Source organism: Physella acuta, unplaced genomic scaffold (genome assembly GCF_028476545.2).
Source record: "Physella acuta isolate Inbredline_101_S28 unplaced genomic scaffold, ASM2847654v3 ptg000248l, whole genome shotgun sequence".
In the NCBI taxonomy this organism is placed as follows: Eukaryota; Metazoa; Mollusca; class Gastropoda; family Physidae; genus Physella; species Physella acuta.
In genome coordinates, this window is record NW_026731767.1 from 234,506 (window position 1) to 297,500 (window position 62,995).

Sequence of the window (62,995 nt, forward strand, 5' to 3'; positions counted from 1 at the left end):
GCGGATTAAGCGGGGAAGGGGGGGAAAGGGGTAGGGGAATGCTGAAAAGGCTGCAGCTAGGGGCCCCCTATTTTTAGGGGCCCCCAAATTTAACGCCTAATTGTTGGTTTTCACTGTAAATAATAAACTTTTTTCTATTTCAAACCGCGTGTTAACATTCTAATAGAAATAATGTGCACAACACTAGTTTTCATTTCCCACTAAGACCTTTATTGATGCGAGAAATATATTTGTTCATAATAAAACAAACTGTACCACTTTTGTTGACTGAATAGATAAAATCTTTTAAAAAATTGCGCTTTTTTTTTTTACTTTCTCGTATACAGAGTATAGAGAAAGTATTGCAATCGTGCACACAAAAAAATATATTAAATTTTGGCAGTTTTTGCTATTTTATACATCCAAATTTTATCGAATACGGAATATAAAGTATAAAGAAATCTAAATCGAGATTTTGACAACTTTTTACCTTTTTTTTTAAACCTGAGAGGGGGGGGGGAGGTGCTATTTCAAACCGCGCGATAACATTCTAAAAGAAATAATGTGCACAATACTAGTTTTAATTTCCCATCTAGACTTTCATTGATGCGAGAAATATATTTGTTCATAATAAAAAACAACACTTTAGTTGACTGAATAGATAAAATCCGAAAAAAATTGCACTTTTTTTTTACTTTCTCGTATACAGAGAAAGTATTGTAGTCGTGCACAAATAAAATATATTAAATTTTGACAGTTTTTGCTATTTTACACCTCCAAATTTTATCGTATGCGGAATATAAATTATGTGTTGTAGTCATAAAAGAAATATAAATCCAGATTTTGACAACTTTTTACCTTTTTTTTAACCTTGGGGGGGGGGGGGGGGGTTGTTATACTAAGAGACTTGTAACCGAAAACGATGGCTTCTTTTGTAAAATGAATTAAATACATAATATGAGTCTTGGTAGTCTACGCTATGTAAATTCTTATGTATTACATATTAACCACTCAAGATAGTAATGATTAACGTATACATATTTTAAAATATTGAAGGACAGGACGGTATGTTCGTATAAACATAATTCCTCCAACTAATTGAAATACAATTTAGTCAATACTAAGGGAAATAACCAATTTGCAGCTATCTTAGGTAAAACTGGATTGATGGTACTGGATTGGTTTTGGTAGAAAAAAAATTAATCAACCAAGTGAAACTGATCTAAAATTACATACATTATCCTATAGATATAAAAGAAAAGAAAGTCAATGTGAATTTAAAGTGTGATTTATTCGTGCAGCTGACCAGGTTTAGCATGGCTTATCCCAGAATACAGGCAATGTGAATAAACTACAATTTTAGCCAAGCTAATTAACATAATTACATGAATTTTATCAAATAAAATAAAAACAACATACTCCACATTTCTAATACATTGACAGTTAACTTAACAAATAGAAGATGATGAAAACAAAGACGAAAGTAGAAAGTAAGACAAGACTGATGAAAACATTTCACAAAAATTAAAAGAAGAATAAAATAAAGTAAAAAAATCTTTGACAAGGGAAACCATACAACCAGATGATCCAAAAGTTATCTACCCATTAGGGCGTGAGCGTAACTCTTGCGAAGGATGGGAATATTCTTGCAAAAGAGGGCATTGGCATTATTGTTAGCATCGACTAGCTTTGGGTAATTCTTGTTAGCATCGACTGGCTTTGGGTAATTCTTGTTAGCATCGATGGGCTTTGGGTAATTCTTGTTAGCATCGATGGGCTTTGGGTAATTCTTGGCGCTGAAGCAGTCGAGGTACCACTTGAAGACCATCCTGTTGTCCAGGACGTACTTGCCGTCCACCAGTTTCTTGTAGTTGACCTCACGTTTCCCGCGTCTGGTCTCCAGGCACACCGGCACCGGCACGTCAACTTCCGATCCGGCATCCGGCTTTTGACAGTCCTGAGGCTTGAGATCCCACATGTGGGTGTAGGCCTTGGAGGCGGGGTTGAAAATGAGGCCATGGCCAAAGATTTTCACGGGCCACTGGATGTTGGACTGGGATGGTTCAGAGACCAAGATGCTGACTTGAAGCAGACCTTGAGTGTTGAAACAAAACTTGAGGCGGTATTTGAACTTTTTGGAGCAAGCGATGAAGTGTGTTGTGAAGAAGTTCTCCCTACGGCAGGCTAGCTGTGGGCAGTCTGGGACTGTGTATTCGATCTCACCCCGGCTGTTGATGTTGGGGACAGCGATTGGTTGTGGTGGCGCCGCTTTACCACTTGATGATGCCTTTCTTGATGACTCTGTTTTCTCTTTGTGACACGATGATTTCTTTGTTGATTTCCTCGTCTTGGCCATCTCTTTTGGGCGTGCTGATGTCTTCGTTGATTTCTTTGACTGTGTTGACTTTTTACGACGTGATGATGTATTTCCTGACTTGGTCTGTTTCCCTGCCTGTGATGCTGTAGGCTTCAGTGCAGCTGTCATGGTGATTTGACTTTCTGTTTTTATTAAAGCTGCTTTAACATTTCTTGGGGCGTTTCCTTTTACTGAAACTGATTGCTGTGCTGAACCAACGTCTTTGTGGGCAGATTTCTTGTGAGTTGGCTGAGAAGTGAACATCTTGACAACATCAGCGAATGAGATTTTTGGCTTTGGTTCAAAGAGGGGAGCCGCAGTGACATCTTTTGCTTCATCAGCTATGACAGCTGTTGCTTCATCAGCTATGACAGCTGTTGCTTCATCAGCTATGACAGCTGTTGCTTCATCAGCTATGACATCTTTTGCTTCATCAGCTATGACAGCTGTTGCTTCATCAGCTGTGACATCTTTTGCTTCATCAGCTATGACATCTTTTGCTTTATCAGCTATGACAACTTGTGCTTCATCAGCTATGACAGCTGTTGCTTCATCAGCTGTAGCTAAGTAAGAATAGTTCACCATAAAGTCGTTCAGTAAAACTTCAGTAGGAGTTAGTTGCCAGATGCTGGGCTTAAATAAGTTTCTTGCAGCCTCAGCAGGAGATGGCTGTGGAGTTGGTGGTTGCGAAAGGCTTGTCGTGAATTCATTTGTTTGCACCTCGACATACAAAGGTGTCGCCACATCTGAGCAAAGACTGTGTTCTGCGGGGCTAGCCTGAACTGTGTCGACCTCCCCTTGTAGAGCGAGAAACTTGCGGTGGACGATACAGGCCAGTTCGTTGATCTGGTTCTCAACGAAGTACTTGAACAGCTCAGTCTTGCTGAAGGTGGGCTCCACCTCCACCAGAAGATCAAACGAGCGGCTGTAGGTCTGCACCAGACTCAACAGGACGTGACGTGTCAGACACAGCTGCGTGAGGCTATCACGTGACAATTGTTGAATTTCTCTTTCAACTTGCCGCTTGTGTTTATAGAAGTACACGGCAATCTGGTCGATGGTACTAAGGTGCTTCTGCGCTTGGTTCTGGAATAAAGTCATATAAACATGAGGTAGGGGGTGGGTAGAGAGGGTTTTGGGGAGGTACTAAGATATCACTGATCAGTGTTTTTAAAAGGAGAGAATGTGATAATTTTTAAAACCTTGTTTTTTTTAATACAGTGTTTTCAATAACTTAGTTTAAACTTTTGGTAATTCTACACTAAATAAAATGATATCAAATATTAATAGCTCTATGACAGAGGAAAGACGTTAGAAACTAAATGCTCTAGTAAGGAAAATACTTTTTGTAGCTAAATGGAGTAGTCAGTAAACATGGTCCCCATATAAAGGTGGCGACAAAAAATAAATTATGTACTCACCTTCTTGACATAGCCAAGTACCCTGGACTCCGTGATGGGGACATATGGTACTAGTATCTCTGGTTCTGCTGGTGTGGGCGGTGGTTGTGGTTTTGGTCGTGCTATTGGTCCAACCGTTGGTCGTGCAATCGGTGGTAGTCGCTGGAACTCTTTTGGTCGTGATGGATCGTAGTCCGGCATCCAGAACCTTCTTGCTTTATCGATGGCTGTCAAGAAATCCATGATAGATTGACAGGCTGTGGATAAGTTAAACATCAAATGTAGAAACTGGATATAGAATGATTGAAAACTTTTTGTAGGAAATTTCATGTTAACAATTATTGAAGGTATCAACTAAACACATAATGACAAGCTGACAGCCTAATTAAACCATCACCAAATGTATAAACTGGATATACAATGATAGAAAACTTTTTGTAGAAAATTATTGAATGCATAAACTAAACCGACAGCCTAAAAAAATGTTAACCATTATCAAATGTATAAATTGGATAAATAATGATTGAAAGCGCTACTGTAGAAAATTTCCAATACTAACACTTATTGGAGCTATCAACTAAACACACCATGACAACTTAAATAATGAAGTTGACCAGCCCCAAATGTATAAACTGGATATACGATAAGGCTCAACTCGCTGTGAAAAGGTTGACCATTGAATGCATCAACTGATTATGCACAATGACAACTGGACAGGCTAAAACGTAATACTCATTGAAAATTTATTTTTACGATTGAACTGGGCAGACGCGAAGTTTTGAAACATTCAGAATACATTTAATGTTCCAATACGAGATCTTATTTAAATGTTAAAAACACTCTAAGTTGTAACACATTTCGGTTCCATGCATGTACGTTTATTTAATACAAGCAAGAATCAAAATCGAGCACACTACACTTGTCTTTATAGCTATTTATAATGTATCAAGTCACTAGCCTAGAAAAGCTATGTATATTGCACAGGCCTAACAATTTTATCATAGAAACCCGTAGTTACATTAAAACACTTTTAAAATCAACGTTACATATTTTAAAATACAAAATCGATTAAAATACATTTTTTAATAATATAAAATACTGAAAACTTTAAATACAAAATTGGTTAAACCTTGAAATATTTATGAAACATACTTGTATTTTTTTATTTGTTATGGATCCTTACTATATAGAACGTACACTACATCATATTACAACTGTACATACCTAGTCTCTTAGAGAGATGACGAAGATAATGAATTCAAACTTGTAGATCGGAGAGAGAATCTTTGAGTTACTGAAATTTAGCGCTGTCAACTTTATAGACGGTGAAATGTGGGGACATCCCTGGTCACGTGCCCAGAGACCGTCCATTGTTGGAGATCTTTGACGTCATCGACGTCTTCAAGACAATCTGACGCGCCGGAGGCGGCTCGCGGTGTATCAATGACGTCATGTCGCATTGTTGTTGTCGCGTGATGGGTGCCGTGAGATCACAAACAAAAAACACAAGGTGGATTCAAGAAGGTGACGCTAGGTGCATGGTGTCAGATGACGCTGTGTGTGTGGGGGGGGGGGGGTCAGGTGGGGCTGCCCAGGTGTAAAAACTGGGCTCATTAGATCAGACTTCATTCTTGGAGAATCTTTTCGTCACGGATCATTGATGCCACCAACACAACAAAAAACACAATCAGAAAAAAACGCCGCCTCTACCCAAATACCCCTGAGATATGTCTGTGGTGTGAGACTAGTCAATACAAACTAAGATGCTTTTTGTATAGATAGTTGATACTCGGATCTTTTATGTTTGTTGTGGGCCAGGTAACTTTTTTCTCCGGCAGGGGGCGTGGGGGTGGGGGGTGGGGTCGCAGCTATCACGGAGGGTAGGGAACACTGGTTTACGTCTATACTTTCTGTATAAATTATAAACTTTTTATATTTCATACCGCCGGGAGAGGAGTGGAGGGGGAGAACATGGACGTGCTACAACATTACCCCCCTCCCCCCTGCCACTGCCTACCATGCTGGATTTCATCTTGTAGATCGGAGAGAGAATCTTTGAGTGACTGGCATCTAGCGCTTCTCGTTTTACAGACGGTGAAATGTGGGGACTTCCCAAAAGTTACAATCTACACAATTTTTTAAAATGTTTAAAGAGCCACTAACATTTTTAAGTGCACTTCGCTAGTGGAAGGCATGGAACCATAGCCACGGGGCTGGCCACAACACAGTTGTAGGTGACGCCCAACGGCTGTCAGCTGTCTATATACGTTCTAGTCTACTCCACCTACTCTAGATGTTTTTTGTTTTTTTTTTTGTTTGTTTTTGTTTGTGTAAAGTTGTTTTTGTTTTTACAGTATAATTTTTTTTGTTTGAAAAAAAATTGTAATTATTATGGAACTGGAGAGCCGCAAATTGCATGTTGCCGACCCTGACCTAATACAAAGGTTAACGTGTATAAATTATTTTGCTAAATCACCATCAGTTGACTTTTTTTGTCCTATCTTGGAATACCAGCGTATTTCGTTTGCATTTGTTTACTTGCTTTTTTTTTGTTTCATTTCACACACACACACACACCCATATATATATATATATATATATATATATATATATATATATATATATATATATATATATATATATATATATATATATATATATATATATATATATATATATATATATATATATATATATATATATATATATATATATATATATATATATATATACATATACATATATGGGGGCCCCGCTCAGCCTTAATCCGCCCCTGGCTTAAGATACTTCTGCATATGAAGGGATAGTTTGGCCAGCACTATGCCCAGCCGTCTTTGTTTTCTTTAACGTGAGTTAAGTACTCATCAGAGCTGGGTGGACTCATGGACGTTCTACTGACTTGGACCCGGATTCAAACTCGACGATTATAATATTTTATATGGATATTCTAGACAAAAGAAAAATGGAACAGAAATAGACCGGGCTATCCTTGGTCGGATTGAAGACAATGCTCTCTTTGAATATCCTAGATAAATCATCGCTGCACTGGTTTCGCATGCCCATGTGTTTCTCTACAAGAGCTACATCCACGAGCAAATTCCTCTGATATTAATGCGCGTCTCTTTTCTTCCCTGGTCTCCGCGAGAAGAATTTTTGTACGAGCCATCTGACCCGTGGCTTGACCCGGGGGTGAAGGATGGATGGAATCAGGCCTGATAGATGCACGTCTGCCGCACCAGACGACACGGCTCGTGGAAATACCGAGGCTCGTGGCGAGTGCAGGCCCGGGGGTGAGGGGTAGCAGGGTCGGGGTGAAGGTGTACATGGGGCGCGGTGGTCAGAGAGAAGGAAATGAGAAATATATGAAGGGTTTTTATTTTCTTGGAGGCGATGGGGGGGGGGGGGGGGAGAGATGATGGAGGGTCATGACAGGTTCATTGTTCTAGTTAGAAACTTGACACCAGTAAGTAAGACAACAAAAACAATGGTGCACCCCCCCCCCCGTTTGTTTGCTTGGTGATCTTTAATAAACTAACCCAAATAGAATATCACTGGGATTTTTTAAACTATAGCAATGAGTTAAACAATGCTATGATATGATAGCATCCAAGTTTCATTCAGGCATCTTATTAGGTACTAGTTTACAGCCTCTCATCAGACGAAATTGAAAAAAAAATTATATATATATATATATATATATATATATATATATATATATATATATATATATATATAACATACAATAAATAATCGAGACACAAAACCTGTATACAAAAATTATTTATTTACAACAAACTAGAAATCATTCATATTCTTTTATGAAAAGAATTCAGGATAAAATAAATTTCTCATTGACACTATACTTAGAACCTAGAGATATACAATCCTGACAGCTGTCTCTGTCTCATAACATGTAGATTTATCAGGAAGCAAAGAAAGTTTGTGGTTGTAATTTACAGTTAAATAGTTAACCCTAAGTTATTCAGCCTAAAAACTAAACTGGGAAATTTTATTCTTGATTATTTCATTTAAAATGGGTTTTTTTTTAATAAATTAATAAAATATATTGAGATTTTACCTAAATGTTGAGGTAAAGAATATTTACCTTTGTAACTTGCAATTATAATTATAAGGATAGAAATCTTAAGTTTAAACCACTCTAGAATGATCGCTAGTAAATTTCTTAACTCCTGGCAAAATGAAAATTTAGCGTAAGGGGCAATGACTCAACAATGTGAAATCCATAACTTCCTTCATACAAATATTACCTTGCATCATATAATAAAGCTTGAAATCATCAAACATAATGTTAGCCTTATACGCTCAAGTTTCTGTTTACTGTATAGCTATTTTAAAACATTTTAAAGCCATAACTATTTTTTTTTTCACATTAAAAAAATCAGTATCAATTTGTATAAATATCTCTTACATAAATTAAATTTGCGTTATAAGCTTTACAAATGTAATTATAAATCTATATAATTCCCTTCAGTTCAGTTCACATTAACACAATCTTCCACCATTCCTTCTGCAGAATTGATTAAAATCTTCTCATGCTGGACAAGCTAAAATTGTTTTTATTTCATTACTATTTTAAACAGCAGAATCACTATCTGGTTCTTGCACTACTGATCCAGTTGTCTCCCTTAAAGAGACTGAACCACTATCTACATGAGGTGGAGTTTTACTGTTGAGATCTGATGAGCTCTCTGGGTCTGTTTCCAGCTGAGATGGGTCCTGCAGGTCAAAGCCAGTGCTAGAAATTTCTGGATCAGCTGTCGGAACAGCATTAGTTGGCGGGACAGCATCACTTTGTGAGTCAGCATCCATCGTTGGAACAGCATCACTTTGTGAGTCAGCATCCATCGTTGGAACAGCATCCATCGCTGGATTACCTGACGGAACAGCACCAGCTCTGGCGGAGGCTTCCAGAGCCTTTTCACTCTGTTTCTTCCCTTCCAAAAAGGCCTCCCACTCCTGAAGCCTCTTGGTCCTCTCCTCCTCTGTCTCCACAATGTCGTACTTGCTTTTGCCGTCCCACGTTGTGGCTACCACCCTGTTCTTGGCAAACCATCGACCGTTGAGGGCAGCTATACAGCTGTCTGCTTCTTCAGGCTCCTTGAATGTGACAGACATCACACCTTCAGGGTTGCGCTGCCAGATAAAAAAATTACACACATTCAAATCTACAATAATACAATAATTTTTAAGAATACATGCATTGTAATTTATTTAAAGGCAAAATAATATTATATTTTTAAGATGATTAATTTATAATTGCAATTAGTGTAGTAACCTAAAAGAAAAGTCCAACACTACTCACATCATAGAGGATGACTTTCTTGACATCACCAAATTTGAGACACTCTTCTCTGACATCTGCACGAAGTTCATTGATCAGGGCTGGGTTAGTCTGGAAAGGGTTAAAGTTTAAAATATCACATTAGTTAATTAATCAGGGCTAGGTTGGTCTAGAAAGGGTTAAAGTTTAAAGTATCACATAAGTAAATTAATCAGGGCTAGGTTGGTCTAGAAAGGGTTAAAATTTAAAGTATTACATAAGTTAATTAATCAGGGCTGGGTTGGTCTGGAAAGGGTTAAAATTTAAAGTATCACATAAGTAAATTAATCAGGGCTAGGTTGGTCTAGAAAGGGTTAAAATTTAAAGTATCACATAAGTTAATTAATCAGGGCTAGGTTGGTCTAGAAAGGGTTAAAATTTAAAGTATCACATAAGTTAATTAATCAGGGCTAGGTTGGTCTAGAAAGGGTTAAAATTTAAAGTATCACATAAGTTAATTAATCAGGGCTAGGTTGGTCTGGAAAGGGTTAAAGTTTAAAGTATCACATAAGTTAATTGATCAGGGCTGGGTTGGTCTAGAAAGGGTTAAAATTTAAAGTATTACATAAGTTAATTAATCAGGGCTGGGTTGGTCTGGAAAGGGTTAAAGTTTAAAGTATCACATAAGTAAATTAATCAGGGCTAGGTTGGTCTAGAAAGGGTTAAAATTTAAAGTATTACATAAGTTAATTAATCAGGGCTGGGTTGGTCTGGAAAGGGTTAAAGTTTAAAGTATCACATAAGTAAATTAATCAGGGCTAGGTTGGTCTAGAAAGGGTTAAAATTTAAAGTATCACATAAGTTAATTAATCAGGGCTAGGTTGGTCTGGAAAGGGTTAAAGTTTAAAGTATCACATAAGTTAATTGATCAGGGCTGGGTTGGTCTAGAAAGGGTTAAAATTTAAAGTATCACATAAGTTAATTAATCAGGTCTAGGTTGGTCTAGAAAGGGTTAAAATTTAAAGTATCACATAAGTTAATTGATCAGGGCTGGGTTGGTCTGGAAGGGTTAAAATTTAAAATATCACAGAATTATATGAACAATTTTACACTGTACTTGAAGTTACATCCCAAAATAACAAGGTTATTCATGTCTCAGCATGGTGCATGAAAAATATTTCAACATAAATTACGAGGTTCGAAATAAGTAAATTACCCTGGCAGTCAACAGGCCGGAGAAAGCTAATAGAGTTCTCCTGTTTCTGTGACCAGGCATATGAAGGGATAGTGTGGTCAGTTTTACCTCAGCTGCTTTTACTTCCACAACACGTCAGGTACCCATTAGAGCTGGGTGGACTCAAGTAAATCAGATAGACAAGCACAGATCCAATCTCAAGACGTTTGGGTTAGCAGTCATGGACTGTAGTACTAGACAACCCAGTACCATATTTTCTTTAAGAATGTGATTTATTATTACAGTAATTCTGTACTCACTTCAAATTCTTGAATGTTGAACATGTTTTTTAGAATGACAGTTTTTTCATGTTTGCCTCGCTGGAATGGTAGGGGATCAGGACGCCAATCAAAAAGTCTAGAAAGAAAGAGAAGCAAACAAAACAAGTGTTTATATTTATGAGTGTAAATCACAACAATGGTTCTAAAGAACACAGTGGAATACATGTTTTAGTCCTCACAAAGAAAAGTTAATGCTGTGATAGAAATGCTAGAAATATGGTATATGGTATAACTTGGGAGACTAGGACAAGTGAATATGATGATAGTTAATGGTTGTGAAAGTAACGAATTTCTTTCTCTACTAGGATTTAGTTAAATTAATATTTCCAGGTAGGTGAGGGTCCTGTGGTGACTAGCAGAAAAATGTTGTAACAATATATGAATAAGAAATTTATATAACCAATTAAAACAATGCTTAAAACTACGTTGCTGAAATATAAATGTAAGAGACTAAGGCAGATAACTCTAGAAATAAAACTAAAGAATTTTGTCTTACTTTTGTTGTCTCTCTTTCAATTTCTGCTTGGCTTTGTTACTGAGCTTCTTTTTCTTCTTCTTGGGGTCGTATTGGCCCTTGAGTTCAAACTTGGCTCTCTCTACAGTGATGGTGTGCCCCCTCAAGTCCATTCCATCCACAATCTGAAGGGCCAAGGTCACAGATTCTGGCTGTAACAACAACATTTAACACTGATCGTGAGTCATAGCAAACACAATTCATATTCAATGGAAAGTAAAAATATAGTACTTGCAGCTCCGTGGAGCAGGTGAGGTAGAGTTCACCTGTTTCTGAATGTGTACTTGATCTGAATTAAGCATGGTAAACATGACTGGAAACATCCCTAACCATGCAACACCAAGGCAGCAAGTAAATGGCCATGTGAAACAAACAGGTTAACTCTACCTCATCTGCTCTATTACTTATCAAATCTGAGGTAGATTCAATATAGGCCTTAGTCATTGGGGAATTTATATTTTTTTATATTGGATGGCATGACCTAGCGGTAGAGCCCTAACTTGAATGTCTTGAGGTTGAAACCAGTTGGTGAAACAGCCCTGAGTCCACCCAGCTCTGGTGGGTACCTAGAGTAAAGGTGGCTGGGCATTGTGTTGACCATACTATCCTTTCATATTCCGAGGTCACAGAAACTCTACTTCACTTGCCCCATGGACCATCCAGTTCAAAAATGTTTTCTTAAAGAAAAATTATTTTTAATGTAATTCACAACTGATATTTCATACAAGACAACAACAGATGGTTCACCTTAATATATGTGCATAGCCCATCTCCTTTCATATTCCCCTCGCTGTCTTTGTACAGTTTGATTTTGGGTTTCTGTGTCTGAGGGTCAAACATGATGAGGCCACACTTGGACATGAGCTCTTTGAACTCCATCTCTGTGATGTCCAGTGGCAGACCAGTGACATACAGCTGGGTGGAAGAATCTGGACTGGGTTCAAACCAGCCTGAAATAAAAAAATACAGGTAATTGAATACAACTATGTGATGTCCAGTGGCAGACCAGTGACATACAGCTGGGTGGAAGAATCTGGACTGGGTTCAAACCAGCCTGAAATAAAAAAATACAGGTAATTGAATACAACTATGTGATGTCCAGTGGTAGACCAGTGACATACAGCTGGGTGGAAGAATCTGGGCTCGGCTCAAACCAGCCTGGAACAAAAATACAGGTAATTGAATACAGCTGTGTGATGTCCAGTGGCAGACCAGTGACATACAGCTGGGTGGAAGAATCTGGACTGGGTTCAAACCAGCCTGAAATAAAAAATAAAGATAATTGAATACAGCTGTGTGCTTAGCTGGCCAAGATGACAGTACTTTAGTCAAGAGATAACATCCATTCAGTGTTAATTTTTGGGTGACCATGTGGCCTTGCGGTAGAGCACTAGAATGCTAACTTAAAAGTCTCAAGTTAGAATCCATGTTCAAGTCTGAAGAAAGTTTCTGAGTTTACCCAGCTCTGATGGGTACCTAACTCAAGTTTGGAAAAGAAAAGGCGGCTGGGCATAGTGCTGACCACACTATCCCTTCATATGCCAACATCACAGAAACAGGATGCTGATTTTGTTTTCTAAATTCTGGACCTTACTACTGTTTCGCTTGCCCCATGGACCATCAGGTTTGAAAAGGGAATTTTACTTTTAATACTTTAAATGCAACTGTAGTGTGAGGACTACAACAGATTATTATGGTTAAAGAAATTTAAGAAAATAAAGAGTTAAATAAATAATAAGGATATCAGCTATGATGGTTGCTAGAATGAATGTCTTGAATTCATTTTCTGGCTAAATTTTATAAGGCATCCAAGTCCACTAAGCTCTGATGGGCAATATTTTGGCTACACAATACCTATAGGCCAACAACTAGCTGACCATTTGAAAGAAACAGATGAACTCTACCTCATCTACTCTATTAGTATCAGAATTGTGCTACAACCTGCATAGTTAAAATATTCAGTTAATTCTTGTAATCAAACAAGTTATTATACCACTCTAGCACTCTGGTAAGATTAAACTTTAAATGCATGCTCCTTGTGCTCATAAGGCAAATAGATTATAACCCTTGAACAAGGAAGCTATTCATTTATTTTAATTTTGCTTGTATGTAAAAAGCTGTTACTTCCATGTTAGTTTAGCACTTAACGATATTAACATCAGGTGGATATTATTCGTAGACAAGAAATTTTTTTATTGTGTCGAGCTAGATTGTAACTGGTCCTGCCAATAATTATATACAGAAAATAATAATTTTTTTAAAGCTGTCAAAAATACCTTCTTCTCTTGGTGGTTCTGTTGGTTTGTTTCCCTTTTCTTCTTTCCTCTTCTTCCCTTTCTTTTCATCCTTCTTGTTATTCTCATTGGTACCAGCAGCTGCTGCAGCACTGGCCCTAAAGTCAGGCAAGGCTTCAGCATCAGGGTGCAGCTTGTAGTATTCTCTATAGGAATCTGCATACTCCTTCCCATAGTAGTATAGATTGTACTGATAGTGCTCCTCAGATGTGGGGTCTGGGTCCCCTTCATAAGCTGTGGCAGTAGTGTTTTCATCAGAGGGTTTCTTGGAGGTTTCCTCAGATTTCTTCTTGCCCTCTCCGCCCTCCTCGTCTTCTTCTTCCTCAGGTTTGGGGAGTGGAGGCTGCTCTTTAGTGTAGGCATCGTAGTAGTTCTTCCAGAATTCATTGTACTGGGCACTTTCATCTTGTTGTTGTCCAAGGTTGGTTCCATAATTTATCTGATATTTTGCTATGAAATCCGTGTCTATCTGTGAAGGAAAAATTGTAGTATTTGAAATATAATGTACTAGCAGAAGCTATATGAAACATAAACTACAAGAGAAATACATGTAGTATAAAGTAATACTAGAAAGTACTAATGAAATGAAGTAATGACAGAAAATATGTGTAGAATAAAGTAATAGCAGGCAACACATATAATAATAATATCAAAGAAATTGTAATAACTGAAAATGTAAAAAAGAAAATTGCTAGACATTTTTAAAAAATTGTTAATCGTAGCTTTATAGCATTAGGAGCTATAATAAATATATTAAACTTGACAAATTGGTGGTTTGTTTATAAACTAAATATGCCATCTGATTTAGTTTATGTTACTGAAATTTTGTTTAAAAATGTGTATTTAACAGTATGAACTTGTACCAATAAATACAATCCTATTACGAAAAAAAAAAGCAAGTATTCCTAGATGAAATAGTATACCTTTGGAAAATAAGCTTTCCTTTCATGATCCCATTCCATCACAGTGCCATCATCATCTGTGTAAGTTATCCCCCTTGTGAGTGCTTCCCCCTCTTCTTTAGCCAGCCTTGCTAACTCTTCCTGTCTTAGCTGCATCTCAAACTCATCCTCCTCTTCAGCCATTGTGTTTAAAGTAGCTCAGCTTGTTTATTTATAAACCTGACTGAAATAGAAATAAAATACTTTACTATGTTACAGAGTAATCACATCATTTTTCAGGCAATAAAAATTGAAACAACCAAGACAAGTATAAAATCAAATTAGACTGCTAAGTTAACAAGCTTAGTAATAATTGCCACTGATGAAAACATAGTACATAGCTCATCTTTTTTTATTAATTATTTACTACTGAAAAGTTTTAATACAATTATTTTAAAATATGTAGATCTGTAACTATAACTGGTCCTGCATAAAACAATTATGTAACATTTAAACATAAATCCTCATAAAGCTGCAAAATAATTAGAATCTAGATTCTAGGTCTTGGTTACCAGTAGTACTTGAGGGCAAGTTGAGGGCCTACCCATTTTTAAATACTTTTTTAATAGCCTAAATTTTAAATTATTGACCAAGGCTATTCCCAGCCGGTTGGGAATAGCCATATTGGGGCTATTCCCAGCCGACTGTGAATAGCCCCAATACGGCTATTCACAGTCGGCTGTCATTTCATGCTAAATACGACTGTGAATAATATCTTACAATAATAAAAGCATTTATTGTAAGTGGGGAGTGAAGTATAGATTAAGATAGCAGTGCCATTTTTATTGTGTTATTTCTTTTTAAAAAGGTTTTAGGGTTAAAGTTTAGTTTAGTTTTTAGGCTCATATCAGACATATTATCTGCTACAGGCTAAGTAAGTCATAGATGATCAATTAAGCACTCTAAATCTATACTAGACTAATAGATCTGGTAATTTTAAAATAAATAATACTAAGCATCAGTTTAGTTGGTTGTTCTCATTGCTATTCAACTATCAATTACCATTAAAAATTCACATTATCACATACAATAAATATAAGGTGAAATAGGATGTCCTTTTTCATCAGCTATAATTCACAGTTTCCATCAAACTTTTGTGTTTTTTCTCTTAGCAAAAATCTACGGGCAGGTCCTTTTTTTTTGTTTGCTGATATGCCAACAATAAGATCTATGCCACAAACGAAAAGAAAAATTAACAAAAGTAACCCTTCCATGAGTAACTAGGAAAAACATTTTCCCAGTAAAAAATTGCGTCAGTAGGGTTTGAACCCGCACCTTTTGGCATGAGAGTAATGAGAGTCACTCCCAATGTCTGCTCATCCACACATCTTCATACTAAAAATAGGGTATTTTTAACATTAAATCTAGCAAAAACGGTCACGACTGTGAATAGCCCTTATAAATACTAATAAATAATAAATAGTAAAATTAAAAATAGGGCTATTCAAATTTTCAAATGTAAGCTAAATTGTGGGCTAAATGGATACTTTTACTTTTAGTCTTTAGATCTAGATGTATAATATCTAGATCTTTTAGTGATTGAGTGGTGAAGATCTAGATCTAAGGGATCTAGATCTATATCTAATATCTAGATACAGTACGCCAGAAGAAAACGTTAAACGTAGTTCAGACGTCCATCGCGTTTGACAGACCTGGGTGGTGACGGTGTCTTGTGTGTTGACTTCCAGTTTTATAAATAAACTAACAGAAATAATCTTATGTATTAATTTATTAAAACTATTATTTGCGCCTAATTAGTCACTCTTATTGTATTATTTGGATGTTAAATTTATACTAAATCTAGATCTAGATCTATAATCAAAATCTGTAGGTCTATTTTCTTACTTTTTATTTTGAACAGGTTTGAAAATGAAAAATATACACTAGCTGATCAGGCTAATAACCGATTACAAAGAAATTTACCATAATGTATGTAAACAGAGACTGACTTGGAAAATATTGCCTTTCCTTAATATTTCTACTATGAGGGATATGTTCTGGAGACAAAGTTAGAAAAAAAAATCAGTTTGCACAACCTATAAGGCACAACAGAAAAGGGGGGGGGGGGGACTTCAAATTTTCGGGAGTGGACTTCGAGGGGCGTTACTCCTTCTCCCAACACTAAAGAGATGGCTGAAAGTCCTTGAATGCTTTCCACTAAGATGTTTCTCAAAACGCTAAAAGAAAAATCCTCATACCCGTGCCCTTGCTTATCCTTCTGTTGGCAATAAACCTAGAATTTAGTGAACATAATGCTTTTCATTTTTTCCCCAAAATTATATACACTAACATGTGTTATCGGGCCTAACACTAACTTTGATGATAAGTCGTCGGTAAATTACTAATTTCACTATATATTATAAAAAAGACCAAAACCATTCCCAAAATGACGTCACATAGCTCGAACCCCACTCCAGACACATACTATAAATAAACTCGGCATATGAAGAGACAGTGTGGTCAGCACTATGCTCAGCCGCCTTTACTTTCCCTAACGTGAAAAATGTACCCATCAAACTGGGTGGACACAGGGAGTGTTTACTGACTTGAACCCGGGTTCGAACTCGAGACTTACGGGTTAGCAGTCCAGCTCAGAGTTTCTTCCAGGCATCTCTTCCGGGGGGGGGGGGGCGAACGAAATGGAATTTATATAGGAAATATATACTTTTGACAGTGTCCGCCCCCCCCCCCCCCCCCCAAAGCCAAAGGCGATTGTTGTCCCCCCCCCCCCCCCCGAAAATTTCAAAAAAGTCTGGAAGAAACACTGGTCTAGCTCTCTACAGCTAGACCACTCCGCCTCCTAGGTAGGAGGAGTGACAATCACACAAAAGCGCCACAATTAGTAGTGTTTCATTCACATATTTTTTCTTCCAAATGGCACTTGAAATTGTTGCAGGGAGACACTGGAAAGTTCCGGCTGGTGGAAAATGGTTAAAGTACATATTTTCTTTATACATTTTTTTTCTATTTAGTCCTGTGGGGGAGGAAGGGGGGGGGTAAGACCTGAAAGAAACATTGTATTTTTTCAAAATACTCACGTCTTTTTCACTTTCTCTGCGCCGTGGGTTTTCTTATTGTTCTTGATCTTAATTTGTGGATTGCATGATATGCCTTGTCTGATATTATTTAATGTTTGCCTGTTTTCCGTAGGGCCTAGTCTTCTAGACCTTTTCCGAATTTCTTGACCCACATTGTTCTGTCTTCTCCCATATTGAATTGTTAACTACTTTATCAACCCAGTTTTAAATTAAATATTTGAGTACAATAAAACACATTTTAAAAAGAGTTGAAGTTTTTTTTTTAAATCGTGTCATCATCTATTCCCTATTGAGCTCAAGACACATTGGGCCGTAAAAGAGTTTTTTTTCTCTACTTTTGCCGGTCTCTGCAGCTTTTTCTTGGCAGTCCTAAAGGATGGTCCCGCAATTTGTCAGTTTATTTCTAATGAGTGCCTCCACGTCTTCCCTTCTTTTTTTTCCCAGAGGCGTTAATGTATTCCTGTAATGTCATTTGGGTGAATTCTTAACATGGGCCTCATCCAGAACCATCTTCTTTGGATAATTTAGGAAGTTGCTGCTTCTATTTCCATTTCTACCATTAGAGATAATGTTGAACCTGTTGATGTCTTTTATCATTCAAACTTAGTTTGGAATAAGTCCAGTAATCTGCTGGTGACGATTAATTGTTACTTCCCAGCATTCGAAGCCGGTTCCCAGAAAGAACCGCAACGGAAAAAAGCGCAACGGAAAAAAGCGCAAAACAAAAAGCGCAACGGAAAAAAGCGCACACGGAAAAAAGCGCAAAGAGAAAAAAGCGCACACAGAAAAAAGCGCAAAGAGAAAAAAGCGCAAACAGAAAAAAGCGCAAAGAGAAAAAAGCGCACACAGAAAAAAGCGCAAAGAGAAAAAAGCGCAAACGGAAAAAAGCGCAAAGAGAAAAAAGCGCACACGGAAAAAAGCGCAAAGAGAAAAAAGCGCACACAGAAAAAAGCGCAAAGAGAAAAAAGCGCAAACGGAAAAAAGCGCAAAGAGAAAAAAGCGCACACGGAAAAAAGCGCAAACGGAAAAAAGCGCAAACGGAAAAAAGCGCAAACAGAAAAAAGCGCAAACGGAAAAAAGCGCAAAGAGAAAAAAGCGCACACAGAAAAAAGCGCAAACAGAAAAAAGCGCAAACGGAAAAAAGCGCACACAGAAAAAAGCGCAAACGGAAAAAAACGCAAACTGAAAAAAGCGCAACCACAAAAAGCGCAACGGAAAAAAGCGCAAAAAAAAACGCAAACAGAAAAAAGCACACACAGAAAACTGTGCACACCGAAAAATGCACAAAGAGCCATTTTCGCACAAAGACCTATAAGGACTAGATGACACATTTATACATGATTGTTAGGGCTGCTGTGAGAGTGTTGTGTTTGCATTCTATAACAACCCGTTTCTATCGCAAAACTTCACTCTCTTTCTTCCGAGTCATCAAACATGCATTCGCTATATCTCTCGCACCAACATTCATTCGCACAAAAATACCCTGATAAAATACACATCATAATCATTATGTATTTAATATTATTTTATCATGATGTACCTATATCTACCTACCTACCTACCTTCCTACCTACCTACCTACCTACCTACCTACCTACCCACCTACCTACCTACCTACCTACCTACCTACCTACCTACCTACCTACCTACCTACCTACCTACCTACCTACCTACCTACCTACCTACCTACCTACCTACCTACCTACCTACCTACCTACCTACCTACCTACCTACCTACCTACCTACCTACCTACCTACTTACCTACCCAATATATATATATATATATATATATATATATATATATATATATATATATATATATATATATATATATATATATATATATATATATATATATATATATACGGGTAGGTAGGTGGGTTAGTTGGTGGGTTCGTGGGTAGGTAGATTTTTTGGTGGTGTGTGGGAAGATGTGTGTGTGAGTAATTAGGTGGTTGGGTGTTTGCGTAGAAGAGAGTTTTATCCAGACATCAGTTCGGGTTTGGGGGGGGGGGGGGTCTCGGCCCGAAGAGTCTACCGTCTACCCCCACCCCCCCTTCCCCCCGAACGAAATGGAATTTATACTTTTAGATTATGCACATTTCCTACTGAGCCAATAGAGCACTACATCAAATAGTTAATCAGTTTAACAATGTAGACACCATTGAAGTAGGTCCGAGACAAAGCCTGGTGTTATAATAAAACTACATCTCTCTTTGTCCATTATGCTGTTCAACACATGCTTTGATTGGTGTTAGGATTGTTACATATAAGTATTTGCGTAGATTTAGAGTAGCGTCCTATTTGTTTACATGTTTTCATTACCCTTCAAACTATAGTCTATTTTAGTTATATTGAGATTAAAGAATGTAAATAAATAGTACAAACAATTATGTAGCATAGAAATGATTGGTATGGAAGTGACTTAACGCGCAGAAAAAATAGAGGTTAGGTAGGGAATAAAAGGTGGGGTTAGGAAAGTTTGGGGGTCCATTCTCTAATAGGCAGTCTATGTCTCGTTCGTACTTTCAAACAATAAAGACGTTAATTGTATACAGACTTCGTGTTGGTTAATTGTTGACCCTGTCCTCACCTCACATCACAACAGTTGGGTGACGCTTACCTTGTCATGTTAAAATAAGTAGCATGTAATTGATTTAGTTCGAAGTGAATTTTCATACAAGCCCAACGCACTAATTAAGGCTGTCGCAAAAGATATAACATATGTCAATGAATTTTCATTAAAAAAAATGATATCTCGTGCAGTTTACGAAACTAACGACCATCGCCCATACTTTTCTTTTTCCGCGCGCCAGATTTGAATACATGTTTAGTGTTCATACTGACAGAAGAAAACGCTTTCATTCCATTGTTTGTGTTACAATTCTTTTAGAATACACGGCTGTTTTTCCATTCTCTTTTTGGTGAGGCCTAGTATATTCACATCATACATGACCTACTTTTCTTACTATATACTTAGTGTAGTCTACAGAGTTAGTGTTTTTAGTATTCACAAATAATATTCATTCTCAGCTTAAATGTTATAAAAATGTTATGATTATGATGTGTGTTTTATCAGGATATTTTTGTGCGAATTAATGTTGGTGCGAGAGATATAGCGAATGCATGTTTGATGACTCGGAAGAAAGAGAGTGAAGTTTTGCGATAGAAACGGGTTGTTATAGAATGCAAGCTTGGGACTAGGGAGCATGTACGAGATACTCCGTGTAATGCCAATATAAAGGATAGTTTTATGTTCATTTATTCGAGAATAGTCGTTGAATAAATAGTGAACAAGAAAAAAGTAGACGTTGTGTCAAGCGATTATCGCCTGTATCGTGGTGATGTGAATGCACATGGTAGTGGTATGCTTTAAGTGGTAGTATATCGCGTCAGGTCAAACACAACACTCTCACAGCAGCCCTAACAATCATGTATAAATGTGTCAACTATTCCTTATAGGTCTTTGTGCGAAAGTGACTCTTTGTGCATTTTTCGGTGTGCACAGTTTTCTGTGTGTGCTTTTTTCTGTTTGCGTTTTTTTCTTTTTTTGCGCTTTTTTCTGTTGCGCTTTTTGTCGTTGCGCTTTTTTCAGTTTGCGTTTTTTTCCGTTTGCGCTTTTTTCTGTGTGCGCTTTTTCCCGTTTGCGCTTTTTTCTGTTTGCGCTTTTTTCTGTGTGCGCTTTTTTCTCTTTGCGCTTTTTTCCGTTTGCGCTTTTTACTGTTTGCGCTTTTTTCCGTTTGCGCTTTTTTCCGTTTGCGCTTTTTTCCGTGTGCGCTTTTTTCTCTTTGCGCTTTTTTCCGTTTGCGCTTTTTTCTCTTTGCGCTTTTTTCCGTTTACGCTTTTTTCTCTTTGCGCTTTTTTCTGTGTGCGCTTTTTTCTCTTTGCGCTTTTTTCCGTGTGCGCTTTTTTCTCTTTGCGCTTTTTTCCGTTTGCGCTTTTTTCTGTTTGCGCTTTTTTCTGTGTGCGCTTTTTTCTCTTTGCGCTTTTTTCTGTTTGCGCTTTTTTCTCTTTGCGCTTTTTTCTGTGTGCGCTTTTTTCTCTTTGCGCTTTTTTCCGTGTGCGCTTTTTTCCGTTGCGCTTTTTGTTTTGCGCTTTTTTCCGTTGCGCTTTTTTCCGTTGCGGTTCTTTCCGGCCACCTTCGAAGCCATACAGTAGGACGCTAAGGTAATTGCTTTTGATGTCTGCATGTGGTCTTGGAAGAGATTTTTTCGATCGCCATATTTTTGCATAGTGGAAAAGGCATCTTGCTTTACTTTAAAGATGTATGTTTAAATTTCAGTGGTGCAATGTCCTTCATAATTGACAATGATGCATAAATATGTAAACTATTTTACTTCGTCCCCACTTGTCTGTTGTTTATTTTAATAGACTGTTGGTTATTTGTATTTTATTTCATAATGTGTAATATTTAATTAATTTGAGTCCGTTTGCAAAAGAAATAAGTCTGTTCAGTTTTCTTTTTTTGACTACTAAATAGTAGAGTTAGGTCGTCTGCAAAAAAATCGCAATTCTAATTTGTTTTTGTATCTTATTTTAATTGTTAAAATTAAAATTAGACATCGCATGCGTCGTACACATTTGCTCTTCACCCGGTCACTGAAAACCATGTTTATATATTAGGCTATAGTTGTTTGAAAGTATCCTTTTAAAACTGCTAAAGCAAAATGCAATAAACTGCAATTTAAAAAATCCGGTAACGGTAAATCCAACAGAGTAACAAAAAAAAATCTGCATACTATAATGGAAAACAAAGTATGCAAATGTTGCTTTTATCATTTCCTTTCGATTTCGATTTAGAATGAATATGAAGCCGCCCATTGAGAGTGTACGGATTGATATTGACAATTGGATCAAAAGCGAAACTTAAGTTGTTTTTTTTTTGGATCTTAGGATGCCCATTTTTATTAGCTATTCCCACACTGTAAGTTCTGTACAATTTAACTTTCAAAACATTTTTCTCTTTTACCCAGGTTTTACTTTTTATTTAAGATTATAGAAAGGACCTAATTATCGGATTAAGCTTTTAATGGCTTGAAATAAATTATTTTAAATTATTCAAGTTCTATTTCTCTAAATAGTATAGATCTACGTAAAGAATTTTATGAGGTACAACTTATTTACAATGCTAGTGTACGAATAGTACAAGCTAAAAATGGCGTCCCTGTTTAAGAAACCCAGACGGAACTTCAGAAGAAAAGGTGGCGAATTGGATTCAGATAAAGAAGATGAGTCTAAAGAAGAGAAAATGGATACTAGCGAAAATCAGCCTCTTTCATTTAAACCAGACGCCGAGAAAAAGAAAAAACAAAAACCCAAAGAGAAAGAAAAAGATTCTTCCACCAAAACAGTTCTTAGCTTTGAAATGGAAGAGGATGATGGTGAGTTAGAAATCTAAATCTAGATATTTGGCAGTACAACTGGGTATTTTAGGCAACTCATTTTACTTAAATATAACAACCTTTTATGGGGGTCGGCGTGGTCGAGTCGGTAAAGCTCATGGTTGCTAAACCGAAAAATCTCGAGTTCGAACCCTCGTGCAGATGAGGCTCGTTTGCTGGGGACAGCCACTCTTTTAGGAGAGTAAACTCCAAAATCAAACAACTGCTGTCTTGTAGTTTGTTCTTGGTTGGACAAAGGCTATGGAAGCAAATCCAAAATGAAAAGCAGGCTGAAATCGGAGTCAAAGGCCTCAATGGCGCATAACCAGTTGACACGTATCCTTAATTGTTATGGAGGCGTGGTCGAGTTACCTAAAGCTAATGGTTGATAAATTCAAAAAAGTCTTGAGTTCAAACCCTCTGGCAGATATGGCTCGATCCCTTCCAACACTCAATTAAGAACGAAGAAGAAGAAGACAACCTCTTATGACCATAAATATATAATTTAGGCCGATGCTAGCTGGAAAAAGATACAAATGCGCAAATGATGTTTTTGATGGTACTACGCATGCATGTGTTTACAACCGCAGAACCCCAACCCTAACCCTAATCTTATCCCTAACCTTAATGAACCTAACCCTATCCCTAACCCTAGCCATAGGTCACCACGCATGCGCAGAACTATCTTTTGCCGACTAAGTGGAGACAGGGAGAAAAAATCTTTTTCTGAGTAGTCACTTCATATAATTTAACTTACCCATATTTTATTCTAGCTGATACAGAGGTGTTTAAAATTAAGAAGTCCAGCCACAGTCGTCGCATAGCAAAACAGATGAAAAAGGAGAAAAAAGGAAAAGATCAAGGAGATGACTGGAATGGGCATAATCTAGATGATGATGAATATGAAGACAGAGTGGATAAAAATAATGAAGATATGATATGTCGGAGGAGGCAAGAAGAGGAAGAAGAAGCAGAAGAAAAAATTAGAGTAAGTACTAAGTAGGCTATTAGTATTGCTCGTTAACCTGGAGGCGGGACCGGTTGCTAACAATAATATGGCGGACACATGACTTCTGATGGTTTTTTCGTCTTAGTTCCAGTGACCTTCTTAGAATTACTTTAAAAAAGTTTTGATCATGAGCAAAGTGACATGTTTTTGCCATATAATTACAAACTATAGGTGGCAGGGCTATGTATGCCAGAATAGCATTTTAAAATTTGGTTTGGAGATCAGAATGAGAGCTAAATTTAAAAGTTGGTTTCATTTAAAATCAATTTCAATAGAACTTTTAAAATATAAACCGAGTAGGTACTAAAATGAGCAAATATGTGAAGCATCATTAGTTTTATCAGTTTATGAAGGAAGAAACAAAATATTGTGAGCCGTGTTTTACAAGACCAGCGCTCATATCACAAACAGTTTCTTTTTATTTAAAAAAAAAAAACCATGTGACCCCATTCGGTTGATTACTAGTGAGGAACTCAGTGGTGCATAGTCAATTACAAAGTCGAACCAATTCATGGTTTGCCATGGCTTTCAAACATAAGAGTGATAAAACATGGTTGTAATGGAAAGGTGTGTCATGCCATGGCAGTCAGTGACAATAAATATTAAATTAAGTAATTTTGTTTAAAATGAACTAAAAACATCAAAATTATTGCCTAATGGATTAAATATGGATGTCTTTTATTCAGTGGTCATGTTTAAATTGAAAATTGGTAAATTTTAAATTTAGCAAAAATATCTAGTATTTAGGCCTATTTTGTTGAATTGATCTCTAGACTTATATCTTAAGTTGTACAACAGTGTAAGTTGTATCAATTCTTCAGCTCAATAAAAAAAAAAACCTAGATGCTAACCTTAGATAGTATTAATAGGTACCCTTATTGAACTTCCTTCTAACAATTTCTGGGCTTAATATTTTTAGTAGCTAGAACATAAACTTAGATTGTGTGAAACGTTTTAGTTTTTCAAAATGCGGGGTATCTTCTTCAACTACATATTTCTGGCAAACAGATAGTCTCACAACAAATTTTATGATTATTTCTTTTGAGATATATAGAGTTATCAAAAGTCAGGCAAATTTTGAGACTTTGCAGAAATAATTAACTTCTTTTTCAGAAATTGCGTGAGGAATTTCGGACTTTAAATGGAGAAGAAGCAGAAGATTTAGATGACAGCGATGATGATGGCCAAAAAACTTTTAAAGCAATGCTAGCTAGTAAGTGTTACCTTTTAAATAAAATGAAATATGTTATAAAACATTACATTTTCCAAATTACATAAGGCTAAGGTGTTAAATAAATTGTTGATTTGTTTCTTTGCTGTTTAGTGAAATAGTTTTGTAAATGCTCTAAATTTTTGCTGTGCCATATAATATATTGAACCCCTTAATAAATTAGCATTTTGAAATTAATGTCTCATGAATTTTGATTTTTCTTCTAGGAGGAGAAATCCCGGATGCCAAGACAATCCATTTTATTCGCAAACAGCGTCAGATGGCAAGAGAAACAGACAGCTTTATTCCATTGGACGAGTCAGAAGTGAAGTCTAATAAATCAACAGCTCGACTTGTTAGGTGACTTGCTTTTTTATATGGCACAACTAAACTTTGGATTCTACCCATATCATTCAATTTTTAAAATGTACTTGTAATTTTGAGGTAATTTTCAGTATCGCTCAGATGTGCCTAGTGTTAAAACATGTTTTGGTTTTTGAAAATCTATATACATTATATTTATACCTATAGTTATCTATATGAACTCATTGTTCAAAATTTGTTAATTTTAAAAAGTCGCTGAACAGTGTTATATTTCTTTAGTACCTAAGCAGCCATGTTTTTTTGTGAAACTATTGAAAAGATAAAACGACCAAGAAAACAGTTAAAGCCAAGAATCTATTAAAAGAAAAATGTCTTGATAGCTTACTTTTTATGTATTATGATGTTCTTTTTCTTAATATATATATGTAAAATGTACTTTTTAAACATTCAGAGATGATGACAATGATAAAAGTGATGATGAGGAAGATGAGAGGGTAGACTTTGCAGTGGATAAAGCAGCAAGAGAGAGGCAACAGATGAGGGATGATTTCTTGGCTGCTGAACATGGTAAGCCTTTCTAATCTAACAGTTGTTTTGTTGTAATGTTTATTTTACATAGTCGACCTATATCATTTTCATATTACATGGCTCAGCTCTCTAATCTAATCTTTCTAATCTAGCAACATTTTTGTTGTTAATGTTATTTTACATAGTGTATCTTTCTAATCAAACTATTGTTTCATTGTAATGTTTATATTAATAATTTTATCCATGTTTTTTATTTTTTTCACTAATCTCACAGTTGTTTTACACCTGGATTTTTTACAGGTAGTGATGATGACAGTGATCAGGAACGAGAATGGGAAAACCAGCAGATACGAAAAGCTGTTAGCCTTCAGGTAAAATTGGATTAAAGCTGTCATTCACTTTTTTTTACCGATTAAACAAAAAAACTTAACCAATACTAACTATCGCTGTGATTATCCTGATTAAATTCAACAACAAAAATGTTTGCTAACATTTTTTATTCTGATGCAAATTAAACATTAAATTTAACTGACAGTCACCTTCAGATATTTCCCTGCATATTTCAGATCCCAGGTGTAGATGTGCCCACAGTTTCCAACGATGGCTCCACGTCTACAGGAGTAAATTTCTACTCCCTATCATCCAGCATCCGCGTGTCCCCCACCTCCACACTGAGGCCAGATGAGCTGAAGCCCTTTTCTGCTCTCTCCAAATCTCAGAACATCTCAGATATAACCATTGAATCAGTTAGAAAACGCTTGGAAGAACGGTAAGGTCTTTGCTTTGATATCCTCAATGATATCCACAACTCAAAAAAGGAGACGGCAGTGATTACTTAGGCAATGTTTAAATTTTTACACCACACAGTATCATAAAAATTAGTGCTGTGTGTTTGAATCATGTCATGTTATTTATGGAATGTTACTGTTTTCCTTACAATATTTAAGATGGAAATAAATTGCATTCAACACTCTTAAAACTATACAAGAAATGGAAAAAAAATCTTTTGATATTTAATAAATTTTGGCTAATTGATACATTTTTATTTTTTACAATTATAATTTTTAGAGAAAAAACTGAACATAACTTTAACATTACCAATTTTAAAAATTCGATTCTTTATGATGTTAACTCAATACTAGTGGTTTAAAAATAAGTTTAAGGATAGATTTGTTCATATTCTTGCATGAATTGTTACAGTTGCAAGAAAATGGCTGTTTAAAAATTAGTATTATTGAGAAAACATGGATGTTGTAAGATTCCTTTTTTTTCTGTTTAGGAAACATTTTTTATTGGAAAAAAATTATTTAGTATTTAAATATGTTTTAATTTATACTGATTTAGCTGAAAAGGGTATTTATAATTTTGTATTAATAATTGTGTTTAGAAAGTATATTTTTGTACTAAAAAACTATGGGAAAGTTTCACTGAAGAATGTAATGGTGTGTATGATATATGCCACTGTTAACAACTGACTGTGGTCGAACTTATCATAGCTAGAACAACTGACTGGGGTAGAATTTGTCATAAATAGAACTTGTCATAAATAAAGCTTGTCATAGTTAGAACAACTGACTGGGGTAGAATTTGTCATAAATAGAACTTGTCATAACTAGAACAACTGACTGGAGTCAAACTTGTCATAGCTAGAACAACTGACTGGTGTAGAATTTGTCATAGCTAGAAGAACTGACTGGGTAGAACGTGTCATAATTGGGAAAACAGACTGGTTAGAACTTATACAAGAACAACAGCCTGGGGTAGAATTTGTCATAACTGAAACTATGACTGGCTTGTAATAACTGGGACTACTGACTGACATAGAACTTGGGTTTATGCTTCTTCACTTCCCTTTCAGCCTCACCACAATGGACACTGTGTATAGAGGCCACAAGCTAGAACTGGACAAAACTTTGTCCAATATCGAAGATGCTAAAGATAGCATCGAGTCATGTGAGCAAAGGGCGCCAGACTTGGAAAAACGCTTTCAGTTTTTCCAGGAATTGAGGGGGTATGTGCGAGACTTGGTAGAATGCCTAAACGAGAAGGTATGTGTCCCTCCTCCTTTTTGTTGTTTGCCTCATTCTCATGTGTAGGTTACATCTCTCTGTTTTCTCAGTGAATGATATTGAGAGATGGTCAAGTCAGGGTTCTTACAGAGAGCTATTTACATCTGGCAATTTTTTTTTTCAATCTTTAACTAAATTTTATATGTTTAGATGGCCAGCTTTTTTATAAATTAGTTGAACAATTAATATGAATTTAAAGTTTAAATTTTTTTTCCCTTATAAAAAAATATTTTGTACAAAATTTAATTTAAAACATGCATTTTTTAAGGTTTTAAAAATTTGGCTTTGCATAATTTCAAACTGCAAATGTTTTTTGTTTAGGAAAATTTTTACTATAAACTGTGTTTTTCTGTTAAATAAGCTAAATAGTCAACAGCATTGTTTATTTTTGTTAATGTTTTAAGGTTGACATTTTTGTTTAAAGTTGTTTTTTAACTCTTACAAAAGGTGTTTTAAGGTAAAATAGTGTTTCTTTTTACTCAAAGTACACATAATCAACTAAAATAATAAACTGTTGATACAAAAGATGTGACATTAAAAGATCTGCAGTGGGAGATTGTCAGATTTAGTCCATACAGCCTTAGGGGTATAAATATAAATAATTCTTTTTTCTGATTCACCTTTTTCCATACAGCCTTAGGGGTATAAATATAAATAATTCTTTTTTCTGATTCACCTTTTTCCATACAGCCTTAGGGGTATAAATATAAATAATTCTTTTTTCTGATTCACCTTTTTCAACCCTAGTATTTCATCATACAAAGCACTTATTATAAACACAAAACAGTACACGCTTTGAACACAAAACCAGAGTATATTAGTCAAAAACATAAATTATTGAAGTTAGTTATTTTTAAAAAAATAAGTTGAGCTAGCATGGAGTTTAATTCTTAAGGGCAGATTTGTAGTTTTTTTTAAAAGAGACTAAGCACCAGACTTACAGAGTCTGATGCTGACATAACATTTTTGGCAAATATTTATTGTGCAGAGATGAACATAAGACAATATAAAAATCAAGGTGAATACTTAAAACCTGATTTAGTTGTACTGACAGGTTATGGATCTGTTTATGTATATCTAGAAGCAGACCTTAAGACATTGAAACCCCCTTAAAACACTTTTGTGGTCACTCAATTTTTTTTATCTTAATTCAATTCTGTATGAAAATAATTCTTTACATTCCATTATCAATTTTCACAATCATCTCAAATAATACATATTTTAATGAAAGTTTATGAAGTTTAGGTACATGGCAAAAAAATACCTAGCACTAGAAAATCAAAACAAAAAGTCAGTTTAGACTATAAGAATAGTATAAGTTATATAATAATATGTTTTTGCTTAATTATTTATTTTAACAATTTTTTTCTGTTTTAAACTTTTGAGATTTGAATAATCCTGTATGAACCCTGATTAGATTAAGATCAAGTTTACAAAGCATGGCTCAGAAAGCAGACATAAATTGTAAAATTTGATTACATGGAGGGACAACCCTTCTTGTAAGGGCAATGTTACTTTGTAAAACAAATTGCTGATATATTAGGGGCCATGCTATGTTGTAGTTGCTTTAAAAATTGTAGTTGTCATCCTTGCGCCATGTTTTACTTGCTGTTTTATTTCAGATTATGAACAAGAACTGTTTATGTTCAATTAAACCAAACTTTTAGCTAGATCTTTTCAATAGAAGTTTTAAAGTAACTGATAACTTAAATAAAGTAAAAGTCAAGTTTAGTTTTTTCATTAGATCAGCTGGGATAAGGTATGAGTAGTTGGCTACAGGACATTACCCCCCTGTATATTTCCCCCCCGTATTTACCCCCCCGGAGCAATTACCCCCCTGTCAATTACCCCCCTGTCAATTACCCCCCCCCCCCCCCCGGGGAATTACCCCCCCCCCCCCCCCCCCCCCCCCCTCTCAAGTTAAAATCCTAACTCTAACTAGAATTTTATACCTATATACTACTTTAATCCAAACCTTAAGAAAAAGACCAAAACCTAAGCATCCACCTTAGCCTAAAACTTCACACAAAACCAAAACCAAAGCTAGACACAACCCTAACCCTAAAACTAGCTCTAACCCTAACCCTAATCCTAACCCTAACCCTATCCCTAGCCCTAAACCTAGCCCTAACCCTAACCCTAACCCTAACCCTAGCCCTAACCCTAAAACCTAACCCTAACCCTAACCCTAGCCCTAAAACCTAACCCTAACCCTAAACCTAGCCCTAACCCTAAAACCTAACCCTAACCCTAACCCTAACCCTAACCCTAACCCTAGCCCTAACCCTAGCCCTAGCCCTAAACCTAACCCTAACCCTAACCCTAAACCTAGCCCTAACCCTAACCCTAACCCTAACTCTAACCCTGTCCGGGGGGGGGGGGGGTAATGTCCTACTGGGCGGGGGGTAATTGACAGGGGGGTAATTGACAGGGGGGGTAATGTCGGGGGGGAAATATCCGGGGGGTAATTGACAGGGGGGAAATACCCTGTTCCCTGAGTAGTTATAAAGGCCTTTGTAATATTTAATGGTTTTGAAAACAATGAACAAAAAAATGTAAAAAAAAATTTTGTTATTACATAAAAAAATTATAAACTCATTACAGAAACAAGGGGACAAAAGATCAAGCTAAATAAAAGATTCACTCTTTTATTTTAACTCACTTTTTAAAACTATGTAAATAAACCGGGAGTGATCTCCTCTAAACTTTCTCGAATATTCTTATATAAAACAACAGGGGATGGGAACTCGGGCTATAGACATGATTTTTGATCCATTTTAAATACTTAAAGTTTTAAAAGTAGAATAAAATCTCGTAGACAAAAGAATTTCACACCAAGTGAACGCCAATAAAAAAAATGCATAATAGTGCGCAATATTATTAGTACTTTAAAAATTTAAATTTGTTTTTGAGAAATCAGAAGTAGCATAAATTACTACTTCCTGTCAATGGAAATTACTCAAAATTTAACAGAAGGTAGAGAATTAGATCTTTTACTTACATGTGAAATTTCATTTATCTATCTGAAATAGTACTCAAGTTATAGAATTTTGAAAAATTCAAAGTAGAAAAAGTACCACTTCCGGTTATCGGAAATCGCTCAAAAGTTGATACGGATCTACGATTTTGATTAAATACTTATATATGAAATTTCATCAACCTAGCTATAACGGTACTCAAGTTATTGTGTTTACACACTGACAGACAGACAGACACACACACAGACATATGGACAGAATTGCTAAGCCCAGTTTTTCAGACTGGATTACGCATAAAACCTCTTAATTTTGATAAATCTGGATTGATAATTTTTGCCCGATTAAAATAAGTCCTCTATACTTCAGATGTGATGAAGGACTGAGGTGTAATACGGTGAAAATTGTAAAAATTTCAAGCGATTTTTTTGTGCACGATTACAATACTTTCTCTATACTTCGTATATATGAGAAAGTAAAAATGTTCATTAAGTTAGCTCATCTACTTTCTTTCAGGTTCCTGCAATTAATGAAATGGAACAACGTGTGTGTAACCTGCTCAAGTCTCGCACTGAGAGGCTGATCAAGCGCAGGCAGTTGGATGTACAAGATCAATGTCGAGAGTACATGACAAGTCGGTATTTATCATTTTATTTTGATGGGATCCCATGGTTGTTTTTTAATTGGCAACTTACCCTAAATTTTTTTTGTTTCTATGACCATATTATATTAAAAAAGTTTGGTTTTATCAATGTGCACTTAAATGTAAGACCAACCTTCGCTGAATGTTAAAATGTGCATTGGGTTATTTCCTGCCCTGCTAGTGTTGTTGTTTAGTTGGGATTATTTAGTTTTTGAAGACAGCATTAACTAATGCAAGATGTAATTAAACGTACTGTACTGGTTTTTGTTATATAAGATAAAAAAAAGTTCTGCTCAACTAAATGCTTAAACATTGTACTTGACATTTCACATTGATAAATATCATTGTGTAAATTCAGTGTATACTAGTAGATATTTACCTAAGTTTGATACCATTGGTGCATTGTTGGAAAAAACTTGATATATATTTGCATCCTGGATTAAAGTAAATAAACAAAATGTGTTGAAATTAAATATAATTATTAATTCATTACTTATAATAAGTTGTATTATGTTAAATTATTTAGTAAAAAACAGGTGAGTAAAGTTTTTAGAAGATTTTTATTATTGATTTTACTCATTATGATAGAAATCTGCTATATATATATATATATAAATATATATATCACTGCTCTGGAGCCAGATAGTTCTAACTTAAATTTTTCTTTAAATGTTCACAACAGGCTTTTGAAGTTATGTGGCTTTATTATTTTTATGTTAAAAGTGGTAATAGATCCAGAACAAAAAGGGTGTATAATTCTTGAAAGAAAAATGTAGTTAGAACAGTCTGGCTATGGAGCAGCAATATATAAATAACAAAAATGATATAGTTAATAAAGAGTGTAAAGAAAGTTGTTTACATTTTTTCTGATATAATGTTAGTTTGAGCCACTGTTGATAAGGTAACACGTGCTAATGGCATTGTATAATTCTTGAAAGAAAAATGTAGTTAGAACAGTCTGGCTATGGAGCAGCAATATATAAATAACAAAAATGATATAGTTAATAAAGAGTGTAAAGAAAGTTGTTTACATTTTTTCTGATATAATGTTAGTTTGAGCCACTGTTGATAAGGTAACACGTGCTATTGGCATTGTTTACACTTTTAGATGCCAGCGTCAAGTTGGATGTGGAGGCTAAAGAAGAGCAAGTCAGACAGAGGAGAGCTGCAGAGAGGGAGGCTCGTAGGTAGGTCAACAGTACTGTAGTTAACTTTATCACAGTATATCTGGCCTGGAGCTGTAAACATCAGTTCTCCCCATAGGATATAATGACTGTGCATTAGATTTAAAATATACTATCATCAGATTCTAAATCAAGCCTCTAGCCAGTAGTTCTCACTTTAGATCTTATCTTACATTTGTGTACATGTCTTACTTTGTGCACGAACTTTAAAAATTTGTTATTGTTAGATTCTAAACCAGGCCTATAGTTGTAGCCAGTAGTTCTCCCCATACAATCTAATAACTTACTTTGTGTACTAACTTTAAAAATGTATTATTGTTAGATTCTAAATCAGGCCTATAGTTGTAGCCAGTATTTCTCCCTATAGAATCTAATAACTTACTTTGTGCACTAACTTTGAAAATGTTCTGTTATCAGATCCCGACGTCGCAGGGTGAGAGAAACAAAGAACATTGTAGGACATCATGATGGTCTGTCATCTGATGATGAGGAAAGTAGCCCATCTGTTATGGTTAAATTTAAATCTGAAATGGGTAGGAGATTTTGCTTTGCTATTTAGATAAAATATTTTTTCTATTTTAGATCCCAGTTTTCTTTCCCTCAGTGTCCATTTAGTTAATGTCCCTTATTTTCCTGCCTATTTATTTTCATTACTACCGTGTTAAATGCTCAGACTATTTTGTTATACAAGTTCTTTATATTTATCGTTTATATAGTTTTATTTAAAAATATAAACTTAAATATTTGGTAGACACATTAATAAAACATTTTCTTGCAATTGCTTTTTGAATAAAACAGAGGAAATCTCCAAGGCTCGCTCCAGCCTGTTTGAAGATGTATTGGATGAGTTCTCTGACATTGAGTACATCAAGGAACAGTTTGAGAGCTGGAAGTTTACCTATGGGGACACCTACAGAGAAGCCTACATAGGACTTTGTTTACCTAAGCTGTTAAATCCCTTTATTAGAAAAGAGCTTTTGTTTTGGAACCCGCTAGACGTAAGACCTTAAAAACATTTGAAGAAGTGATAAATTTACACTTTAATTAATAAATGAATCCAGAATTCTGGAAGCTGTTTTGCTTGAAATATAACTGTTGATATGTGATAATCTGATCAGGAAAACTGTAGTGATTTTGAGGACAGCAGATGGTTCAATTCGTTGGTGTTCCTGGGCTACAGAGAAGGGGAAGAGTTGAATAAATCTGACGATGACCTACGACTTTTACCCTCTGTCATTGAAAAATTAATATTGCCCAAGTTAACGTGTAAGTTATTACCAGCTTAGCAGGAATGTTTATGTAGTTTTACTTAAACTTGCAATTTTTTATCTAAATATACGCTACACTAGTCGCTTGTTTAGTTGTTTAGTTTTTTGTACTTTAATTATTTCTCTTTTTGTTTTAGTTTTGGTAGAGAACGTTTGGGACCCCCTCTCCACCACACAGACAGCCAGACTTGTGAACTTGACATCTAAGCTGGTCAGAGACTACCCCACAGTTCATGCTCACAACAAGCACTTTAAGGTCAGTTGTCCACAATTTTGTTCAGTTGTCTTTTAATTCAATCCCAGTTAGCTTCTCTTTAAACTTTAATATCTTTTACCTCAGCCATCTCAATATATGACCTATTTATAAAAAGTGTTTTTATAAACTTAATCTTCATCGCTCACTGTAGAGCATAAGTCAGCAACAAAGCTCTATTATGCCTCCCTGATCTGGGCGAGACAACTGAGTTCATGCCAGGTCTTGCCTGTTGCTAGCCCATCTTCTTTCTCTCTACTCCTTGTTCCCCTATTTCATTATCAAGGTGGATTTCTTTACAATGTTGATTAAAACAACCAACATTATTTGACAGTTTTGCAATGACATTTTGACTATAAATAAACTTTTTGTTGAATCATATTTTTACCATGTTACTGAATATCAGTCTTGTTATATTATAAAATATCTTTGTTTAACACTACCCAACAAGTGCTGTATTTAATGAACAGTGCTAGCAGTGTTGTAAATATAGAATTTTTAAATCTGTCATCAAACAATGCTTAGCCAAACATGTTATAATTGTGTACATGTTTCAGATGTACCTTGAAGCTGTTGTGTCAAGATTAAAGAAAACCCTTGATGATGATGTTTTTATGCCCATGTATCCCTTAAGGTAAGTTAATCTTTTTGTGTTTCTAAAGGAGTCCGCTGAGAAGGTTTCTCTTTTAAGTAAACTATAGTGTTTCTTTTTTATGCCTCTGACAATGTCAAGCAAATGAACTTATGAGTTCACGTTTTAATGGCCTCTGCTAGAAAGAGATACTGGGTGATTCTATGCACAGCAGCCTTTAGTTTCCATAATGTGAGAAATGGGTGAACACAAGTACATCCTAACTAGGATACAGAATCCTGAACTAGTTTTTTAGGGTTTAAGTTATCCATTGTACAAGCTGCTGTCCCACCAAACCATTATATTTCTCTATAAGAGAAAACATGGTTTATAATTAAGTAAGGTCTGTTTAAGTTGTTATCAATTATGATAATTGAAAAACCTACATGAGACTTATATAGATTGGATTAAATTGATGATTAAAAGTAATAAAACATTGTTTTTACTCCAGTGTGTTAGACAACAGATCCTCTGGTCCAGCTATTTTCTTTCATCGCCAGTCTTGGACATGTATCAAGGTAAAAGACAAGAAACTTAATCTTTTATTGTTTTAAAAATTTGGGGATCTTTATTGCTTGTTCTTACAGAAAGTTGCAATATAATGTTAAGGGTTTTACCTGAAATGATGTCATGTTATTGTAGCATATTTTTACCCCTACCCGGTATCTATTTATCAAGGCAGCTGGCCTGTAAAATATTATCACTGAGATCTACCACTTCAATCATTCTAACATAATTTACAAGGTTTTCATCTTTTTTGTCCTTAACTTCTAAAGATGCTTCAATCTAAATATATAATTCTCTTCTGGGAGCCGTTAGAAAACAAGCTGCAAACGCGCCTTGCAATCCCCTCTCTTCCTCTCTGTCGCTACCGCTGTGGTTCAGGCTAAATAAATGTTTACATTTTACAATCGTAGAGCCGGGTTCGGTGACGGCTATTAGGGGCAGATAATTTAGTTTGAAACGATTTTAAACTTAGAGGAGGTAACTAAGAGAAGGCTGCTTTCACGGGGGGGGGGGGGGGGGGGGTGAAGGGGGGTTTAGTGTTGTAAAGCAAATATTTTCAGTGGCAGCATTGGTACTGTCGAATTCACAAATTATGAATTACTGAAAAGTAGAAAAAACAACAACTAAATAGCGGGTCGACACATTTGGTTATATTTTCTCAAAGTTTTGCCAACAATTTTGGGCCTCCTTCCTTCTGCCCTCCAGATATATTATGTCATTTTCAGAAGCTAATCATTTTTCTATAAATCTGTTTATTTATTACCCCTGTAATAAGCCTAATGTTTTTTATAACATAACATAAGTTTAAATTATTTATGTAACTGATAATGCAAATGCTAAAAACAATGTCTAAATATGAGTTAACCCAAGAATGCTTGTATACTTGCAGTTGTTGGGTAACATGTTGTCATGGAACAGACTGATATCTGCACTGGTTCTACAGAAACTTGCCCTGTCTGGTCTGCTAAATAGGTACATTGTGATAGGATTGGTATCCTCACATATAAATAGGGAGGCTTTACATAAGTGTCAAGCAGTAAGTCATTTGTTTCCATCTCTTTGGCCACAGTCACTTATATACATTTGTCTTTGACATTCTATTATATATTTATTTTGTTAAGTCTAGTGGTGAAACAAGAACTTCAGATTTGTCTAAAATATGTCTGTTTTGTTATATGACATGGTAAATTTTTAAATTTTTTTTTTAAAACGCTGTTTATAAAGGAAAAATGAAATTGTAATTAGACAAGACTTTCAATATTGTTTTAGAGTAACATAAACTTCTTTTATTTAAAATATTACCTTCATTAAACAATTGATTCAAACAGTAATGGTTTGAGGCTGCTTTAACTGCGAGAACAAAAATAGATAAAATATTGAGTTTTTGTCCGGAAAAAATTCCAATTTTTTTTCCATGGTTTAGTCACATCCTTGTATGAAGCATTTTGTAATATGTAGTTGTTCTGTCATATTCCACTTTTTTTTTTCTAATTTGTATGACTTCTATTCTAGATCTCTGTAGTATGTTATATGTTGTTCTGCTTTGTTAGATGTTTATGTTGTGAACACAAGATGTATGTTTCTATTATTCAATTAGAATTTAAACTGGCTTTAAGATACTGTAAATTTTAATGTCGTCTTTTAATTGTTCATTGGTGTATTATTGAATTAATTTCTCCTGTCTTCACTATAATATTCAGCTCTTTTACCTTTGTTTTTAACTACTGTCCATTGTTGTATTATTGAATCAATTCCTCTTGTCTTCACTATAATATTCAGCTCTTTTACCTTTGTTTTTAATGACTGCCTATTGTTGTATTACTGAATCAATTCCTGTCTCCAGTACAACACTGCACAAGGCATTACCTTTTTCCCCCCAGATCATTTCCACATTTCCCAAAGACTGGTTCACTAACCTAGAAGGGGAGTCAACTCTGCCACAGCTGGAGAACTTGTGTCGTTACCTGGTCTCAGCTGCTAAAACTCTCCACAAAGCCACAGCTTTAGAGAAAGATGCTGAGAGACTGGAGGGCAGGTAGGGAGCACACTTGTCATTTGGTTTACATTGATGGGGATTGTTTGATTTTATGTTGACCTGCAAGTTTGTGGTGGGAGGGGGGGGGGGGTCATATGTCCAACCCCTTGTGTGATGGAGTACTAAGTGCTTGTATTTTAGTTGAAGCCCCCACCTACTTAGAGATCTCTGCATATGAAGCTATTGGGTCGTCAGCACTATGCCCAGGTGCACTCTACTGACTTGAACCCCGATTTGAACTTGAGGCTGTTGCGTTAGCAGTCTAGCGCTCTACCGCTAGGCCACACTGTCCCATAAGCTAATTATTTGCTGTGGTTTTAAAATCCAAGGTTTCAGTGGTTCTGACCTGGCAAGAATCCTTGTGCTGTCCTTGTGTTTGGACCCCATTTCCAGTGGAGTGGCAACACCTTTTTCACTAGTCATTGCTTCATTCTCCAAAGTGATAAGAGGAACAGAAAGTGAAATGCTCCATAGAATTAGAAATCTGTCATTTTGATACTTTTACTGCATTAAGAACTAATGATTTTATTGATTTGTGTCTTAACACTGCAGTTTAATGAAATAAAACTAGAGGTTTAAAAGAAATGTATAATTTTACAGTTTTTAAAAAACTTGCATTACAGAGAGATGGTGAAACAAATCAGCAAACACCTGATCAACATCCACGCTATGGACCACGCCATGTCACTAGCTAATGAATTCAGCTTCAAAATATCATGAACAGTGGCCATCCTGTTTTCTTCCAGTCTTGTCAGAAAGTCTTTGTTGTCTCTCCACTATAATAAAGAAGTTACATTTACACATCAGCTGCACAGTTATAGTTTCACCTTTAGTGGATCAGTCAGGGGGGGGGTGTATGTAGATGGACTGGTTGGAATATGTAGGAACTAAAGTTTTTGATTGTCATTAGTGATAAGTTAAATGAGTTGGTTGTAATGTGCACCTTCTTTCTTTTTATTGACATATTGTATGTGAAATAACACACTTAACATACACGTAATCACACTTATGAGTGTTAATGAGTGATACCCAGTTAGGGAGGTTAATTTTGCACCAGAGCTATACACATAGAAGAAAACAATGCTAGATTACAGGTTGTATTATTAAGCTGTGATTTCAATTTCACAAACTTAAGAGATTTAACATGCTGATGTTGATGTAATAGGACATAGTGCTGATCACACTATCCCTTCAGATGAAGTACTCAAAGAAATGAAATGTTATTTCATCTGGTATTTTAGATCATTGACATTTTACTTTCCTGTTGGAGAATATAGATAAGATGTGCTCTTATTGTATAATGCACAAGTGCACTAATTTTTATTCAGTAAGTCTGATAGACAAAACATAAGGCATTGACTTCAGTTGTGTGGCCATATTGAATGTCAGTCGAATTGATAGACAAAACATAAGGCATTGAGTTGTATGGCCATAGTGAACGTCAGTTAAATTTTAAATAACTGTAGATTGTTCTGTTAAAAAAAAAAATGTTTCAGTATTTTTGAATGGTTACTTTCAGCTGATGGTTTTACATCACTGTATGCTTAATATAGATTCCTTATTTTAAAAATGATTGTGTCATTCGACTTGTATAAATTAAGATACTTGTTCTGTTTTGTTCAAATAAAATAAGACTTTGTGATTTGATACTTTGATATATTTGCTGGATTTGTTTTAGCATTTTGTTGTAAAGTTTAGAATTTTAAAACAATTTCTTGACTTCTGGTTCTCATTAAGTTTCTGTGTTTAAAAACAAACAAACAATAAAACCAAACTTTTATAAAACAAATGGTATTGTTCAAGTATATTTTTCTGATAGTTGAATCTTTTTGGTAATGTTGCCTTTTAAAATTCTTTCTGGTGTATTGAGGATAGAAATATTACTCTTGACAGCTGCCCAGGACAATAACTCTGTTTTCCCCCAGTTTTTGAGATCTTTACAGTTATGTCACTCTCTTGTGAATTCTTTCCATTAGCAGATATGATTTTTATAATGGGTGGGTTTTTTTCCACCAAAAATTTAGATTGAGTTAATTTGAAAATTAATTTACAGTTTAATTTTTTTTGTACAGCAATTTTTTTTTCTACTTTTATAATTTCCACCTGAAAAACAATATCTGGAAAAAACCTTTGACTTTATGGCACAATCATGGTTCTACATCCTGATTCTTACCGTGATAAGACCTCGAAAAGTTTGTATTTAATGTGTACTTACAACCTGGGTGTCTTAAACTAGATGCAGTTTTTAAAATCTTAGAGCCAACTGAAAAAAAATAGTTAAAGAGAAATAAAAACATGAAATTCTTGTGATTTATTAAAATTTGTAATCAGCTCAATAAAACAAATTAGGAACATACCGTTCATATTAAGAAAGATACAGGGTAAGTTACAACAGGTTTGAGAAAACAACTTGATAACATCATGAGGAAATGTGTTTACTGTTGATATCACAAGAAGAGTAGAATGTATTACCGTTGTCAATGTGAGAACATTGCTTTGGGGTCGTCCATAAATGATGTCACACTCGTAAGGGGAGGGGATCCGTAATTTTGTGACTGTGTGATGACAGAGAGATGGTTCAGATGGTGCGACGTCACACTTATGCATTAGAAAAAAAGGTATGTTAGAAAACTAATTTTAGACGTTAGTTTGGGTTTTAGAACACTGTTATGATAAATTGTAATAGGAATTGATTAAAATACTATAAATAAACAGAGTTCAGACAAGATTTTGGAAAAAATATCGATGTATTAAGAAAAATTCAACTGCAATTTTGAGGGGGGTTGTAGGCTGAGGTGTGACGTAATTTTAGGGGTGGGGGTCTGGCTTTTTGAGACGATGTGTGACGGGAAGAGGGGAGGTAAAACTCGTAAAAAAAAAGCGTGACGTCATTTATGGATGACCCCTTGTGTTTTACTGTAGTCAAAATCGTGAGAAAATGACTTGTGTGGCTTACTGCTGATGTCACAAGGAAATGAGTAGAATGTTTTACCGTTGTTAACGTGAGGAAATTGTGTATTACTGTTGTCAACATTATGAGAAACCTAGTGTGCTTTGTTAACAAAATAAGGAAATGACACGTTTTTATATTTGGGTAACATGAGAAAATCACTGGTGTGATTTACTGTATATAATATATATTGTTAGAAATGTTTACTGAATGAGAATTTTAAAAACAAATTGTTTTAAAAAAAAATGTTGATATGTCAATTTGAAATTGTTATAAAAATATTTTGTTTTGTTTACTCACGTTAATATAAAATTATAAGTTATAAAATCCAAACGTTCAGTAATGCAGTTGTAAGGTCAAAATCAACAAAACATTCTGTTTTGCAAAAAATAAATATTGTTTTACAGTACAGATTATTAAAAAAAAAACAGAACAAGAGAACATAGTTTCATCAGGAAACAAATATGTAATCCGTTGATAAACGTGTTTTAACATGAGCATGAAGTGGCGAAATATAAGTTAGGTAGAATTATTCCATTTTTTAAAAAGTATTCACCCCCGTACTGTGACGTATTAGCGTAGTGTTATGACGTAGTATAGAGGTGCTGTGACGGAATCAAAAGGGTCCGTGACTTAGTGTGGTTAAATCACGTGACAATATGGCGCAATCAAATAGTTCCATACTATAACTGTAAGCTTAAAAATTTATGTATAAGTATATAAGTGAGTTGTTTAGGAAACTTGTTAAAGGAAGGAGATACTTTTTACGTTTTAGGATTTCTATAGGTTTTCTATGAAAGCAGCAGAATTCTGAGCGAATCTCCCCAGCTGTCTGCTTGTGTTGAACAACTTGGTGGTGACTGCTATAGTTTTTTTTTTAATGTATGCGTTTTTCTCGGCTTATTTTTTTTCCGGTTCCCCTGAGGAACAGCCTTTGACGATACTTAACTAACTTTCGCGATTTGCGGCTAATTAAAAAAACATGAAAATCAAGCCATAAAATTTAGCCTCAATATCTCGATGAAGATTGTCTTCCCCTTCTCCTCAAACCATCCGGGTTCCACTCCAGCACCCGTCTAGAGGTATTATTAACTTTTTTTTCTAAGAGTGTCCTGGATCCACCTTTACACTTCCTTCATCCTATTTTGTACTCAACAAGAACCTGTCTGTATACCTCCCCCCCCCCCAATCACTTTCCCAGTGAGGTTAAAATTAAGTCTTGCCAATGTCTTTCAAGATGTGCATTTGTTTTTTGTGATGTCTCATTTCTGTCTTTAGGCCTTCGTGTTAATGCTATGCTAAGCTGTCTTGGAGCCTTATCCCCTTCCTGGTGTTTTATTACGTCTGATCTATGCCGTACGTTTCTGTTTGTTAAGGTACCCGACCGGCTAATCTAGAGAATGTGCGGCATCATAAGTTTGGGTTAACTTCTTGGTAATACCACACAAAACCCGCACTTTTTAACACGAAAAAGAACATTCTAGTAACAGAACGTGTATACGAGGATTTACCTTTATACGTTCTGTAATGGCTATTGGTTTTAGAACATTGATCTAGCCAGTTAAGAGAATGAAAAAGTCACCATTGGGTAACGGCCCATAACTAGTATTAGCTAGTAATTTTCACCGCCTGCCTCATGGAGTATAGCACTACGAGCCGACCCGCTGCGTATCATACGCCGCTATTTAGTTGTTTTTTTTCTACTTTTCAGTAATTTATAATTTGTGAATTCGACAGTACCAATGCTGCCATTGAAAATATTTGCTTAAAAACACTACCCCACCCCCCCACCTGAAAGCAGCCTCCTCTTAGTTACCTCCTCTAAGTTTAAAATCGTTTCAAACTAAATTATCTGCCCCTAATAGCCGTCACCAAACCCGTCTCTGTGATTGTAAAATGTAAACAGAGTGAACACCGCTCACCAGATCATGTGGGGGTGGGATGGGGGTGGAAGAGAGGGGACTGCAAAGGCGCGCTTGCAGCTTGTTTTCTAACTGATCCCAGAAGAGAATTATATATAGCACTATAAAGTCACTCCAACATCCGCTAAATGAAACAAAAAACTATGAAATTGTTGTAAAGTTCACTAACCACGCTAGTTATATGTGCAGAATGCGTTTTTAAAGATTCCCTCCCTTATTTTTCTCAATGTCATAGTTATTGTGTTGATGTAAAAGTATAAGCCAACAATAAATTGAATCAAAGCAAAAACACACCCCAGAACTAAGATAAACAAAACTGTATTATAAATACAAATGTAATCATAAATAAATAATTATATTTTTCATTCAATAATCACAATTCAAAACAAAAAACAAACCAAAAAAAGAGCAATAAAACAATCCGTTACAATCCGCGTTGGTCTAGTCTTTGAATCCACTGAGGCCTATCCAGGAGGCTGAAAATTTGCTTGACGGCACTGACAAAGTTGGTGGTCAGCGACCGTAGGTACCGTTCACCTACGGTCGTGTCCTTATCCCAGTGCTTGCAGTTCATGCCGTAGTCGGCGGCGCACTGGCGGTAGTGGTGGACGTAGGCGTAGGCGGGGTCGACGCTGTGGGAGCGCCACAGCTCCCGGTTCTGCTTGCTGATGTGGTGGATGCCCACCTCGAACACACGCCAGGGGCAGAGGATGACCTTGGTTCTCACCTGGGGGAGGGAGGGTGTGGGTTAGTTCAAGGTCAAAGGTTGAAGTAAAAAAAAATGTGAAGGATTGTAAGGATAATAAAAGGTTACAGAGGTAGGTTTGCAAGTTCACTATTTCATGCTCTTACTCACTGTTACCATTGGGTTCAGTCAGTTTCCAGATAATCCATTCACACATGCACCATCACATCCAATATATTTTCTCTCACTCATCCAACGTAAAATCTACTCACTCTAGTCACACATCCATCCACTGATAAACTCACACATCCACCATCTGATCCACTAACCATCCACCAAATGATCCACTCACAAACACCATTAGACATCTCAATAAATCACGATTTACATTGAATGTAGACTTTTACTTTGTGTAGGTTACTGTAAGTAGAGCTTAACAAGTAGATAAACCTACTTTTTAATTGGACTAAACAAGCAGATAAACTTTATCTTTTTTTGAGCTAAACACGCTGATAAAGCTACGTATACACTGGAGTTAAAGAAACGAATACACCTACTTTCTACACTAGAGCTAAAGAAACGAATAAACCTACTTTCTACACTAGAGCTAAAGAAACAAATAAACCTACTTTCTGCACTAGATCTAAAGAAACGAATAAACCTACTTTCTACAGTGGAGCTAAAGAAACGAATGAACCTACTTTGTGTAATGTAGTGAAAGTTTTCCCTAGCAAACTAAATGGTCAGACTCAGCCACGCCCATTAATGTGAGGACGTAGACAAGTAAGATCAATACAAATACCATCAATCAACGCGTTTTCAAATATCCAGACGTGTTTATAAACGAGATTCTCCTTTATGTAGGTCTAGTTAACAGTCCGGATTTTTACGAAACTAAAGTTTGAAACAAATGTTAGCTCCGTGTGCCATTTATAAGCACTAATAATCGTCAATCACAGATACATTAGCGAGTTTTTCAACAACAAAAATGTAAGCAGATTTCAAGTCGGACAAATTTAAGCCACCAAGTTACACAAGCTCTGTAATAACTAGACTTAACATCATTAGATATGTTGTTTTCTTTTATCGAACACCAACATATGTTTTGCCTAAAGAATTGAACGATTATTCAAGCTATAAAACATTTTTCTGTAATAGGAAAAACAACCAAAATATTTTAGAAGAAGAATGCGCTATTTAGTTAGTTTTTGTAACCACAAAATAAGATTCGATATTTAGCACGGTAGTTGAGTACTGAGTGATTGTGTAGACTACACAAAACAAATCCTTGCTTGTTTGTTTCATGCATACATAGGTTGGCTAAAGGAACGAAAACAAAATAAAGTACCTATACATCAATGTAGGTGTTGGACATACTATGTTGTTGACCTGACTAAAATCATTAGACCGTGCAACCGCATGCTTCTCACCTTACTGAAGTCATTAAACCGTGCAGTCACATGTTACACACCTTTCTAAAATCATTAGACCGCGCAATCACGTGCTACTTTACTAAAATCATTAGACCGTGGAAACAAAATCACGTGCTACATTACTAAAATCATTAGACCGTGTAATCACGTGATTCTCACCTTACTAAATCATCAGACCGTGCAGTCTCTAGATACTCCCATTACTTAAATCACTAGACCATGGCATCACCTGCTACTCACCTTACTGTATTCCTTCGAGCGTGCAATCAGTATAGGCGTGAGCAGATTGTCCTCGTCCAGACTCCGCAGCCCCAGGTCGTAGAACGCGCTCTGGAACGAGAGACCACACCTGTCGTGGGTGAGCAGGCCCCTGAAGGCGTCACCCCAGGTGGTGAAGTTTGAATGTGGGACGACGAACTCGTCAATGTCGTTGAAAGACACCAGGTCGTGTTTGGGCATGGCCCGGTACAGACAGTCGTTGTTGGCCAGGAGTTGGCCGTTGTACCAGATCCCCGCGCCCGGGACGATGGAGGGGAGGCGCCAGGGTAGGACCGTGGCGATCTTTCTGTTGCTGTAGAACCTCAGCACCCTGGAGACGGGCTCGGGTAAGCTGTGGTTGTAGAAGTAAAAATGTTCCGCTCCTAAAAGTCTGGAGAGTTCTATAAATTCTATCAACCGGTATGGGTTGACGTTGCCGAAAAGAGGCGAAACGCATATGGCGAAAGATGGTTGGAATTCTGTGTTAGATGGACCAGTTGTAGTTGGAGGTGTTTGTTTATCAGAAGGCACATTAAGATTAACATTTAATATTTGACTAGAGAGCGGAGAATCCTTTTCTTGTGGGTAAGCGTCTAGAAAAGGAATTTTGTATTTCGGTGGTTGAATTTGTAGAACGTTTAGTTTGATGCGGGGTCCGTGTTTGGAGGCGGAGATGACTATGTAGTTTAGACCCTCGGAATTTGTTTCCAGTGAGTCAGGGACGGGGCAGGAGTAGAAATAACCGCCGAACATCCGAGCGTGGTTTTCGCACAGCTGGTAGAACACGGCTTTTACCGGGGGTGCGGAAATGGAGTCGTTGAAGTAGCAGTAGATGTTGTAGGTGACGGCGAAATTCTGTGAAGTTAACGTCAGAATCCTGATGAAGCGTTTCTCTTTTCGGTCGTCCATGAACGCGGAATAGACGTACACTTGTTTCGCGATGGCGACGAAATCGCCGGAATCGACGTCGGATATTTTTAGATCCGAATCCGGTTCGGATATAGGTGACGGGGATTGGAAATATTTTTCCGGAAGTTGCGTTGTCGGTGGCGACACGCTTGAGTGGATTTGACGAGTTTGGCCGGGCGTTTCCGAGAAGGCGAGTCTAGTCACAGATGTGCGGTTTGCTTCTCTCTGCGAGACGTCAGCTCGTGGACTCAGGCCCGGGGACGATGCCAGGGGAAAGAGAGACAGGTCCGACTCCGGCTTGGGCTCCGTGACGTCGACCCGGAGCAGGAAGAGCAGGATGACGCCGATGTAGGAGAAGAGCAGGACCGTGAGCAGCTTCCGACACACGAGTCGCCTCAGATACGCATAGCAAATCATAGTACTCTGGTGTCAGCTAACTATCAGGGGAATACAGAGGCGGATTCACTATCTTAGCCCGGTAATTATGTAAGTGATAACAAGATAAGGCTTGTAATAATTTAAATGTAAATCACACATATATTTTTTTTTATTTAGAAAAAAAAAAGAGTAAGCTTTTATTTTTTTTAGGATAGTTTACCTTTTGAAAATAAAAATACAAATAGTGTGTAGTGATGAAGATGGTGTGTATTTTTTGAGTTGCCGATGCCCTTACGATGGGGTATCTTCATGCGATGGTGATGCCCGGCCCTGTAGCGTTACTCTACAAAATTATTCTAGTTACGTGCCGATAGACGATGGCCGGTAACTCGTGTGCAGAGAGCAGTCTGTAGATTCGAGTAATGTCCCCTGCTACTCTTGAACCGTCCATGTTTAATTCTGCCGTAGAATGGTCTCGTCTATATATGTTCCCTTTGGCTCAAAATACAAAGTTCTGCGTCGTCTGAGAAAGTAGATCAGCGATGTGATTATACCCAACAATCCTCAGTGTCAGGGGGAGTTCGATTAGTTGAGAATTTGTAGACAAGTGCTATATTTTATTAGATTTTGGTCACGTTTTCTGTAGAGTAATAAGAAAAAGAAATTAAAATCTATGACAAAAATAATTTAAAAGTGAGAAAGCAGTGTGTTAATATAAAATTTAAAACACACATACACACTTACACACATACACACACACACACACACACACACATACATATATATATATATATATATATATATATATATATATATATATATATATATATATATTTAAATATATATATATATATATATATATATATATATTTATTTATTTATTTATATATGTATTTGTATATAAATAAATAAATAAATAAATAAATAAATAAATAAATAAATAAATAAATAAATATATATATACATATATATATATATATATATATATATATATATATATATATATATATATATATATATATATATATATATATATATATATATATATATATATATATATATATATATATATATATATATATATATATATATATATATATATATATATATATATATATATATATATATATATATATATATATATATATATATATATATATATCCCCAATAGACTAACACCATTTGTTACTGAGAGCTCACATACAATTCATATCTAATATATAAAGCTCAATTCTGTAACGCATATGTTTGTCGTTGGCATTTCTACGGATTTAAGTGTTAGATCAATTATCGTGCGCATTTGTCTAAATTTATGAGTTAAAAAATTACTATTAAAAGTGTTGGGAAATCATTTTCATTTTTCAAATTACAGTAATAATTGTCGGCATGTTCATTAAACACAAGTTTTAAAAAAAATATCATCTTTTACAAAAATTCTAATTATGTCTTTCTTTAGTCCTATAGCGCTTACTTCCCTTTGATAAATTAGGCAAACACAATTACTTCCCTTTATAAAACCATTGCATTAGTTGAAAAGCATTTACTTTTTAATTACTTTGTTTTGGTGTTGGGAAAAAAATAATTACATAATTAGCGGGAATTGATCAAGTGCAAATGTTGTAGGTATTTTACGGATAAGCTTGGAGTATTATAATTGTTCATTAAATTGAAACAGGCGCGTTCGTTTAAGTGAGTGCAAAAACTATGAATAAGTTGGGGTACTATAGTCGTTTATTAAGCTAAAACAGGCGATTCTGCCCCGGGCGTTTATGTTCGCGTTAGTGTTTTCTTTGTGTTTAGGTGGGTTTGCGTTAGTGGTTGCGTTTTGATTTGGTTCGTTTTTGTTCTTTCTTTTTTCGTTTTTGTTTGTGTTTTTTTTTGTTTGGGTTTGTATTTGTGTTTTTGGTTGGTTTTGCGTTTGGATTTGGTTTGTTTTCGTTCTTTCTTTTTTCGTTGTTTTTTTTTTGGTATTGGTGTTTGTGGTTGGGTTTGTTGTTAGGTTTTTGTTTTCGTTTGTTTTTTCTTTGTGTTTGTATTGGTGTTTGTGGTTGGGTTTGTTGTTAGGTTTTTGTTTTCGTTTGTATTTCTAATTGTGTTAGCGTTATGTTTGCGTTTTGTTGTTTTGGTTGGTTGTGGTTTGGGTGGGCAATGCCGGGTTTATGATGATTACTAAACACACAGGTAATGGTCTTTAACGGAAAGGTTTTTCACAGAAGCCAGAGCAGGGCCTGGCCGGGACGGCTAGTATTCATATATTTTGTACGCTTTTGAAACCCAACTTAAAATACGTATCAATATTACCAACCGCGACCAATGTTGACCGGGGCTAGTGAAATAATAACCACACAGTTTTGTGATGGCTAACTAAAATACTGAACGAACGGAAGGTGTGTATGCCCTATGTATGTGTTGGTGGGTGGGTGGGGGGGTGAGGGGTGGTATAAATGCGGAGAATGAAAAAAACTTGACAATCATAAATTTTAAAAAAATATATGTAATTATAATTTGTCATGAGCTTGATTGGAAAACACAAATCTTACCACAAAAATAGGATGCTGATATTATAAATCAAATTCAAACATAAGCTCAACTAAAGTAGCAAGCAAGAGATCTAATCCATGATAAAATGTTCACATCAAAATACGTTTTAAAATCCACATTTCTCGGCTTCAAAGTCTTTTTATCGCTTGTTGTACTTTTGTGTGAGTATGTGTCTAGCACAGGGGTCGGCAACCTGCGGCTCGCGAGCCGCATGCGGCTCTTTTGGTGTCAAGGTGCGGCTCTTCAGCTCGGTGCACAAATATTAATAATTGTTTTATTTTATTTTTTAAACTCATAAACGTATTTGTCTGCAGCACTCGGTAATGAACGATATAATAACAAATATAAACAATAAACATTCGCTATTCTATTAGAATATTTAGTTACTCCCTATTTCAATGTACTTCCTTGTTTTCTAAAGCTGAGTTATTTAAGTTTAAACAATACCTGTGTTTGGATCATATTTATCAAGGCACTGGTTACTTACACTACCGCCCACCACCATGGCGTGCTGTATGAAAGACTTGAGTGTAAGTTAATCACTTGCCGCATTATCGCCGTTAATCACTCACCGCCTAATTGTCGAGGACGGAAAGTGGCTCTCTCGTGAACCCGATTACACTACCGCAGTGCGGCTGCGTACGGCGCCTAGCTCGGTTTAATCATCGTATGTCGTATTGTAGGGTGCTCCTTAAAACTAAGATAGGTGCTTAGTGCTCGCGGGATAGCCCTGGGCGCCAAATCGCACCCTGCAGAGAAGCCGGAAGATGCGCCTGATTTGATTAGTAAGCGACTAAATCAACGCGTGTCTATAGTGTATAGTCTATTTTAAAAAACGAACGTAGGCGCCATAGTGCTCGCAGGTGAGCCCGGGGCGCTTCGGGTCGCGCAATCGACGAGGAGCCGGCGGTTGCACCTGTTGCAGTTTTGCCGCTGAATATAGTAGTACCCCTTACCCGATATGCAGAACGCCCGATTAATGGATGCCAAGTACTAACATAGCCGCTCGGGAACTCTGGGCGCCAATAGGTGAATTGACAGAAAATGCACCACCCGGGCGCCGCCCATAAAAAATTTAAAATGATTTTTTTTGTACAAACCTCTCCTGGAGTGTTTTAGTCAACTCCGGAAGGTTTCATGACGATCGGATGAACGGTGTCAAACCGCAATCGACTTTACTTTTATATACTTTATATAGAGAAGAATCGAATAGCGCGCTGCCGGGGGGGGGGGGGGGGGGGGGGCAATCCTGCGAGTTTGAAAACTTTTTTCGCAGAAACCTTTCCATGAGCATTCTTAGCAACTTCCCAAAGTTTCATGGCGATCGGATGAAAGGTGTAGTAATGCATAAAAGAAAAACAGACACACACACACACAAACAAATAAACATTGATATATATATATATATATATATATATATATATATATATATATATATATATATATATATATATATATATATATATAGATATATATAGATATATATATATATATATATATATATATATATATATACCAAATCCTAAATAAAGATCATAATATTAAAAAAAATGTTGGCGGCTCTTTAAAATCTGGGAAATTTTATAAATTGTAACTTTTGGCTCTTCGGTCTGAAAAGGTTGCCGACCCCTGGTCTAGCACCATGTGTATGTGTCTAGCACCATGTGTATGTGTCTATCACCATGTGTATGTGTCTAGCACCATGTGTATGTGTCTAGCACCATGTGTATTTGTCTAGCACCATGTGTATGTGTCGAGCTCCATGTGTCTAGCACCATGTGTATGTGTCTAGCACCATGTGTATGTGTCTAGCACCATGTGTATGTGTCTAGCACCATGTGTACGTGTCTAGCACCTTGTGTACGTGTCTAGCACCATGTGTATGTGTCTAGCACCATGTGTATATGTCTAGCACCATGTGTATGTGTTCAGCACCATGTGTATGTGTCTAGCACCATGTGTATGTGTCTAGCACCATGTGTATGTGTCTAGCACCATGTGTATGTGTCTAGCACCATGTGTCTAGCACCATGTGTCTAGCACCATGTGTATGTGTCTAGCACCATGTGTATGTGTCTACCACCATGTGTATGTGTCTAGCACCATGTGTATGTGTCTAGCACCATGTGTATGTGTCTAGCACCATGTGTATGTGTCTAGCACCATGTGTATGTGTCTAGCACCATGTGTATGTGTCTAGCACCATGTGTATGTGTCTGGTACCATGTTTATGTGCTGCAGACCTTCTGACGTCCACACGGCGACCATGCTCCGTGTGATACCAGATCCGGACATAACACGGCATGTGACCTGTTTGCCCGGTCGTTGACATACAATAACAGTTTCATGTCTTAGATGCAGGGATGGTAAAGTACAACTGGTTTCAAAATTTGTTTTCTACATAGATTCGTCAATATAATGGTGGTAAAAACATGTTGTTGAGACGTAACCTTTTTGTTTGTTTGCTTACGATACATATTTTTGTTACTTCATTTATTTTTGTTAAAGTAGTTATCATTGTCTGAAAAGTAAATTTCCATTTCCAAACCTGACAGGCTATGGGGAAGCTAAGTAAGGTTCACCTGTTTCTGTGACCTCAGCATATGAAGAGATAGTGTGGTCAGCATTATGGCCAGCCGCCTTTAGTTTCCCTAACGTGAGTTAGGTACCCATCAGAGCTGGGTCGACTCAAGGACGTTCTACTGACTCGTGTAATTGAGTTTTAAACATATCGAACATTGTATACAAAACATCTCCAAAAAACTACATATACTTTTCACCCCCCCCCCCCCCCCCAAACACATCACACTTTATTCGCTCCAACAAATTGCACTACATATCTCCAAGCATAAAACGCCCCTTTTACCAAAACACCCTACTCCACAACACCATTCACTGTACACCATACACCCTAATAATACTTTATATCATCCCCCAAACACGCTACACCCCATCAACTCATCTAACAAACTCCCTCCACCCCCTCCCCCAAACACCAGTACCCAAATGAGAGAAATCTATTCTAGAGTCCTGTTCTGATATTTATTTCCTTCAATAATTTATTAGACGGAAATGAAGAATTTCTACGAAGGAAGAGAGTGTAGTAAAACAATGGAATATTGAAAGCTGAGGAAGAAATCCTAGGGGCAAGTGACTGAAGTTGGGGATCCACTAAAAGTGGAGTTTCTTATTAAAATGAGCAAAATTTCTTTTGGTGTAACCGCCTTGCATGGAGTCACTCATTACGGTCCACACCCTAACCACCGCATTGGAGGGTGTCACCTAGTGCGGTCCACATCCTAACCACCGCATTGGATGGTGTCACCCGGTGCGGTCCACACCCTAGCCCCACATTGTGACGCGACTGATATTCATATTCAAGGGGAATCCTCCAGTAAAATTAAGTAGTACGTGTCAATATGTAATGCGCCATTTGCCCGTTGACTCCGATTTCAGCCTGCTTTTTTTTCTGGATTTGCTTCCTTAGCCTTTGTCCATCCAAGAACAATCTACAAGGCAGCAGATGTTTGCATTGGAGTTTTCTCTACTAGATGTGTTGATGTCCCCAGCAAGTGAGCCTCTTCTGTCCTGGGGTTCGAAATGGGGGCTTGTAGAGTTAGCAATGACACACTTTCCATCCCGACCATTGTTCAATATGAATACATAAACTAATCGAATATCTTCACACTAGAATAGATCTAACGATCTTATAATAAAGCCTTTTTAACCACCTTTAATACGCATAATGTCACCAATTTTATCATTTTCTTCATCTAAATGTAAATGACCAATTAAAATATTTACAAGAAGCTTTTTTTTATGGAATTAGTGTGAATAATTGCGTTTAATTTCAGCCTTCTCACTAAAAGTGACAACGCACCTGGTTCACAGGTCGCAGATATTGATCCTACCGTAGTTTAACACATTTAAAAATCTATACAGGTGTTTCAATCATCGTACATGAGTGAAGGCAGTGATACAAGTAACAGCTTGCTAAAAGAGAAGAGATAATTGGCGAGCATTAAAAATGTATTGGCCAATTTTAGCAGCTGATTTTCATAACAATAGAGCCGGGAAAAGACATATTGTTCTCATGTGGATTGTCAACATGTTTTTTTTTTTTACATTTTCACAGGAGGAGATCGGCAAACAAAGGAGAGAACTCGATATGAATATTTGCTAGTTGAAGAAGAGTGGGAGGGGGGGGGGGGGGGGTAAAACTTCCCACAGGCAGGAATGTTTAAGTAACCATCGAAATGAAAATTAGATGCTAATATTGTGTTTTTGTTTGGGAGTTGCCCATGGCAACAGAGATGAATTGAACCCCGCTCCTTGACTACACAAACTGAATCCCCCCCCCCCGTCCCTACCCTTGCTGCTATGGCATTATGAATTGTTCTATTTGTGGCTTCTATTTTCTCAAGCGGTAGATACAGGTTTAGAGGGTTGGAGTCGAGTGGGCAGTGTCAGAGTGCATTGTGGGACACCTGCAAGGTGGTTCATTATAGACGGCCAGGTAACTTCTTATGGCACACGCTTGGCTAGACACACTAGACGGTCAGGTAACTTCATATGGCTCAAGCTTGGTAAGACACACAAGACGGTCAAGCAGATTCGTGTAGACACACTGGACGGCCAGGTAACGTCATATTGCTCAAGCTTGGTAAGACACACAAGACGGTCAGGCGGATTCTACTGGGTTGGACGGTCAAGCAGAATCTTGCAGTACAATTTCTACCTTGTTAGACGGCCAGGCAGACTCTTGCAGTACAATTTCTACTGCTTTAGACGGCCAGGCAGACTTGAGCAATAAACGTTCTATTAAGTTAACCACACTGACGTAGCAAGAACAACGTACCGCCCCATTTGTCCGACTAAGATGAATAAGATACATAAATAATTAATTCCCGCAGCAAATGACGTATTCCTTTGTTGCCTCGTTTGGTTCATGCTAAACAGTGCTGTGTGCGGCCACACCTTTAAATTTTATTTGCTCTTTCAATCATGTATCGATTTGAACTTCACAAGGAATGGAAAGTTTCTTTCCTCTCCATGGAGCTGTTTTTTTTTTGGTGAAGCTAGCGACATGTGTAAACATTAAAAACTTGGAGTTGGCAAACATGGTGGAGAGAACGAAGTTTGTAGAATAGGAACGAGTTATTCGATAATACAGGAGAAAAATAAAATGTCGCGTAGTAAAACAAAATTAATAATGTCGCGTAGTAAAACAAATAAAATTAATAATATCCTGTAGTAAAGCAAAAAATTAATAATGTCCTATAGTAAAGCACAACATTAATAATGTCCTATAGTAAAACAAATAAAATTAATAATGCCGTTTAATAAAACTAATAAAATTAATAAAGTCATGTAGTAATAAAAATAAAATTAATAATGTAGTGTAATAAAACTAATAAAATTAATAATGTCGTGTAGTAAAAGAAATAAAATTAATATATTCCCCATAAGAATAAAAACAAGCTCTAGACGCGAATTATTTGAGATCTTACGATACTGAGGTATGTGTAAATTTTAATATGGTCTAGAGATCTAGTTGGGTGATAATTTTGTCAAGTTTTATAAAAGTGTTTTATCTTGCAATTTAAAGTACTCATTTTAAAGCATGGATGTTTGAAGCTATGCTAAGATGAGTGGTTGCTGGATGAAAGATTTATTAAGCAAACTTTTAACAAATGCAAATAATTGTTGAGTCCTTTCATCGCTAAGTTTACTCTAGAGCGCAGTGGCAGGTCTTTAGATCTCAATCCTGATCCGTTTCCAGACATCTCTTTCAGACTTCATGCTCTTTGATTTTTCTGACATTACACATTTCTCTCCCCTACCCAGTTTCCGTGGCTTTTCAACTTTTTTTAAAAGCCTCCATCTGGGTTGACGAGTGTAACTTGTGTGGTGTTTAATATCCTAAGCTGACATCAGTTTGATGTGCTAATGCAGATATTTCATAACTTTGATGGGGTTTTTTTGACATTAGAGTAAAATCTATACAAGAGATAGAAGAATCAGTTGTTTTTCTAGAGTAGTGGAGCTAGCAAGTGACCTACCAGTCAAAATTAATCAAAATTATCATTTCATCTTCCTCTCGTTTATGCACATTTAAACATAAAGTGGTAGATGAAGTAGAGTTCTAGGAGATAATGTGGTCAGCGATGTGTCCAGCCGCTTTTGTTTTCTTAAATTGAGTTAGGTTTTCTTCAGAGCTGGGTGGACTCAGGGACGTTCTACTGATTTGAACCCAGATTTGAACCCAGATTTGAACTCGAGACTTTTGGGTTAGAAGTCTAGCGCTCTCCCTCTAAGCCACACCGTCATAAACTAAGTTAAAACATCAGCAAATTCGGTTTTACTGCATGGAGCGGATACGTGTGGCGTTATAGCATCAGATAAAACAAAGACATGTATTATCAGATGCCCCAGGAGAGTCCACTGTATAAACCAACCTTCAGTAGTTTAGAACTACGGCAGTAAAAATATCCTACAGAGTGCTGAAGAAGAAATCCTCATGTGAGAATGGTGATGGAGCACCACACATTCAAGACGTTAACAATTAGCATAATAGGGCAGACCTTGACCTTGAGTCCCCCGGGTACTAGAAAAAAAATGGCAGGCCAAGAAAAACATGGAGACTCGACTTGGAGGGCGATTGAAAAAGTTGGTTATCGGGCGATTGAAAAAGTTGGTTATCGGTGTGGAAAGTTGGAGAAATTAGCTCATGATTGAGTTGATGAGTGGTCCTTACTGGCAGTATGTCCTAGTGGGACATTAGGGCAATGTCCTAGTGAGAGGGTAGGTAGATTTCCTAGTGGAATGTCCTATTTGGCTGGTAGGCTAATGTCCTATTGGGATGGTAGGCTAATGTCCTATTTGGATGGTAGGCTAATGTCCTATTTGGATGGTAGGCTAATGTCCTATTAGAACGACGGGCTAATGTCCTATTTGGATGGTAGGCTAATGTCCTATTGGGATGGTAGGCTAATGTCCTATTTGGATGGTAGGCTAATATCCTATTTGGATGGTAGGCTAATGTCCTATTTGGATGGTAGGCTAATGTCCTATTTGGATGGTAGGCTAATGTCCTATTAGAACGACGGGCTAATGTCCTATTTGGATGGTAGGCTAATGTCCTATTGGGATGGTAGGCTAATGTCCTATTTGGATGGTAGGCTAATGTCCTATTTGGATGGTAGGCTAATGTCCTATTTGGATGGTAGGCTAATGTCCTATTTGGATGGTAGGCTAATGTCCTATTTGGATGGTAGGCTAATGTCCTATTTGGATGGTAGGCTAATGTCCTATTTGGATGGTAGGCTAATGTCCTATTTGGATGGTAGGCTAATGTCCTATTTGGATGGTAGGCTAATGTCCTATTTGGATGGTAGGCTAATGTCCTATTTGGATGGTAGGCTAATGTCCTATTTGGATGGTAGGCTAATGTCCTATTTGGATGGTAGGCTAATGTCCTATTTGGATGGTAGGCTAATGTCCAATTTGGATGCTAGGCTAATGTCCTATTGGGATGACAGGCTAAAGTCCCACTAAGACAGCACTACCTCTAAAATTCTAATTCCAGAATAACCCATTTTATATTCCTAAAATATTTATTGTGTGTTTCTTTTTAAGTTGAGCCCGAGTTTCTGAAAATAAAATAGAGATTATCACCCCCCCCCCACACACACACACCTGTCCTCCCCCATCAAGGCCACGCCCACAATCTATAACGGTTCCATTAGTGAAATAACACACATATGACGCCTCAATTCATACGTGTCGCAGTAATGGCTCGTCTAAAAGCTTCTTATTTTTATTCACACAGAACGTATTTAATGTGGGAATATAATTCCAGAGTTAAAATGTTAGGGCCGGGGCTAGGGTGGGGGGATATTTGCAATAATTTCTAACTGGCACGATGCTAAATGAAAATAAAACCAGTGTTGATACAAAAAAAGCCATTCATGGCTTTATTTCTTGCTTTTAGCTTTTATAGGCAAATGGGATCGGGCATTGTGTTTATTGGGGGTAGGAGAGATTTGACATGAACAACTAATTAGGTCGACAAATTCAGGGTTGTGTTCTCTTTGATCTGATCGTTGGTATTTAATTTACAAGGGAGATGATCGTTGGTATTTAATTTACAAGGGAGATGATCGTTGGTTTTTAATTTACAAGGGAGATAATCGTTGGTATTTAATTTACAAGGGAGATAATCGTTGGTATTTAATTTACAAGGGAGATGAATAGTCACTGCGGCGTTTAACGTAACATTATGTTGAACCGTTTAACATGACCTCATGACTTGTCAGTATGACTTGTCAGTATAACTTGATCCAATGCCCGACAGTTTAAAATGGCTTTATGTACCACAGTTTAATATGTCTTTTTGTCCAACAGTTTAACATGACTTTATTTACGACAGTTTAATCTGACTTTGCGTACGACAGTTTAATATGACTGTATGCACGACAGTTTAATACGATTTTATGTGCAATAGTTTAACATGACGTTATGAACGACAATTTAACACAACATTATGCCCTACATTTTAATATGGACCCATGTCATACTGTTAACATACCTTAATAACGTTTTGTCTATATTATGTTAACAGACATAAACAAGTAGTTTCTCTAATTAAAACAAGAAAGTTAGTAGAATCACATCACTTAGTAGAAACATGTCTAATGGCTGGCAGAGGGGCGGGCTAACTAACGGTTTTGAAAAGGGGTTAAAGGATGATCCGTTTGCACTGGACACGGAGTGATCCTGTGTTTAAGAGTAGCCCCTTCCGACACGAACTCAGGATTTTGGTCCACAACATTAACCTATGTATGGAAAATAACGTAGGTGGTGTCCTAACCTCGTATATCAAATTTCATACTTATCTGTCAAGTATTATGCAAATATAACATGGAATTCTATAAAGTTATTTAGCAAGTATTAGAGTAAGGCATTTTATTTGAAGAATAAACAATTCATAAACGATACAAAAATAATTAAATAATTGTTTTACATTTTCAAATATCAACAAATTAACGTCAAAAGTTTTTAAAAAAGTTCCAATTTGAATGTTAAAAAATGTAAAGCAATTAAAAAAAAACGAATTTTTTTGCTTAAATTGTAGTAAAGAGGTGCCAGAATAAAAATAATGCAAAAATATATTAAAATTCGTGTTTTTACTTAGAAATGTTCTTAGTCATATCAAATGTGTACAAAAATGAGCACAGTGGAGGTAGGGGCAGAACAAGGTACATAAAGTAGGTCGGGGGTTAAAATAGAGAGGGTCGTAGTGGTCAGTCTAGACAGACGAATTCATCCCATGTATAGACTAGGTATGGATGTCTTTGTTCTATAGTTATTGGGTGCATGCTCAAAACTAGTATGATTGGTGTTGTGAAACCTGGTAGTTCATCGTTTTGTAATTTTATAGGAGACTGAATTAGATCTCCTGCCCTGGTTATGTTAAACTGGTGACATTTAGAATAATGGAATCAATACGTCGACCTATCTGTTTTACGTATTATTTTTCTTCAAACTCAGCATGAGGTTTTGTATGAGTTTTATTTGAAGATATAGCTGATGTTCTCTAGAGTTATGAGCTTCACATAATTAAAACAAATCAAAGCTTTTAGTGATGAGTAACTTCCTGATGTTGTGGTTTAGTAGATGGGCCTATTTTGCAGAAAGATTAAATATCATGAGGTGTAGTCGTATAAGAACACGTGACTTAAAGTTATATATAGAGTTATATAACGTTTTATAACGTTAAATTTGTTGTGGTACATAACACGTCATATTTTGTTTTGGAAATCGTATGTCTTATGTGCGCAACCTCCTAGGGAGAAGACTGGATATATAAAGATTTAACTTTTGGTGTTAATTACTTCTTGATTTTTTTACCACTCACCAGTATAGAAAAGCTAATTAACGTAATCGATAGGGTCAAGGGTATACAACTCAAGGTCAGACTAGCTTAGTTATTGCGGCCCCATGCCGTGAGTCTGCCCTATATAGGCTACATGTAAGTAGTTCAACTAGTTCAGGAAATAGAGGAAAAACAGTACATATATATATATATATACTGTATATACGTATATACGTATATATATATACGTATATATATACGTATATATATATATATATATATATATATATATATATATATATATATATATATATATGTCAATACACTTACTTTCTAGTTAAGGATATATAAAGTTGTCAATGATCTTCATAGTAAGTCAATAGCTCATAAGAAAATCAAAAAGTACTGACATTTCAAAACTAGTACTGAAATATGCTGGATTCAATGTCGAATTTAAACATGTCTCTTACTTGAAATAATAATGAATTTTAAATAAAATCACAGCATCAAATAATGAAATGTCGACTGAAATAAAAGTAGTACTCACGTTTGGAGAAATAAACTAATATTCTGCTCGTCTATAATAAACGTATCAATATAACGTCAGTCAATGAGAATCTCCAACCATGAAACGAACTATAAACGACAACTCTGCACAAGGACCGGCAACTCCGTCAAAGGACCGACAACTCTAGCTCGCAATCGCTGGCTGTACAAATCGTCGCTGTGAGACGATCGGTAACCACAACGGCGTGTGTGAGAGAGGGGGGAAAAAACCTTGGCGGACGCTGCGGATATTAGCGATGCGAGCCACGTGCAAGGTAGATCCATCTTTCTGTCGTAGGTCGAACAGGGGCGACAGCTAACTATCCGCCTGCTACCTTTTCTTGTCGCCCTTGACCGTAGGGCTAAATGATGCTCGGGGAATTCAGGCAATGCGAGTGATGGATAGTTGGCGTAAGAGGGGGTTGGGTGTGGATTGGTTGATGGTGGGGTTCAAGTTAGGGTATTGAAAGAGTGAAACTAGGGTTCAGGGGTGGGATGTATAGGGGTTTATGGTTGGGTTTTAGGAATTGGGGTCTTGTGATTTTATAATAGGGTTGGGTCGGGTTGCATTGTGTTTACGTGATAGTGATGGAGCGCAAGACGAATGCTGTATGGTTGATCTGTTGCTGGATGGTGGATGGTTATGGTGGATTAGTTGACGGATAGTGGATGATGATTTGTGGATCAGTTGCCGGATGGTGGATGGTGATGACACAGAATCTTTTTGGCATGGGTCTTGTTTGAATCTGAGTAAATGAATTCTGGACATGTCATTTACTACAATCTAATGTTAGATGACATTCTGGATATGTCATTTACTGTAGGCTACTGTAAGATGACATTCTTGACATGTCATTTTATAAGAGCTACTTTGTTTATTTTAATGAAAACTATGGTATATGAGTGTTTTTATGTTGTCACCAGTAAGTCTGTTAAAAAGTATCAGTAGGTTTTATTTTAGACTTATCAGATATCTTCTGAGTTGGCATCTAAAAATCTATCAACTCCCTGTCTAGAACCTACATCCCCCTACTTAGCAATGACTAATATTCGCCATATAAACAGTCAATTTTATATTCATCTAACTTAGAGTTGATGAACACCCTAAATAGAAATCTAAGCTCAGCGTCAGAATTCCGATTTTAAAAATTGGAAATGTTTCAATTTTTTTTTCCAACTCGTCTAGTTTATTTATTTGATTACAATTGTGTTATTGATATTTCCCTCTCTGATGGTTGGCGAACTGTAGCTGTAGGGTTTCTATAGTCGACCAAAACATACAAACTATACTCACAATTCACTCTATAACTGTATAGGAATTTTTTCTCACACGTGATTTCTCAGTGGATAATGATCATCACGAATAAAAGAGATAAAATCTCCATGTAAATCATAAATATTTAAAATTTGATTTTGAATTATATATATATATATATATATATATATATATATATATATATATATATATATATATATATATATATATATATATATATATATATATTAAACCCCGTATATATATATATTATATATGTATACATATATCCATGCACATCCTTATTTACATATATAAATGTATGTATATATATATACATTGTTGGGGACGCTCCATGTAAGGGACGCTACACACATAAATTGTCTTTATATATAAGTGTATATATATATATATATATATATATATATATATATATATATATATATATATATATATATATATATATATATATATATATATATATATATATATATATATATATAATTATATATACCTGTATATATTATATAATACATATACATATATGCGTGTATATACGCAAACATACCTATATCTATATAAATGGACATGTATGTATAAATATATATATATATATATGTATATTTATAAATAAATACTGTATATATATATATATATATATATATATATATATATATATATATATATATATATATATATATATATATATATATACATATATATATATATTTATATATATGTATGTATGTATGTATGTCTGTCTGTCTATCTGTCTGTAAGCATTTATACAGTCGACAGCAGCTCTACAGTTTACGCACAAAATATTTGTTGAGCTGCAGAGAGATGGTCCTATATCGGTGGACCTAGGGTCACATGCATATCGGTCGGAGGTCAAACTGTCTTGGAAATTTTTCTTGTTTTTTTTTTTTTTCTTTTCTTCCTAGGATCTGCCCCACATTGGGTGAGTAGTGTAGTATTTCAGGGAACTTGAGCGACATCGTCGACCTTTGTGGTGACACAATCAAGAAGTTACACGACTTTTGTGGTGACACTGAAATATTTATACAACGTTTATGGTGACACTTAACTATTTACACAACTTTTGTGGTGACACGGAACTATTTACACAACGTTTATGGTGACACTGAACTATTTACACAACTTTTGTGGTGACACACTTGAGTAATTACACGACTTTTTTGGTGACACTCAAGTATTTACACGACTTTAGTGGTGACCTTGAAGTATTTCCACTACTCTTGTGGTGACACACCGTGGTGAGACTGATGTATGTTTAAACGTCTTTTATCGTGACACCAAAATATTTACACGAATTGTGTGGTGACACTGAAGTACTTACACGCCTTTTTTTTGTGACACAAAAGTATTTAAACAACCTTCGTGGTGACACTTAACTATTTACACAACTTTGGTGGTGACACAAAAGTATTTACACAACCTTCGTGGTGACACTGAACTATTTACACAACTTTTGTGGTGACACCAAAATATTTATACCTTTGTGGTGACACTGAACTATTTACACAACGTTTATGTTTACATTGAACTATTTACACAACTTTTTGGTGACACGGAACTATTTACACAACGTTTATGGTGACACTGAACTATTTACACAACTGTTGTGGTGACACTGAGCTATTTACACAACTTTTTTGGTGACATTGAACTATTTAAACAATTTTTGGAGACACTGAACTATTTACACAACTTTTGTGGTGACACACTGAAGTATCTACACGCGTGATCAGAGCCGGCCGTCAACACAGAGGTCCGCAGACAGATAACCGGTCATGGGTTGAGATAGAGGCTCCAGGTTGACCGTACGGTGCCAGCCCTTCAGCAGACGTGTTGGTGCTGGTAGACATTTCGTGACTGTACTTTAGGAGCCGGGCTTGAAATATCCGATGGTGACGATAGTGTGTTAGTGGGCCGGTTACTAGGTCAGTGGAGAGTATCTCCACTATATAATTCTACTTCGACTTCCTGTTTTATTTTTATTTTATTTTTCTACATTATTTGTAGATTATTGGTTTATAGATTAGCCATTAATAGATTATTTTTCAATAAACGATTCATTGACAGATCACTTATTTATGACCATGTGTCTATAATTGAATCTAGTGTTCATTTATCGATAAATCATTCCGTCACCTTATGCATTCAGTTTCATAATTTCCAAATGCACCATGTGTAGTTATCTATTGCCACATTTGCCATCTTGTCTCTCATCCACTTGTCTGTCGCCCACATATCTGTCGCCCACTTGTCACTGGCCCACATATCTGTCGCCCACTTGTCTGTCGCCCAGTTGCCTGTTGCCCACATATCTGTCGCCCACATATCTGTCGCCCACTTGTCTGTCGCCCACTTGCCTGTCGCCCACATATCTGTCGCCCACATATCTGTCGCCCACTTGTCTGTCGCCCACTTGCCTGTTGCCCACATATCTGTCGCCCACATATCTGTCGCCCACTTGTCTGTCGCCCACATATCTGTCGCCCATTTGTCTCTCGCCGAGTTGTCCGTCGCCCAATCGCCTCTAGTATCTCACCCTAAGATCTCATGCTCTACATAATGCTGACACTGCGACTACAAGCCTAGGTCTAAATGACACGTCTATATAATTGGATACAAGCGCCGAGCGAGATGTCTAAGTCGCACCAAATGACACGTCTATATAATTGGATACAAGCGCCGAGCGAGATGTCTAAGTCGCACCAAATGACACGTCTATATAATTGGATACAAGCGCCGAGCGAGATGTCTAAGTCGCACCAAATGACACGTCTATATAATTGGATACAAGCGCCGAGCGAGATGTCTAAGTCGCACCAAATGACACGTCTATATAATTGGACACAAGCGCCGAGCGAGATGTCTA

At 36.4% G+C, this 62,995-nt stretch overlaps 3 protein-coding genes across 4 annotated transcripts; 1 reads left to right on the forward strand and 2 right to left on the reverse strand.

The window, feature by feature from the left end:
- Positions 1-7,505: 7,505 nt before the first annotated feature.
- LOC131938569 (HIV Tat-specific factor 1 homolog) lies at positions 7,506-16,184 on the reverse strand. The gene is made up of 9 exons (XM_059296655.1): positions 16,126-16,184; positions 14,263-14,464; positions 13,322-13,808; positions 12,134-12,203; positions 11,793-12,042; positions 11,028-11,197; positions 10,511-10,607; positions 9,059-9,148; positions 7,506-8,889 (listed from the first exon to the last, which is right to left on the reverse strand). Exons 2-9 carry the CDS (start codon positions 14,422-14,424, stop codon positions 8,329-8,331), a joined length of 1,887 nt encoding a protein of 628 aa, XP_059152638.1. The 5' UTR covers positions 14,425-14,464; positions 16,126-16,184; the 3' UTR covers positions 7,506-8,328.
- Positions 16,185-22,451: 6,267 nt separating this feature from the next.
- On the forward strand, positions 22,452-39,087 carry LOC131938564 (PAX3- and PAX7-binding protein 1). Of its 2 annotated transcripts, none has more exons than XR_009386308.1 (19): positions 22,452-22,700; positions 23,474-23,688; positions 24,823-24,922; positions 25,147-25,279; positions 25,695-25,810; positions 26,072-26,142; positions 26,338-26,540; positions 27,630-27,819; positions 31,332-31,449; positions 32,567-32,645; positions 33,060-33,175; positions 33,441-33,640; positions 33,761-33,908; positions 34,048-34,166; positions 34,721-34,797; positions 35,246-35,312; positions 36,191-36,273; positions 37,182-37,336; positions 37,960-39,087. XR_009386308.1 is itself a non-coding variant. In XM_059296649.1 (19 exons), exons 1-19 carry the CDS (start codon positions 22,475-22,477, stop codon positions 38,054-38,056), a joined length of 2,577 nt encoding a protein of 858 aa, XP_059152632.1. In that variant the 5' UTR covers positions 22,452-22,474; the 3' UTR covers positions 38,057-39,086. The 2 variants fall into 2 exon arrangements, 1 of the variants encoding a protein (XP_059152632.1); XM_059296649.1 differs by having other exon boundaries at positions 36,191-36,337; positions 37,960-39,086.
- Positions 39,088-42,632: 3,545 nt separating this feature from the next.
- Positions 42,633-59,026, reverse strand: LOC131938565 (beta-1,4-galactosyltransferase galt-1). The gene is made up of 4 exons (XM_059296650.1): positions 58,837-59,026; positions 46,092-46,511; positions 44,567-45,930; positions 42,633-42,935 (listed from the first exon to the last, which is right to left on the reverse strand). Exons 3-4 carry the CDS (start codon positions 45,908-45,910, stop codon positions 42,633-42,635), a joined length of 1,647 nt encoding a protein of 548 aa, XP_059152633.1. The 5' UTR covers positions 45,911-45,930; positions 46,092-46,511; positions 58,837-59,026.
- Between the last annotated feature and the right edge of the window lie 3,969 nt (positions 59,027-62,995).

Bases quoted from the DNA above. Each gene is read 5' to 3' on its own strand.
- LOC131938565 (XM_059296650.1), bottom strand. From the start codon at position 45,910: ATGATTTGCTATGCGTATCTGAGGCGACTCGTGTGTCGGAAGCTGCTC. The intron at 42,936-44,566 runs GTGAGTAGCAGG...TCCCTCCCCCAG, and splicing joins GCTCGAAGGAATACAGTAAG to GTGAGAACCAAGGTCATCCT.
- LOC131938564 (XM_059296649.1), top strand. From the start codon at position 22,475: ATGGCGTCCCTGTTTAAGAAACCCAGACGGAACTTCAGAAGAAAAGGT. The intron at 33,176-33,440 runs GTAGGAGATTTT...TGAATAAAACAG, and splicing joins TAAATTTAAATCTGAAATGG to AGGAAATCTCCAAGGCTCGC. The intron at 36,338-37,181 runs GTAAGTCATTTG...TTTTCCCCCCAG, and splicing joins CTTTACATAAGTGTCAAGCA to ATCATTTCCACATTTCCCAA.
- LOC131938569 (XM_059296655.1), bottom strand. From the start codon at position 14,424: ATGGCTGAAGAGGAGGATGAGTTTGAGATGCAGCTAAGACAGGAAGAG. The intron at 12,204-13,321 runs GTATTTTTGACA...TTTTTGTTCCAG, and splicing joins AGAACCACCAAGAGAAGAAG to GCTGGTTTGAGCCGAGCCCA. The intron at 10,608-11,027 runs GTAAGACAAAAT...CTTTCTTTCTAG, and splicing joins TTGAAAGAGAGACAACAAAA to ACTTTTTGATTGGCGTCCTG.